Consider the following 72089-nt stretch of genomic DNA (forward strand, 5'->3'; position numbering starts at 1 on the left):
CCTTGATCGGTCATGAAGGAGTCGAACTTCCGGCTTTTCTTCAACCGGAAAACCAGGTGCTCCTTCCCTTTCTTCACAAATCCCCTCTTCGAGGTCGCCGTGGAGGAACGTCGTCTTCACGTCTAACTACTCTACCTCGAGGTCCATGCTTGCCATTATGCTTAGCACCGTCCGGATGGAAGTCATCTTTACTATCGGGGCAAATATCTCATCGAAGTCTACGCCCTTCTTCTGTTGGAACCCCTTCACCACGATCCTAGCTTTGTATCTTGGGGGGTTGCCGGCATCTCCAGGTTTCAACTTGTACACCCACTTATTCCGGAGTGCCCGCTTTCCTTTTGGCAACTCCACCAGTTCATACGTGTGGTTCTCATGCAGGGAATCCATCTCGTCCTACATGGCACTTAACCACTTGCGGCTATGGCTGTCTTCCCTCGCTTCTTTGAAGCTTTCCGGCTCCCCCTCATCAGTTAGCAACATGCGCTCTGCATCCGGAAATCTCTGGGGGGGCCTTCTCTCTCTGAGAGGATATCTACGTCTTTGGTTTACGGCAACCGGCTCCTCTGTTTGTTCTTCATCCGAATCCGATTTGGGATCTTGGCCAGTTCCTGCTTCCTCTTCTTCTTTTGTTTCCTCTCTGTAACCAGTCGGTTCTTCGAGTGTCAACCGGCTCTTAGCCGGGTAGGTCCGTATCTCACCGAACCGATCCTTACCGGTCGACTCGGAGTTCATTATCTTCTTCTCCGACTCCCGGTCGGCAAGGGTCTTGTCCTCCATGAAGATAATATCTCGACTCCGGAAAACCTTCCTGTCAACCGGATCCCAACATTCGGTAGCCGAACTCATCATCGCCGTATCCGAGGAATATGCAAGGCCAGGACTTTGGATCCAACTTTGCTCTCCGGTCCTTTACAACATGCACGTAAGCGAGACACCCGAAAACCTTTAGATGCCGGTAAGACACTTCCTTACCGGTCCACACTCTCTGCGGCGTGTCTCCATCCAAGGGCACTAAGGGTGATCTGTTTATCACGTACATCGTTGTCACCAGTGCCTCAGCCCAAAACGTCTTGGGTAACTTTGCATGTGCCAGCATACTCCGGACCCTCTCCATTATGGTCTGGTTCATCCTCTCGGCCAGCCCGTTTAGTTCCGACATCTTCAACACAGTAAATTCGAGCCGGATTCCCTTCGAGCGGCAATACTCCTCAAATTGCCCCCGGTATCCTCCACCGTTATCTGCTCAAACTGCCTTCAGCTTCCGGCCGGTTTCTCTTTCCAGTCTCACGTGGAGCTCCTTGAAGAAGGATAACACCTGGTCCTTCGTCTTCAACGGTGAGACCCACAGCTTCTAGTTGTGGTCGTCTATGAACGTAACGAAGTACTGCGATCCGGCATGTGAATTCGTGTCCACTTGAAACACATCGGTATGCACCAGCTCCAGTGGTGCATTACGTCTCATCGGTGGCCTTCAGCGGAAGGAGGTTCGGTTTTACTTACCGGCCAAGTAGTCGGTGCACTTCTCAAGATGCACGTCCTTCACCGGAATAAGGTTGTCATCGGCAAGCCTCTTCATCCCCTTCTCGCTCATGTGACACTGTCTCTTGTGCCACAGCTCACCGACAGTGTCAGAAGCAACGTTCACTTCTTCCGAGCATAACCGGGCATTCATCAGGTACAATGTGTTGACTTTCCGGGCCCGAACCACTATTAGGCTCCCTTTGCTGAACTTCATAACATCGTTCCGGATGCTACACGTGTAGCCTTCATCATCTAGCCGACTGGCTGATATCAGGTTCAGTTGAACCTCCGGAATGTGTCGGACATCCTTCATCGGCAACTTGCATCCGGTTGGTGTTGTCAGCAACACGTCTCCTATGCCAACAATTCGGCATATGCCTTCATTCCCCATCCGGGCACAACCGTGATCACTGGCTGTGTAGGATGAGAAGCATTTCCGGTCCGGGGTCAGGTGGAACGACGCTCCAAAATCGACAACCCATGTTGTCTCGTCACCGGCAAGGGTCAACTCACTCTCCTCAGTGATGAGCATCAACTCTTCTTCACTTGCCGCGATTGCCGTCGTTCCCTTCCGGTCCGGTCATCTCCGGTCTTTGCCATTCCTGTCCGGTGACCGCTTCGAATCGGTACTGTCAGTTTCCTTGTCTTTCCGGAAATGCCGACAGTTCTTCTGGAAGTGCCCCGGCTTCCCACAATAGAAGCAAGTGGGCCTTCCCCTTGACTTTGACCGTGTCCCCGACTTTTCCCGGTTCTGGGGACTCCGGTTCCTTTGTCTTCCGCGTTTCGATTCGGTAAGGAGCGCTTTGGAGTCGGAGATCATATCCTTGTCTTTCCGACACGCCTCCTCATCTAGCAAGCTTGACTTGACTCTTGCTAGGGATAATTGTTTTCCTTCCAGCCCAGCGTTGCCCAAAGTGACAACCAACGTCTCCCAACTATCCGGGAGGGAACCAAGCAGGAGCAGTGCTAGTACCTCATCGGCGAGAGGTACTTCCAACGATGTTGCTTGGTAAATCAGCCCCTGGAAGGCATTCATGTGCTCTGCCATATTGGAGCCATCTTGGTACCAGAGTCTTACTAGCTTCCGGAATACCAAAATCCGATTAACAACAATTTTATTCTGAAACATAATGCCGATCTTCTCCTAGAGCTCATGAGCCTTGCTCTCCTCATTAAAGTTGTTGTACAAGTTCATGTTGATGAAACATCGGATGTATGCCATTGTCTTCATGTGCATTACCTCCCACACCGTGGCGTCGATCTTATCAGGTCTCTTGTCCCCAAACTGAACCGGCAACCAAAGATCTTTAACCACGAGCATGTCCCTCATCTTTGACTTCCACACTGAGTAGATGGAGCCGGTGAGCTTGAACATGCCTCCCAACGAATCTTCCATTTTCTGTGTCATTTTGCTCTGATACCAAATTGTGGAGAATATGCGGAATAATCTTCAGCCACAACCGAGACTTAGATCACTTAATGATAATCAAACACACACAAAAGGAAAATGGACATAAGTACACAAACAGAAGAAAATGCACAGGATGTTAACGTGGAAAACCCTAAATGGGAAAAACCACGGGATTCCACAAACTCCAACTATCACTATGTCGAGAAGAATACAACAGGTGAACACAGTGGCAACTACCTCTTGCTCACACACTTCGCCTAGCGGCGGTTACAACAGAGACTTACTATGTTTCCCTCTCTCTCTCTATTACACTCTGTACAACAGTTACATTCAATAACTCTAATGATACACAAGGAATGACCAACACCCATAAGTGTTTGCCCTAGTTCATATATATACTAATATGACATTAGGACTATTTATAGATATAGCCACAATGGGTCCTCAAAAACATATTTACCTATATGTCCCTTCATCCGGTGAGAGGTTCTCATTGGTCCTGCATCATCCGGTTCTCACCGAGTCTTCCTTGTCGGGTACCCATATCCCATCCGAAGGGACCAAAATCATAACAACTCATTCCTTCTCTCGAGAGTTCTATACCTCCCTTAGTACTAATCCTCATCTTTTAGTACTAATTCCTTCTTTGTCTTAGTACTGTTCCTGACAGAACTTCTTTGTCTTAGCACTATTCCTGACAGTTTGAATCGATTTGTTCTCCTTCCTTCTCTTCCTTTATCTTCTTACTTCTCCCTCCCTTTGCACTAATCTCTTATTCCTCTTTTCTCTCATACTATGGCCACTGTTAGCGCTTAAGAATATCAATCTGTTTTTTCGGAGTTGCAATGCTTGAAAGAGAAGGTTCTCGCATTGGAACAAGAAAATCAACGACAGTTGGGGGAGCTTTAGCAAATCTCCTTAGAGAAGTAGCAGACGCAACAACAACATGGGGAACTAGCGTTATGCGTGCAACAACTCGAAGCAACCATAGTCGCGATGCAACAACAAGGACCCAGTACGCAAGGGGTTCATAAAGAACCCAAGATTGGCCTTCCCATGAAATTTGATGGAACGCGATCGCAGTTTAGAGGATTCTTTAATCATGTACGATTAGTCATTCAAATGCATCCTTCCCGATATCCCACCGATGCATCACGAGTGGGTTTAGTAGGCACGTTGTTAAGTGGCTCAGCTTTGGCATGGTTTCGCTCTGTTGTTAGAAAAGGAATCTCCTTTACTAAACAATTTTGAAGAGTTGTTAAGTGAGTTTAAAGCCTATTTTGGAGATATTGACAACATAAGGACAACAATCAACAAAATCCGACGATTACGTCAAGGTGATCATCCAGCCTCCGCATACGCTGCAGATTTCCACCTACTCACCTCCGATACCCCTTGGGATGACCAAGCACTTATGGAGCAATTTCGTTATGGTCTACATAACCATGTCAAGGATTTACTCTTGACCTTCCCCAAAGAACCAAAGCCATTGACAGAAGCAATTAGTCGTGCGGTGAGATGCATCAACCGTCTTTTCGAATGATGTTTGGAACATTAGTTCCAGATGCCAAGGGCAAGATCAGAGCCCACCTACGCCTCAATGGTAGCAAAACCTTTTCCAAGGGAGTCATATAATGCGTCTCCAGTGAATACTCCAACTCCGATGGAATTTGACACTACACGTCATCGCGGTCCATTATCAGAAGAAGAAAAGCAATGACGCTGAGCAAATAGACTATGTCTTTATTGCGGCAGACCTGGGCATATTGCAGTGAACTGTCTGTTGGGGACAAGGCTGTCAATGCAGAAGTGCAAGCAACATTCGTGATGAAGAAGAACCTGTGTATGCATGAGCAAGATAGACACAGAGGGGGAGAGAGAGAGAGAGAGAGAGAGAGAGAGAGAGGCACAAAGGAAACGTTATATTCCAATAGCAATAGTTACAAATTACGACCAACCTTCACTAAAGGTTACAAAGTCACTTTATATAGTGACTATCCTAGGGCAACTACCCTTTATGCTATTTACAGAAATAGCCCGAACTTGGGTTGTCCAAAGGGACAGTGTGAATACGGTCATTATACACTCGTATTCGACATTGTCCTCATAGGCCAAGAAGACAGGTGAACCAAATAGTTGCTAGTTCTAATTGTACTAAACCTGAGTCTATTTCAGTAGGAATATCTGATAGTCCTAATAGTACTAATAGCCCAAATCTATCGAACAAATTTGATGTCCTTAGTCAGTTAGAAGAAGAGTTAAATGACTAAGTCCAGCCAAAATAGGAGTCGTTTGGTTGGACATCCCTAGATCTGTGCAACCCATTAGTGGTTTGATTCCCTCTAAGCAAGTTAGCAATGTGTTCTTAGTCCAAGTAATAGTTAGTACTAAAAGTACCTCTCAAGTACATGTCTCAGCACTCCTAGATTCCGGAGCTAATTCTTGCTTCATGGATAGGAATTTTGCCCAAGCTCATCAGATATCCCTAAGAAAACTCCCGTGTTCGGCCTCTGTAGTAGTCATTGATGGTCATCCCATTGCTTCCGAAAATATCATAGAAGAGTCAGAGCCCGTTAATATTGCCCTAGATAATTTAGCGTGTGTAGTATCCTTTAATATAATTAGTATCCCAGAACATCCCATTGTTTTGGGATTACCATGGTTCGAATTACATAACCCAGATATAGATTGGAGAACAAGGGAAATCCGGCATCCACAAACCCGAGGATCTACTCATAAGATTGCAACTATTTCGCTACATCAGTTGCGTGAGGAAGGATGTAAGGAAGAAATGTTTTTCTTCGCAGTATTAGTAAAACCCTCCAACACCACTAAAGAGGAGTCCACTATTCAACTTCTAGAGAAGTATCGTCATTATGCCGATGTGTTCGATAAAGTACAAGCCAATACGCTTCCTCACCATCGACCGTATGATTGACCCATCGATTTACAACCAGGAAAAGAGCCACTATGGGGACCGATCTACAATTTGTCACCAACTGAGCTAGAAGTCCTTCGAGCCTATATAGAGGAGAATTTGGCAAATGGTTTCATTTGACATTTGAAATCTCTAGTCGGCGCACCCATTTTCTTCGTCAAGAAAAAGGATGGATCACTTCGTCTCGTCGTAGATTACCGTGGCTTGAATAAGGTCACCATCACGAATAGGTAGGCACTTCCCCTTATCTCAAGTCTTTTAGAACGGATCAATGGTGCAAGGTTCTTCACAAAGATCGACTTACGAGGAGCATATAACCTCGTACGGATCCGACTAGGAGATGAATGGAAGACCGCGTTTCGCACCAGATATGGGCACTTCGAGTATACGGTCATGCCGTTTGGCCTCACTAATTTTGAGACCTTTGGCATACATGGCTGATTCCACCTCATTGGAATCGAGGATGAACATTCGATCGTCTTTCCGTCCTTTAGCTATGAGTCAGCCATCTTTCTCAATGAAGCATCCTTCATTGGTGAACCGAACTTGCATGCCTTGCTCCATGATTTGGCCAACTGACACCAAATTCTTCGTTATTGTGGGTACGTGCAAGAAATTCTTGATGCAATTGTTTTGGCCGTCGCTTCCGAATGGAACGTTGCCGATGTGCTGAATGGGATGTGTGGTGTCATCTCCCGTCTCTATGAAGCCTGGTCGATCTAGCGTTCTTAAGACATGAAACCACTCTTGGTGTGACGTCATATGATGTGAGGCACGGGATGTTGATCATTGGTCGGACTAGCCACAACACAAGGTGTCCTCTCCCGGAACACTTCTCCAAAGGGGTGGTAGGGTTCCCTGCATCGGTCGTTGCGATCGCACTCATAGTCATCGTGTCTTCTGTCATTGTACCGATCCCCACGTTTTGGTCGGTAACGGTCCTCCCTCTGGAACCGTTTGTCATCCGGTTCGTGACTGCTACGTGGTTCAATGTTCCGCATCGGTGCCGCTTGTCGGTTGAGCAAGTTATACTCACATCGGTCCATTGTATGTGCCCGTGAGTGGCATATCATACACTACGTCCTCATTGTGCAGTCTACCGTAGAATGGCCCGAGTTCAGACACGTTGTGCATTGCAACGCCTGGCAAAACCTAAGATCCTCCTTATTTGGAAGGGCCCTATGAAGGGCTCCCATCGTCATTAGGGAGCTATGTTTATCCACTTCCAAGACCCAATCAATGACTTGATCCATCTTGTTGGCCTGGAAATCCAGTACCGTGCACATCGTTCGGAGGGGTTCCCGTAGAGCGGCCAGAAACATTGCTTTCGCCTCATCCTCCAGAGGTGCCCTTGTGAATTAGTTGTGTAGTGTTTGAAATCGGATGATAAATTGGGGCACTGTCTCCTGCTTCTCTTGGTGGTTTATGTAAAACTGACCGACTAGTTCACGTTGTTCCACTTGCCTATGGAATAGTCAGAGGAATTTTGTTTTCAAGGCCTCGAATGTGGCAAAGCTTCCGGGTAGATGCTTTGTGTGCCAGTGGGCCGCCGGTCCCTCTAATGTCATGCCAAATTCTGCAATTTTTGACCGTTCGGCTTCCGGTTCTGTCATCCTTTGGGAGACATGATTTGCTTCCCATGTTTGTAGGAACGCATAGACGTACGCCTCCGCGTTAGGGTCATCACAGTACTTCGGATACAGGTACGGCATGGTGCAGTCTTCGAAAGGTTGTACCGAAGGTGTGTGGTCTTGTTCTTGCTCTGCGGGTGGTGTTGGTGTGCGTTCTCTTACTTTCTCCGCAGTTGGTGTTGGTGTGCATTTGGTCTTGTTTGGATATTGCCACTCTCCTGGTACCAAGGGTAATTCCTCCATTGGTTCTGGTGTCAATGAGTCGTCTGATTCATCGTCCTCCGAATCGTCTGGAGTATTGTGGCTGCTTTTGTAATTTGATTGAACGCTCTGTTCACTATCTGATTCCGACTCCAAGGCCAAGAATGCCTCCGAGTCTCTGTCGCCTTCGGCAAGTGTCCGCAGTATCGATTCTGCCTCTTGCAGACTCGTCAGGCTATTGCCCTCGTCGGAAAATTATTGTTCTTGGAACCGAAGTGCTTCTTCCGCGGCCCTCCGAAGCACTCTGGGAAAAGACTGATCTTGTCTTTCGGCTAGTCTTCTTCCTCGTTCGGTGACTTGGTCGTTAGTCGATCTAGACATTCATCCCCCAGTGTTCTCTGCTCACTGCAGGAATCGTGGTCGCCAAATTAGTGTTGATCCTTGGCCGGACTAGCCACAACACAAGGTGTCCTCTCTCGGAACACTTCTCCAAAGGGGTGGTAGGGTTAGGATGCTTCCGTAATTAACACGCGTAAGATCTTAATATTAACCACAGACGGAAAGTATACAAGACGCAAGCATCAATTACTCGATATATATAATCTTCTATTACTTCCGTAAACACTACATCGGGTCGGATCCTTTTATAGGAATCCGGTGTCATTACAAAGCGGTGCCCTATCGGCAACCGGCTACGAATCGGTTCGGATCCGGATCGATACAACTATACCGGATCCATCCCTAAGAATAATAATTCTATTTAATTCTAAATATATATATTTCTCCGACTCGCCCTTTTCCTACTTATCATTTGGCCCTTAACCGGCCAACACCGAAGTCGACGAACCACACGTCTTCCGACTTGGAGGTGCTCGTGGAGTCGGAGGCCGTCATAGAGTTCGCTCTATGTCTCATTACAAATAGTCCACCGTAGTCTTCGTATTCAGAATTGGTGGCGTAGTTTGTGAGTTGTCGGCTTGTAGAAGCCGACTCACTTTTCTTTTTCCAACACTCCTCTTCGAAGTGGCCGATTTTGCCGCAAGAGTTGCAAGCAATGGGTCACATTTGCCGACCTTGTTCAGCATGGAAGCTCCCCCTTCTTCCAAAGGTTCCTCGATGGCTTCCGTTTTGTTGTCGAAGGTTTGAGTTCCCTTCGTGAGATGGGTCAAATCGACCTCTTCTACCACCTCGACCTCGTCCTCGGCCACCATCCGAATTCAAGAAGAACATTTGTCCTTCCGACGTCTTAGTCTTGGTTCGAACGTGGTTCTCTTCGACCAATAGCATTGATAGAAGGTCAAAGAACGAAGGAGGGTTTTCTCATTCTAGGATAACCGTCCTTAATGAATTGAATCGTTGTGCAAGGCCGCCCAAGCATACTTGAACCATCTCGTCTTCGTTGACGATTATGTTGATGGAGCCAAGCGAGTCACAAATGCTCTTGATCTTGGCGATGTAGTCCGACACAAATATGTCTTTTTGCCTAATGTTGTTCAACTCTTGTCAGAGTTGAAGATTGCGAGCAGTCGTGTTGGCGGCAAACATCTTCTTCAAGTTCTCCCATGCCTCTTTAGGCATCTTGGCATCTCGAATGTGGCTAAGCATATGGTTGTGGACACATGTTGCCAAGCAATACATTACCTGAAGCGCTCCTTGCTCCCACGTTGGGTACTTGGTGTTTGTGATGTCGGGTTTGTTTCAAGTGCGCCGTTGATGTAGCTCCAATACCCTTGGCCGACAAGGTATTGGTTCATCTTGTACTCCCAAGATGACTAATTGCTCCAGTCTAGCTTTTTACTAGGGAGAGAGCTACCCATTTGTGTGTTCATTTTGATGTGGTGTCTTCCTTCTCAGCTTTTCTTCCTTTGGTCACGTACGCGTGCTACGTAGCGGCACTACGATAGCCGATAGCCGGATTTGTCGTCAGCGTCTCGAACACACAATCACGAAGAGTCGTGTGGGCTTAGTGGATGTGCTAAACCACACGCTATAATACCATGTTAAGAATTAGGTAATTAATTACGGGTTAATTAGTACCTAATTATGTGATTAAGTTAAATGAAAGATTAAATGATATGTGTGTGTATGTGTGTGAGAGAAAGAGAGAGAGGAAGTTAACACTTATGATCAACGAGACAAGATGGGGGATGATTAACTATATTAAAAAGAATCATCAAATACAAAAATACCCACAATGAGGTATATATAGATCTCATGTGCAAGGGTGCACATGTGTGAGAAGAATATAGGTACAAAGGTGTAAGTCCTATATTAAATGTACTTAGGAATGGAGGATCTAGAATATCCCACTTAAGTACAAGATCCTATTTAAGGATTTATAGTCAACACTTCTAACTAGATTCTATCTAGGTAACTAAGAAGTTACATGGTTGACTAAATAACTAAATGTAGTTGAGCTTGATATCTCAACAAAGGGATAAGATAGGAATCGCATGGGTTATGTGGAACCATCCAAAAAACCCTAAGCGCTTATAAAACATGGGAGGACAACATTTAAGCATCGTGGTGGCAATTATTGAAGAAAGTATTCCACTTAAAACTCTCGTTCTTCATGTATTCAAACTTGGTTGTGTAATGGTATCAAGCATTATTGTGATATGGCAAACTTAGGAAATGAAGTAGGTGTAAGTTATATGAAAGATTGAAGGGTCTAGGACAAATATGAGGACACGAAATAGTTGACATGACGTCAAAAAGAATAAAAAGACATTATTAGCACCATTGGCAAGAGCTTAAGCTAGGATTAGAAGGTGAGGGGTTCAAGTTCTCTCGGAACAACATGAGATCAAGCGAACGTCAATTGACACTATGCCCACACAAGGTGTTTGAGGAAGATAAGTGAACGTGTATCCTACCTGAAAGGATGTACTATACTATTTTTATTTTATTGAGGAGCCATAGATGCCTATAAAAGGGAGAGCTCATTGTGAGGAACCTAATTTTATACAAGACGAAAGCGCTATCAATGGGGATTCAAGATTAAGCATCAAGAGGGTGTTCAAGTGCACCAACGACAAAGGGTGACGAAGCCGTTTTGGTGGAACGTTGAATCGGAAGTTGAGGATCGTCGCAATCTATTTGCCAACAAGCTACTCCATGTAACGAAGTCGAGTTAACCTCTTTTGTCACTAAATTGATCATATAAACCTTTGATATATTATGTATTTTTAAGATTAATATCAAATTAATTCTAGTAAATCTATTACCTAGTATTATTTGTAATCGAACAAGGATCATGACTGAATTTATAACTCAAAAATCCAAACTCAAGCACCCGACAAGGAGGTCAAAAACATAATCCTTCACAATTTCCCTCTGAAATGAGGGAGGCCAATTACAATTTGCCTAAACCCTAAGCCTTTACCTCATTGTTGTCGGTCATCACCAGCTTCCCACAATCTATTGTCGTCTCATTGCCACCTCTTGTCACCATCGTCTTTGTTATCGTCAACGTCACATCATTTGTTGTTGCCACACTAATTGTTTCTCTCTACTATTTTTTGTCGTTGCTTCGTCTTTGCTCATTGTCATCAACTATCACTTCCGTCACCTCTTGACCTACAAGTGACGTCAGTAGACATCACTTGGCCTCGACCCCACCATGTCACAATATACTTTCCACATCACCCATTTATACTTTCCCTTTGAACCCCCTTCACATAACTTTACCTAAACAAACAAACAAAAACATAAAGAAACCTACCCACACCAATGACCCCCCTCACCATGCTTCACATCTAACACCTTACTCGTTCCTCACCCACACTAGCGTACTTACCCGCTCGGGCAGTAATCACTCCCTAAAGCACCTCATACTCCACCACCACTAACAACAACAACAACAACCTATCTAAACACATCTCCTCTGGCCACTAACTATTTCCAAGAGGTTCAACACCATAGGTTTTAATGTAGACCTGGGTGACCAATTTCAGCCCTCCCATGAACTACGACGACAACTAGAACAACTTGAGCAAGGAGTGGGCAAACAGCTTGGAGGATTAATCCACAGCTTCTATCCCTTGGCAATTTGATTTTTGCGAACTCCCACTCCTCCACACTAGGTTGTACTCATATTATCCAAAAGTTGTAGTTGAACACTAAGTTGGCCTCCAACCCCCACAAATCTATCACAATAAGATGATGGTGTGGTCAACTACCATGCACATTGGCGCTAGAGGATGGCCCTATGAGGTCGTTGACCCCTTCACTGACTCGCCTAGTTCCCAACCACCATGGCACCTCCCATTTTTTGAAGACCAACAATTTCAGCAATGGTTTGAAATATACACACTCTCACATCTGGATTGACACTGCCTTTTTCCTTTCAACATTACATTGGCCATGGGCAAAATACTTAGCCGTCCGGCAAAGGTGCTTCACACTCTTGTTTCAATTGGCCATTATTCCTTTCCTCTCACAAACACAATACCTCAAAATCATGAATGCTCCATGACACATGTGATGACAAAATTAATTGATAAATATCTTGATATCCCTAATTCTCACATCCAAGCAATCATTCATATTTTGTAGCTTCTCTATATTCTCCTAGAGGCCACCACATTTGATGCCTACCAATTCTATTATCCACCCCTAAGGAATAAAAACATGAAATTGTAATGATTCAACAAGATATTAGGAAGGCTTATAGTCATGTAAATTGGTCATTTTTTCCCCAACTTATGTCTCTTATGGGTCTCGGTGCAAGGATATCCTCCCTTGCTTTTGCATTGGGGGTAGGTGATGTGTCACCGGCTACATTGAATGGTGAACCATATAATATCCCGTGATAAGATTGTACCGTAATATTCTATACACATGGATAAAGTGTGAGAGCTAATCGAGAGTGTAAAGAAGGGAGGATTACTTTTAATCCTAGGGATTGAGACAACCCATTAAGGCCAAGTGTGAACTTGCCTGGGGGCCTTAGGTCTGGCTATAAATATGAGGCCTAGCTACCGTCATTTGATACATTATCGACTACAACGAGACTCTAATCTTGTGGTGATCAACTCTTGTAGCGAGCGCCAGCACCAAGTACAACTCAATGCCACGGTGGTGGTATGGGCCGTCGATCGAGGCTCAAGTCCGTCTCGGTCCCTTCGCTCGGTGGTGATTAGGTGGATCAACACCTTTCTTTCTCTCTCCTCTCTTATTTATCTATCTATTATTTCTTTATCATATGCTTACATTAGGATTAAGCTCAGATAACACTTTATCCACATGTATTGAATACTACGGGACAATCTTACCACGAGATATTATATGGTCATGCCCGTAACAATGTAGTAACGAGAGTGATGACTTTGACACGATCTATGTACAAGAGGGATACCATTGAGCCCATTATTGTTTGTCGTTACTACTCACCCAATTCTTTTTATGATGCATAACTTGGCAAATGTTTTTTATTTTGGTTCCCTAAAGATCTACCTAATAGTATAGCTAAAGTTATGGAAATGTGGATTGTGCTTGCATTGGCATCGTGGTTAGATATTAATTTGCATAAGTTTGTCCTAATTATGTGATGCACTAAGACTATTTTGTTTTATCTTGGATAACATGGGGAAATATTCGACCAATGTGAGGTTTGTCACCATTTAGGTTGTCCTGTTTGTGTTAATATCTCACCGTCTTGAAGTTTGACATGCATATCCTATCGAGTATAATTTTAGATAAGTTTGTATAATAGAAGTCCCAAGTTGGCCATCTGCTACCCGACTAAAGTGGTGCAAGAAATAATAATTTCAATGATCTTTCATTTTTTTGCCATTGCTACCATGGAAAAAGAAATCACTTGATCGTTTCGCGCGTTCACTAAAATATACATTATGGAAGGAGTCAAGAATCAATGTGAGTGGCGTTTATGGGACGATATCTATATTCTGAAGACCTTATGGGGAGGATTTAGCGAAATTAGTCACTAAATTCAAAGGATCATATGGTTGCTCAAAGATATAGCTCTTACAAGGTATGTGTAGAGGAACTCGACCCTGGACAAAAGTAACTCATTATTTTTTGGAGATTCTTATACACCATGGGAATACAGGAATGGTAGCTTCATGATAGCATGTGGTAGGTATCGATCGATCATTTAAATGCTCAAAATCTATTGTGACTTAACAATCGATGCACTCCTAGGCTAATAGAGTTTAGAATTGGTGAAGTGGCAACGACCCAAATGTAGACAAGGATACATACTAACTCTCTACCAACGGAGGTGTCTACTTGCATCCTCATGGGTAAATTACATTGGGATGGAAAGGAAAATCTCAATGCGGAGTTCAAATGTACGACAAGACTTGGCTTGGTAGCTGGGCAAAATGATGTATGTTATAGAGTGAGTACGAGCGGATCATGGCTTTGTGGACAGTGTCCACCACTAAGCTTCATATACATACATACATACCTCATGGCTAGATATGATATAACTATGTTTGGCGATTAGGTAATACATTCTCGTGACCCTACTACTTTGGAAGAAAACGGTGCCCATAGATTGATCATTGACATGTTCGCATTCGTGAGGCGTCCGCCACGAATACGAATGCATTTTAAAAAAAAACGTATTCGTAAAAAGAAAGAGGAAATGATTGGGAATTTAGGGCACAATTCCGTGAAATTCTCAAAAATGTAAAAACCCAATAATTAGAAATCTTCTTTTTTGATTTTTGTTTTTCCTTTCGAAGATATTTTTCGAGAGCAGCAGAGCAGTGGACAGAGGCTACTCTGCTCTGCTTCGCTCGGATAAGCCTACCATGGCTTCCACGACCATTGCTCCTCCTCCTTCCTCTTCTGCTGCCGCAGACGCAGGAAGAAGAGACATTCTTTCTTTCTCCCAGAGTTGTGGAATCTTCAACCCTGGTTTCATTATGCCATCTTCTCTGCAGTCACGAAGAAATCTGGTTTCCAATGCATCGATTTCGTCGGTAAGAATAGTGGCCGTGGCTAATTCCACGCCTTCTAGTTCAAGAGCCAAACGTGAACCAGAATCTTCTTCTTCTGTGTATCGCAAGCGTTTAGGCTCTGACCCAAATGCCAACGGTACCCCATGGAGGAAGGAAAGAGACATGGCAAAGCCTAAAGAAACCTCTTTTGTGAAGAAAGAAAATGTTAACAGATATAGACGTTCGGATCAAACGTTGATGAAAGATAATAATGTGGGGAAGAAAGATATTTATTCTACATCCAAGTTTCCTAATTCTCCACGGATTTCAAATCAATTTAGAGATGCTGAAACTATTGGCTTCAACAAATTCTCCCTTCTTGAAGAGGAAGAGGAAGATTTTATGGTTAAACCAAGGATAAACGTAGAACTTTATGGTAATTCAAGAAGAGATAGGACTATATCTGGTGCTGATTCGATAGGAAGTAATTTCCATTCAGGCGAGCACTTATTTGATGAGAATGGTGATGCTGCGTTCTCAAAAGAGACAAATGTTGAAGATGTCACTGGTTCTCTTCCTTCTCATATTACACAGACAAGGTATACTATTGTTGTCTTCGTTTTAAAGTATGATCTCCCTTGGACAGATTGGTCATTATTATGCAGAGGAAGAAGAAGAGGAACATACACAATGATTAATATACAAGTAGCAATTACCATGGACCTGAACACACATTATAATGATTAATTTCAAGAATGATAGTCAATATGTTGGATAACACACCAGGCTCTAAACTTGATAAATATCACTGGAGAACAAACCAGCAACTTGAATTATGTAATACCATGAACTTGAGTATACATTATAATAACAATATACAATATGTTGGAAACATTGCATAATTGGGTACCAAGTCAAAAACTTGAACTTGATATGACATGTAGCTGTTTAGATTCTTTGCTCAAATTATCAACATGACTCCTATTGTTTGTTTTGACATATCTCATTATTCCACAGATTTGATTCATTTGATATTTCACCACTATCAATCAAAGCCTTACATTCCATCCTGAAGTATGAAAGAATGACCGAAGTCCAGGAGGCAGCCTTTCCAGCAATTCTGCAAGGTATTTAAGTACATATAAGTACTACATCCACATGTATCTTCCAGGCTCCTCTATTCCTCTGCAAATGATTAAATGCACAAAAATTATATATCTATATATATATTCTCTGAAGTCTGCATAGACAACCATATTTACTTATCCAAGGTCTAATCCCAAATATAAAAGAAAAAACACTTCTGCTTTAAAAGAGAAGATATTGGACTATTATGTTTCAGGAAAATATTTTTAAAACGATTTTGATTATAGGTAAGGATGTTTTAGCCAAAGCTAGAACTGGCACTGGAAAGACGATTGCCTTCTTGGTAAGAATTTATCATATTCAAGGCCTGAGTTGTCTTAGATTCTTCAAAAGTATTCATGAACAGCACCTTATTGCTCACCCCCCAAATTCTACCAAAAATGTTTGATCAGCTTCCAGCAATTGAAGCAATACTAAAAGCACCGGCTGCAAAACCTGGGAATCCAATTTCTATTCTTGTTGTGTGTCCTACTCGGGAATTAGCACAACAAGCTGCTACAGAAGCTCAAGTCTTGTTGACATTCCATAAGACATTTGGAGCACAAGTTGTGTATGGTGGAACCTCAATGCCGAAGGAACAACTGAATCTCCGGAAAAATCCTTGCCAGGTTAGTGAAAAACCTCGTGTACTTTATCAAATATGTCACAGTGAAGCAAAGAGTGCTGTATTTTGAATATGTCAGTGTATTTTCTAGGTTTGTTTAAGTCATTAGATTTCAAATTTCAGATAGAAGTTTGGCTACGTACTCTTCCTTCTTATTTATCTTGAGAACAAGGAGTCAAGTCAAGCAGTCGATGCTTCAACATTCCGTGTTTGAGAGTTTACTGTTTAGGGTTTTGAGTTTTGAGTTTTTGGTTCCAATAGAATGAATGAATGCTCTGTGTCGTAATATTTAACGAGAACTAAATGAGTGAATATTGACTGAGTGTGATCCATCAGTTAACAAATGAATGGGATTGAATGGCTCAGGAATTACACCACTTGAGTGAGTGGAATCCCTTTTCCAGGGTTTTGAATTGCATTCCCTTAGTGCCTGAAAACTATTGCCAAATTGTCGTTTTGTATTTGGGAACTCTGTAAATGCAGATGAAACATTTTCTTCCATCAGGTATTTCACCGTATTACTCAAATGATTGATGTTTCTTCTTGTAGATTCTTGTTGGTACTCCTGGAAGGCTAGTTGATCACATTCAAAATACTTCTGGCCTTGCAAATCAGTTGAAATCTGTGAAGCTATTCATATTAGATGAGGCAGATCACATGCTTGACATGGGTTTTCGACAGAGTTTGGAGAAAATAATGCAAGTACTCCCTTCACACAGACAGTCACTCCTATTCTCTGCCACCATACCAAAAGAGGTTAATTGAAATTGCCTCACTTGTTGCATGTGCTTAACAATGTGCAGAAGATGTTTGCTTAACATGTAAGTTGAATTACAGGTTCATAATATTGCAAAAATTGCGTTAAGAGATGACTACTTATTTATTGATGCTGTTGGCAAGGACAATGAGGATACTCATTCCAAGGTAAATACCTGATCTTAAATACACTGTAAGTCTTTTGACTGATGATATATTATTTATTACATGCTATCTGGATGGAAAAATTCCCTTTCAGAAAGGGTTTTGGAACTTCAAAATCATAGAATTATTGACTGTGTACTCAGGTTAAGCAGCAGTTCATGATAGTTCCTCTTGAAAAGCAGCTCAGTGTTATCTATACAACCTTGAAGAACCACATGAGATCAGATCCACAATACAAGGTTTATAACTGTTAAGTGTTGCCTGCTTCTCATTTATAATAGACATATTGCTAGTTTTTAAACTTCGTTGTTATACATAGGAAACATGATGCCTTGTTGAACCAAATGGTATATAATATCGTGTTTTACATAAACGTTGATGTCATTCACTACACACTAAACGCAACACCTTGGTGAATGCATTTGTTAGGTCCTCGTGTTTTGCACAACAGCTAGAGTGACAGCCTTTATGTGCAGTCTTTTCACGAACCTCGGTTTCAATTCAAGGGAAATACATTCCAGAAAGCAACAGAACTATCGAACTCGGGTTTCAGATGAGTTTCGGCATTCACAAGGTGGCTTAATTTTATTCACCTCCGATGTGTCTGCCAGGGGCGTTGACTATCCAAATGTGACTCTTGTTGTCCAGGTTATGAATTCAGTACATACTCTTATCTTTCAGCTAAGACAAACGTGGAATCCATGAAACTAGAATCAGGAAATGGTGAGCAGAAGTGTCAGTTAGTAACTAGACGAATATATATTGTCCTAAAATCCATTTGTCTCCTCAGGTAGGAGCTCCTTCTGATCTCCAACAATACATTCATAGGCTTGGAAGAACAGGAAGAGCTGGCAAAGATGGTGAAGGTTTGCTAATACTAGCTCCTTGGGAAAATTACTTCCTGAAAAATTTCCAGAAATTACCAGTGACAGAACTATTGCTACCAAAGCTCGAGCCACAAACTACTGATAAGGTAGTTATATAGCAAGATCCCTTAATTACCGTTTTGTTTTTAAGTACAAAAATATCCCAAATGTTTTTGAAATTTAGGGTAAGTTTTCAAATGTTATCAAACTATTCCTATGTAGTTAACACATATTAGTACTACATATAGGGGTATTCTGGTGATTCTCAAAAAAAATTGGGTAATGGTTTTCTTTTTGTGCTACTAATAAGGTTGTGTTCAATCATCTATGTCTTACATTGATTCTTCTTTACAGATTCTTCGAACTGCTGCTCAGATGGATTTGAAGAGTAGAGAAACGGCCTATCAGGCATGGCTCGGCTATTACAAGTCTTTAAAGGGCATAACACTAGAAAAAGTAGAGCTAGTAAGATATGCAAATCAATTTAGTGCATCAATGGGTTTTAAGGAGCCTCCAGCATTATCAAAAATGCTTATTAGTAAGATGAGTCTTAAAGGTGTTCCAGGTATAAGATGTGCCTGATCTCTCACGCTAGTAATGTGATAGAAGTTTGGAGCAGATCAAGGATCCACCACCCAAACACATGACTATAGTGTGATACCAAAATTTGATGTATTTTTGTTCTATCATGGAAACTATCATACATGTGTTGTCATTACAATGATTTAGAAAGCCGAAGAGTGATACCGTGAAGCTTCATCGACCATTTTTGGATGTAATATTCTTACTTAAAAATCTGATGGTATCAATGTTCTTGTATTGTCAATGAAATCCTTTTGTAGAGGCCCATTCATCCAATTTTTATAGTGAATGATCACTATTATCAGTGTATTCTTCTTGGCTTATAACACACATGAGAGCATTGTTTTATCAAGTTTATTGTGATAATCTGTTCTTGTAATTTGGTGAAGAACCAGAGCATTCTCTTTCCTATTTATTTGTGGAACTATCTTGCTTAGTAGAATTGTGGTGCGATGAAAATTCTCCAGAACCCATTAAGACTACTGTCTACTTGATTCTGTAAGTTTGCAATGGACATGTGATGTCATTTTTGGGTGTGTGCTTACATGCTTCGTTATTTGTGTCTGCACACTTTTGTAGTTTTCACTTGCATTCTAAGATGACATTAGTGGCAATATAACTTTGGAGAACATGTATTTTTGCCTTCGAAAGTTTAAACCAAGAAATATATCAGAATTTCCCATCCTTGCATCCGCAACTGTAAGAATGAAGAACATAACATTTTATTGCCATAGATATGTATACATTGGATTCAACATACATACATGCATACACACAGAACATGTACACTCAGATATTTATGTTTTTAAGTCTATATTCTAAGACCTTAAGGGTAGAAATATTAGAGACACTTCATACTATAAAATCTGGTACCGAGACAACATCATTAACCCAATTTCCAAACAAGGTGAACAAAACATTTTCAAACCGCATATTTTGAACTCTTTGTTTGGGAAGTGAAAAAGAGAGATGTCATGCATTAAGAAGATGATTACATACACTTGCACTACATCCTAATCATTTTTTGCTCTCTAATTCCCATGAAACCAATTCATAACTTTCTTCATTGCAATGTTGGTAACAAAACTCTGTAAAATCAGCATTGATCTTGCAAAAATAAGTCTTATAAATGACAAACAAGTATGTTAAGACATTATGTATATTTATTAATGCTTACATCTTTCATCTTTAACTGACTACAATGATGTAGAAAACTACAAGTCCCATTTTGGGAGTGTCAATAGAAGTTTGAATTTGCACATGTGGAGTCTATATTGGAACCATTATGTTATTATTCACAAAGTAACTGAGATTAGGCTCAAGTTCAGGAAATCGTGTAGTGCAATCGACAAAAAAAAATGCCGAGGTGGTGTAGGACATAATGGCATTGGTGACAATGGTTAATCAAGATAATTCTGATGATGAATATGGATTTCACAATGACGATTTGACATAATGTTTGAGATAAAGATGTTAATCAACCTGGATTGTAGTGGTTGTTAATGAAGATGTGTGATAGATAATAATTATGGTATCATAATGATGAGGTGACGGTGATCAATGGGTGCATGGATGTATATATGGAGACCAATGTGTGGGTGGGGGTAATAGATGGCGATGATGAATCGATGAATAATGGCAAGAGCGATGGATGTGTAAGGATGAATTTAAATACCTCATTTTAAGGAAGATGGATAGTGTAATGATGAGACAAGGGTTTGACTAGGGTGAAAAGGATGGATGATAGATCATGATGATGATGATGCACTTGTGCAAGTCCAATGTGTGTGTATGTGCGTGTGGTATTGAAGATGTCACTTTAGCCAAGATGCCATGGTGGTCAGGATGGGATACACAAGCATGGAGTACAATGATGTACATACATATTATTTATTAGTGATGAGAGGTTTAATGTTAGAAAAACTAGTGAGCATGATGTGAGGGAGGACCCATGAAAGAGATTCTCATCTAAGTGATGGCTTGATGGATTGTGGTTGGTGGTTGGTGGTTGGTGGATGAAATGCAAGAGCAAAATAAGGTATGACTTAGGGGTATATGGAAGATGCAATGTATTTAGATGGATTGGAGAACAACATATCTAAAGATAGATGTTAAATGGAAGGACCTAAAAAACCTAGTCAATTAAACCAAGAGCCTATATAAAGGAAATTAAAAAGGACCCTAAAAAATGTATATATATATGTATATGCCCAAGATGAGGTTTTACATGTTAAGGCATAAGGGGATCATGGGATGAGGTAAGGTGTTCGAGGGCGGCTTCAGCAATGGCCCCGCGTGCGCCCTGCGGGAAGAACGCACCGGGTGTCGACTCGGACCCGGTACCATAAAGAATGCGTAAGATTTGGAGGGTTGTCCGGGAATAAGTGAGGGAGAAGGTATCGGCGGACAATAGGTTTTGTGTCAAGCGGCCCTCAGCCCCCAAACACGATGTGGCTGCCACTTGTAGGCCCTCGTCCACCACGCCCGACGTGGAGCCTAGCCGGTTCCTCAATTGTGATATGCGGGTCGTGAACTCCGCAACCGTGAAACCGTACCCTTGCACATGCACGTCCTTCATCCTGTAAAGGTACGTGCGCACCAGCCCATCTTGGCCCGCTTCCACACCTAGAATAGCCCCGACAAGCTGCATTCCCACCAAAACAAGCCACACAACACTCTCTCTGGCCCTCGGATCAAATTAAGCAAACATATGATCGTCGTTTCGATCATTGCCATTGGTATGTATATACATATATATATTTATTACATGCTAAAGCACAATGTGAAAGCATTGCCTGTATTATTATACACAATGTGAAGGCATTGCATATATTATTATAGTACGCTTTAAAGAGTGTTTATTCACAAATCATTGTCCCTATCCCTTCGGGATATTATTATTTGTTGGCTCATTTGAATGTGATATTGGTGGAGTAACACATCAGTTTGGCTTGCTACCTTTATTTTGTGGGTTCAAGTTTTTTCCTACAATTTTGCTTTGATGGTGCACATCCATGAAAATTGATGGCATTTTTCTAAAAGATTGCTCCGAAAAATCGAGTCTTCACAAAATCACCAAGCCTAACTCGTGTTGGTCCATTTGAATACGAACTTTGCATATAAATTTACATGGCCTTATAAGGTTTCCTTTCAAGCATGAGTGAAGATTAAAAGATATTTGGAAGGTCAATTTTCCATGTTTTAGGCATGTAAATTATAGTTTTAATTATTTGTGCATGGTCACAACTATATCGAGATCCATGAAAGTAAGCTCGTGTTAGTGATATTATCAATGGCCCACATTGAGCATAATGGCCTTACATTTCTTTCTTCCTAGCATTTTTAACATAATAATAATATTTTATTTGTTGTCATTCAACAAACATATTTTACTCATTTATTACACCTACCCTCTTTGCCGTGTAACTCTCGAGTAATGGATTTGCACCCACCAAACCTGTCATCCCCACGTATGGTAATGCATAACTCGCGATCATAAAACTCAAGCTATCTTGGTATGGGTTAAACGGAGGCTCTAATTGTCTTCCAAACGCGCGATTCATTAATTGCTCAAATACTCCTCTGCTTAGGTTTAACAATGGTCGTGGAAAGCCTTCTATTGTTGCTAGAATTGCTCTATTACAAAGCATACAAGAAGAGGTTAGTACATATGTGTGGATTCACAAATCAAATATAAGCATATTATGGCAATATGTATTTCCATGGTTTCGATTCTAGGACTTCGTGTTTTTTTTGCTTCCACCTCACTATAATAATAATACATTTTTGGTTATATTCTTCTTGTTTCCAAACCAACCTTAGATGCCCTACTTCTTGTAAAGCTAATTGGAGGGTAATATTGCGTGTAAACTCGTCTAATGTTGCAAGTTCACCACCCACTGGGCTTGGCCCACCCATTACAAGTTGCGGAGCAACTTGATCTAGCCCAAATCCTAATCCACTCCACAAAAAGAACTCTGCCTCAAGAAATTCTAAATTAAGAGCAAACTCTAAGACATTTCGATCTATATCGCTTACGTTATGACTCGGTATATATGTGCCTGAGGATGGATAGTATGGGCATTGGGCAAGGATAGAAGTTCTTTGAGAATGTATCATGAACACTACAAAGAAGAAGATTATTGTATAATAGACACATGTCATGCTATGATGATACATGCTAATTTGTGCTCTACTATCTCTTGTGCACTTAGAGACACTTTCCTAGAATAATCACATCTATAGACACTTATTTGTGTTCTCACCCTAGATGAGCACATTTATAGGTACTTTCCTAGGAGTAAATAGTATATAGGTTACAGTGTTGCAATAACCCACCCACACTTTCCATCTCGCTTGTTCATACTCATTGTGTGTCAATTAGTTTCCTTATATTTGACCCACCTAAATGGTAAACTTCAATTTATTGGATTCTAATCAAAATTGGAATGCCGACATCAAACACTTCACCCCCCCTCTTTTAACTTGCATCATTATGTTGCCCTTATTTCCTGACCTTTAATCGTATATCATCTAGAATTGTAGAAACTCAATCTCGGTTTTCAAGATTAATTACCACATTGACTTGAGTTAAACAGTTCTTTGGTACCGAACACTGATTTGTGACTTCATGCATTGCATTCAAACTTGCATACATCTTGAAAATTTGTTTGATAGTATTATTAGCGCTACCTTAAGAAATGGTTTCACCTGAGACTATGATGTGATGCATTTTTCTCATTTATTTCCAAAATTGATGGAAATATTGTAAGTAGTGTGGGATGCCCAAAATTGGTCATGAACTATATGTCACTCATTATTTATCAGGGTCAAAAGAATTGAAGCTATTGGCAATTTATGGCAAATGTATTGTAATTATTATGGGGTGTTCTACTAAAAAATAGACACAATAATGAGATTCTACAAGAATCAATAATATGCTCTTTGCGAGATGCAATTCGATATAAATGTATAGGAGTTACAATTTGAAACAAATGAGGTGAGAAATCCTTACTTAAAGACAGAATCATCAAGAAAATTTTATGCCACTACAAATTTTATGCCTTTGTAAGGGCGATAAGAACTTTATGACTTATATAAAGACAATGATCAATCTAACAACCAATTATAATATATAGGACATGTTAAGTAAGCCCAAGGTCAACAATAAACATAGATGATATGAAGTACATTGGAAAAATCATTGCATATAATATAAATGCATTTTGAAAATTAGACCTTCACAAGATTTCTTGATTGGTTTCTCATCCACAACTCGAGTAAGTGGCTATTGTTGAGAAATATTTCTAGCTCTTTCATATATTTGCATTTTTTGACTAATTTGATAATTATATTATTTCAAGGAACAAGTTCAATATAACATGCAAATTCAAGGTCCTATACAAAATCTCAAGTCTATTGTTTATGATCTACATGATTACCAATTATATTGCTTTTAAGGAGAGAAATACCACATGAAGTTACTTACTCATTTTCGTGACTCCCTTCAAATGTGCACCAATCTTATGTTATCGATGATAGAATACTCGTCATGTTAGATATACACTTATAGCCACATTGAGAGTAAAGTCTTGCAATTGATTTGGTATAGTAAATAATTGCTCCAAAAAGGCCTAACCACGCATAATTATAACCACATTCAAGGTGAGTTGGTACTATTGGAGCATAACATTCAAGATTGATTGCTACCATAATAAACCTAAACCATGAAAGGTGCATTGAATACATCACGGACACAACACCTTAACGCACCAATAAACATAATTCCTTAAGCAAAATAATGTAATTTTTGACAAAACATTTTGTGCTTCCTTATAGTTTGCTAGTGTCGACATAAACACGTTATTGTAATCAAAATTGTTCGTTAATGACTCTAACGTAATCACACAAATTGAGTGTACTAACAAATGCATAAATATTGCAATTGAACATAGGATCATTCTATTATCCACGAAAAGCTATATGCGTTGATTACCCGGGCGATGCGGAAAATTATACCTATTGAGATATAATAGAGTTCATTGCCTCTAACCTCACATGATGAGGAGGAGGTAAAAGATTCTCATAAAAATTGGGAGAAATCCCATCATTTATTGGGATATTCATTCTATTTTTTTAAGTTATCATTCTTAAGTATTTATACTTCTGAATAATTTATTGCAATCAATATGAAATTGTTGACTGACCTTCATTATTTTCCTCTCCTCTGTGAGTACTAACTAGTAAAGTGGAACTTGGAACTTGGAACTATATTTACTTCGTTCAACATTTGTTGCCATAGAAAACAACTAAAGTCCCTTAGAAGATCCTAGTCAAAAATATTTATAGCATTCAATAGCATTAATAAAATTGAATATATGACTTAGGAATGGTCCACTTTGGGATTGAAGGCCAAGTAGGTGAAAATGAGACGATTGTGTACATTTGGTGTTAATGGCATGGACATGAGTTTGCATCATAAGTTTGGAAAACATGCTTTATTAGTTCTCCAACTTATCGTTGATTATAGGCACCATTGATTATAGGTTTGTTGGATGAATCCTTGTGGTCCGTGGGCAAGTCCCTATGTTACAAATTACATAAGGAAATGTTCCCAAAAAATTGTTCACACACACACACCTATTGATATTAATGTACAAAATGCAATGTACACATAATGATATAGCATGCTTTGTATTGTGACTTCTTGTGTTCTAGGATTTAATAACATATTATCATCAACATCAATACCAAACATGACATTACATGCTCAAACACAATGTGGCGGGCATTTCATTTGCATATTACATAAGGAAAGATTTATGCAAGGATCAACTATGATCCCGCATTTGTCTCTTGGAACAAAACACATAAAATTTTGCCAAAATTAAGAGAACTAGGTTGAAACATAAGAAATAGTTTTTATGTCACGACGAGAGAACACACACAAAAGTGAAAATGGTATAGCAATTTCTAACATATTTGTAGGTAACCATCCAATATTCAACGAAATTATCAATTGTTGAGCCTTTTTAAATCTGAATGAACAAACATAATGAGTGATATTGTAACCTATGGTTATGGTTTGGAATCTCAATAAATGGATCTAGTGTTGCATTCATTATTTAAAAACTTGTTATTTTTAGTTTAAGATCATTTCATTAGCACAAGCAGTATTCTTAAAACATGGCCACTAATCACAACAATACTTCTTCTTTTTTCTTGTCATGATGACCTAGATTAGATTCATCGTTTGTTATGTAGTTCTAAGGCATAAATGTTCCCTATATTTCTAAAATTTAGGTGGGCATGTTCTTGATTTGGATTTGGGATGGAGTAGTGATGATTTTAGATCTTCTACAATAATATGTAGTGAAAGGTAAATAGTTCCATTGTATTTTAATGTGCAATCAATTTCCTAGAGTATATACAGACTATTAGAGTGTGTTGAATAAACATTGACAAGTAACAATTGTGTCAATATATGTAATAAAAAAACAAACCCTACCAACAATTCAACTTTACATATTATATTCAGATGCATTATGGTCATTCAAGATCCATCCCACCCCACAAGAAAGCTAGTGTTCATTAATATTTGAAAGTCATCAAGATTGCAACATCTTTAGTTGGGCTTACTTATCTTTATCATATTAAGAAAGGGGAGAGAAAGTGTGTGACCGTAGCCTTACAATTTAAATAGTACAACAATTAAATCATGTGTCCCAAAATGTGTTTTTATGTTGTTAATTAGGATCAAAGTGCATCTCGACATTTTGTAACAGGAAAGGATATGAAAAGATCCAATCTCATAAACTGACAACATCTCTCCATTATGAATTGGCTTGATGTATAATGACATTTATGTGTGAGAATATCACACATACATAGACATATAATGTTTGATCATAAATCTATATGCATGAACACATAGATATGACTACATAAGCAACACATTGCCACAAGGACAAGGACGTCAACAAAAGTGAACTGACATAAATTTAAGGCAATAAGGTCAAGATTTATTGCGGTTGGATAAATGTCACTCACTATTAGTTCCAACACATCTCATGAAACCCGTTAATAAACACTACCAAGAACATTCTTGAGATGTGCCAATTTTCATGCCATTGCGACCGAATGGTTATATACTAGTATTATGAACTCTTTTTCATAACATTGATGTGTATAGAAATAGACATAATGCCAATAATAACAATAGAAGATCAAACAATATAGAGCAAGAAAAATGCATGTAAGTAGAGAGCAAAGGTTGCAAGGCAATGGGCACCACGGATTCATAAACATTCTCCAAATTAGAAGCCACATATGTGAGCAATAAATTAAAACAATCCATTGGTCCCTTTACATTCTCAAATATATCATGATGCTTAGAAGAATATCTAGGTTCAATTAATTACATTTTAGACAAGCATTCGGAGTTTTTATCCTTATAACTACATACTCCCATGTACAACAAGGTTGTGTCCATCTTGGCATGCTCTATTACTTTCTCTTATAAAAGAACCCAATATATGTATTATGTTGTATGAATAATGTCGCATCAATCGTTCTTGCAAATGCACTCATAGTACACAGGATTGATGGGCACGATAGAATCCCTTCAAATTTCTTTTTTGCTATCATTGGTATTAGTCACACGCATTATTGACCTTGCATCATATTGTCTTTCTTCCTCTCATTGAGTCTAATTCTCTTGTGATTGCAACCATGCTTAGTTTCTTTTGTTTGTGCATTCCTTAGATTATCACTAGAAAATAAGATAACTCGCCCAAAATATTTGTCACTATCTCAATTTTACACACTCATGCCTCTTTAGAAACTCATCAAATCTCATCTTTTAGCAATGGCCAACATGCTTAACATGTCTATTGTCCAATGTTCATACACAATATCCATGTGTTATATTTGATGGCTTGATGCAATCTCACGTCTTGTGTTTAATTTATTTTTTTATGACCTCCCTTGCAACAATAACTTGATCCTATTCAAAAGGTGGGATCATCGTAAACTTCAAGTCAATCTTCGTTAGTATTGAGTGAGACGACACCTTGATACATTGGGATGTGTTTCAACTTTTCACTCACCATATATGAGATGTTATTAAGGAATAGCATGTGGAGAATCTCCTCATTTTAACAAAATTGTAACTTGATTGATAGACCGATTGTGATCTACAGTATGGGGCCAAGCCCATGACAATGATTGAACTTGAGAAGTGGGGAGAGATGATATATTATCATCCTCTAGAGGCCTTTAACATGATGCATGGCAACTAACATAAAGAAGTTTATACATGATATAGTTATCCTTTGGTACATCACACAAATAGAGAGCCTTTGACTTTCATGTGATGTTAGTGAAGGATAGCCTTTGTTGGAAAAGGGAGCACATGCAACCTCTTACAAGATGAGTTTCCTTCTTGATGACAATTAGTACTCGACATATGTCAATGGTAATTGAGACTTGAGAAATATTCACCATCCTCGATGTTTTGAGTTTGACATGTTGTGCAAGTACAATCCTCCTTGGGTAGGCATTGCCATGTTCCATTGTCGATGACTGAATTGTGTTTGTGTGGTCTAAGGAGCATAATTCTCAATGCATTTATTGCGTTAACATTTTATGCACATATGATCCTTTTTTGTTAACCTTTTGTCATGTTCGACACCACTTGATGGCTAGACTGTGGTTGTGTGTTCAAAGGAGGATAATGTTTTCTCAAAGCTTGGAGGGTGAGGGAATGAATATTCAGAGGTCAGTTAACATTCGAATGCCACGCATTACTAAATTCCCCAACATGTAAGTAAGGCTAGCAATGAAAGAAAGAAGGTTATGCATTCCAACCCCTTCATTCCTAGTAAACGGTGGTTGACCATATATTGACAGAATATGAGGGGCACGATATCAACAAGAATGGGATCAACACAAATCCATTCAATGAATTGATCATATAATTACACAAACTTCAAGAACTTGGAGTAATATGATAGATACCTGGTATACCCAACAAGCTCTCCCACGTGACGAGTGGCAAAGGGGCTTTCTGGCAAAAGCATTAAGGGCATGGGACTTCCAAGGAAAAACAAGGGCTAACAAGAGAAGGGTAAAAGAAACCCTAGTACTAGAAAACAGGAGGGAATTGTGAGGAGAAATTCCAAGGGTTAAAAAAGAAAAGAAAAGGGTAAATAGTTTCGCAAGGTACTTCCCATACATACACATATACGACGTGCATACATGCATATACATACATGATTACATCCATATGTAGATGCATACACACACAAACATACATACATACATACGTACATACACACATACATACATACAGACAGGCAGACATACATACATACATTCACACACACACACACACACACACACACACACACACACACACATACATACATACACATACATATAGACATACCGGCATGCATACATACATATCCTTTACGCTCTCTGTATGTATATAATGTTTCTTTTTTTTTGTTTTTCCTCTTTCTTCTTAGTTGGATCTGCACTGTCTCTTTCTCTACCTCTCTCGGCCTCCAAGACTTACATACATATCCATCGTCTCCGCCTTCTGTCTTTGGTACCCTGTTTGTTTTGAGATTTCTGTCCCTGCTCGGTTTCCAAAGCCTTACCTTGCCATTCTTCTGTCGCCTTTTTTTTCAGCTGTCGTTTGGTTCTCTCTCCTTCCTTTTTTTCCCTCCACCCCCACCCCCCATCGGATCCAGATCTCTTGTCGCCATGACTATCGAGAAGGAGCGAGAAGCGCATGTCTACATGGCCAAGCTCGCTGAGCAAGCAGAGCGTTATGACGGTACGTCCTCCCCATCAGATCTGATGTCTACGTTGTTATTGCTACATTTTTGCGCGTAAGCTCTCGTTTACTCTCTTTATTTACTTTCTGGTTTATTTCTGTTCATGATATACTTTATTTGTTGATATTATCTCTATCTGTAAGACAATAAAACGATAAGAACTTGACTGCTGCAAATAAGAATGGAATGACTTGCCTTGACGATGTGAATGAGAAATTTCTTTCGATTTCGTTGGATCATGAGGACTTCTTTGTGTTTTTTTTTTGTTGATATGTAAGAGATGTGTCACGAGAAGAATGAAAGGGATTGTCTTGTCTTTTGAGAAGTTTCTTTGCTTCGTTGAGAACGTCCTTCGTAATATTCTTGTTGACATGTGAGATTTCATAAGAGAACGTGTCAAAGCTACTCGACTCAATGCAAATACGTAGGGAAGTGTTTCAACTGAGAACTTCATTCGATTTGGTTTGGTTCATGAGGTCTTTCTCATGGATTCTTGTTAATTTGTAAGGTGTCACAATAAAATTAAACATTTTACTTGACTGATGCAAATGTGCACCAAACGGTTTCTGATTAGACTTTGAAATAGTTGATGTTATTATATTTGGTATGCTTTACAAAGCATCAGAAAGTTGGAGCTTCGGTATGGTTTACTGTTGCTTCAAATTTATAGTCCAACAATTTTACTAAACTTAATGTTATGTCCGTACCAATCGTATGCATTTGATGTAAAAGAATTTGCTTCAATGGCTTTTATTTTCTTGAACGATGTATGACAGAAAATTGATTCACGTTATTGAAACTTGTATAGCTTTTATTTGGCTGACGTTAAAGTTTTTGCTTCATTTACAATGCGATTCATTTCAGCAAGCCAATCTTTTACATGCTTGTCGATGTTATGAGGACTTGAGCTGACTTCATTTGTTTTTAATCTAATCTTTTATAGACCAGTCCAATTACATTCATTCATTTATCTAATCTAATTTTGTTTGGTTTGTTTTTACTTCCAGTTTTTATCGGTTTGTGCGTGAAGCTTTATTTCTGTATGGTTTTAACTGTTTTCTCTCTATTTATGGCTTATTTCTATTCTTTTCTTTGTAGAAATGGTCGAATCAATGAAGAAAGTTGCAAAACTGGATTTGGAGCTTACTGTTGAAGAGAGAAACCTTCTCTCTGTTGGATATAAAAATGTGATTGGTGCACGCCGTGCATCATGGCGGATTATGTCTTCAATTGAACAAAAGGAAGAAGCCAAGCTCAATGAACAAAATGTAAAACGAATTAAAGAGTATCGGAACAAAGTGGAGGAAGAGCTAACAAAAATTTGCCATGACATCTTAACAATTATTGATGAGCATTTGATACCATCGTCTGGATCGGGAGAATCCACTGTTTTCTATTACAAGATGTATGTTTACAAAGCAACATCACACTGTAACTTATCTGAGTAGCAGATATGGCTTATAAGCTGTATCATTGTAGTGATAAATGAAGCATGAGAAAACTGTGTTAAGGTAATGTTCTTGTTCATATTTCTTTGCAGGAAAGGTGATTACTACCGATACCTCGCAGAGTTTAAAGTTGGTGTTGAGAGGAAGGAGGCAGCTGATGAATCTCTCAAAGCGTATGAGGTACATCCTTTTATCGAATAAAAGTTGGTATAATTTGCTTTGGCACAGGTTTCACAGGTTATGGTTTTAACACTTCATGTCTTACTAGGCTGCAATCAACACGGCTTCAACTGACTTGGCCCCAACGCATCCTATTCGACTTGGGCTAGCATTAAACTTTTCTGTTTTCTATTATGAGATTGTGAACTCTCCCGAAAAGTAATAATATTTTATATGTAAGAATTTTAAAAAGTTAATGCTGGTGTCAAAATTTGTGTCTAATCCTGAAGGCTTTAATACAGAGCATGCCAGCTAGCAAAACAAGCCTTTGATGATGCTATTGCCGAATTAGATACCTTGAGTGAAGACTCATACAAGGACAGCACTCTGATAATGCAGCTTTTGAGAGACAATTTGACACTATGGACTTCTGACTTGCAGGAAGATGGAGGTATGTTTGCACTATTTTTAACTTTCTATTTTATAGGTACTCATCGGTAATGAATTGTGTTTTGATCTCTGATATAGATGACCAGCTGAAAGTTGAAGCTTCTGAGAAGATTGATTCAGAGGAAATACACTGAGTATTAGTTTTCTCATTGATGTACAAGAGATTACTCAGACATGATATTTGGCATTGCAGTGATTCGAAGTTGATGCACTTTCTTCCGTAAAAACAAGCCTTTTAAAAACGCTTAAAGAATTTTAATGTCAATGTCCTAAAAAAATTTGCTGATTATTTCAATTACCAGCATCCCATTTCCTATTTTTATCTGGGGATCGATATCTTTTGTGTAATTTTTGGTTTAACTTATTTCTACGTCGCATTTGAATGTTTAATGGAGATAATTATTGGAATGCAGCCTTCCCTAATTTACCAACCAGTGGTGCTGATACTCATAAGAATTTCAATAATTTATGTATGATTATGGTTGTCTGTCTATGTGCAGGTTCTTGAACAATAAGTTAGAAGGCATGTGAAGAAATATGTGTCTTCAAGCCCTAAAGCTTCCACTTTTGAAGTAAGACTTCACAAGGAATTTGAGTTGTTGAATATCTGAAGGGCCATTATGGATCAGACTAGATCTGCCTAGTCCCTTTTTATTTCTTCAAACCCTAAAGCTTCAGTTTTGAAGTGAGGCTCGAAACAAAATTGAGCTGTTAAATATCAAAGTACCAATATGGGTCAGAGTTGATCTGCCTAGCCCTTTCTTTCTTTTATCTGCTTAGGCGTTTCTTATTTCCTCAAACCATAAAGCTTCCAGTTTTGAAATGAGGTTTCACAACGAATTTGAGTCATTGAATATCAGAAGTACTATAACAAATTAGACTTGATCTCTCTAGCCATTTCTTTCTTTACAGGAGGTATATTTGATTAGACCTTATGCACATGCTTCGGTTGTTTTTTAAGAGATTTTAACTTCCTCACTTACCCTGCAATACAGCCAACTTGTGTCCCTAACCATTGTGATTCATAGTAGTTTAGAACATGTAGATGTCTTTGTAAAGCTGTTAGAGAACGCAAGATGATTGCAACATCTGAATATGTCAAGGGAAATCTTGTTTTGCAGAATCCATGATTTATTTACATAGTGTAAGAACGTCATCAATTGAAAATCCAAGAGGCCTCCCAAAAGGAAACCCCTCTTGTAGCTAGAATTGAGCTTTGAAAGTATTTTGAAGTCAAGGTAATCTATGCTAGTGGCGACACAATGTAATCTCTTCTATACATGATCACAGATGTAATCTCTTCTATACATATCACAGCAAGTATATGATCTCATATGAGGATGTTTGTAAAATAAGAAGTATATGTGTAGCACATGGTGGCCATCTAATTGGCCCCAGCTCAAGTGACAAGTATATTGCCTCTTAGCTTTTAGTAATCAATGGGGCATATAATGCATTAGCATCACATAATAAACAATAAGTTGTGGATGAGTATACTGTGATACTGCATCCTTTGGTGATGATGAAAAGTAAGAGCTACCATGCAACCACGGTATCTATGCCAATGTTGAAACACTTGCATGCACGAGGTATTTTGAGAAAAAAAAAACAGAAGTTTGTGGAATCTACATTGCTTACCCCATCACACCCAACATTGTGAGATTAATTGGAAGATATTAAGGATGAGAATAGAATGGGGGAAAGAAGCTTGATCTACACTTAACGTGCCTTGCTGGATTCAGAGTGCAACATCATCAACAATATAATTGCATAAACTGTGGATAGTGTAGATTTATTAATACAAAAGATTCAAAATCTTTGGGTGTACTCATTGCATGTGATCGTATCATAGAAGTACAAGATGTTTTAGTTATAAAATTAAATAAAGTTTAAAAAATTAGAATTTGCTCATAATATTTTTTTCGCATGCCTGAACAAGCTCATCAGTTCACTTTAGCTTTCTCTGGTGCACCTTGCACAATTGAGAGTACAATATCATCACCATATTGAATGGTGAACAAAGACTAGTGTAATAAACCCATAAAAGGATTCAGAATGTTGTGAGTCTAGCCCACTGCATAATGTTGTTGCAGAAACTGGAGAACCTGCCAGTTACGCATGTGCATGATGGTGTCATAGAATCCAGAAATAGTTGTCTACCCATTTCGTATAAGGGAGTGTCATAGAATCTTCAGATTATTAAGTCTACCTTTTGCATACAGTGGTTTTGTAGAAACTCAAGATGTCGACCCATTGGTAATGGCATCATTGGAAATGAAGATGTTCGATTCCACTCGCTACATCTTGAGGCATAGCATGATCAGAGCTCAAGCTTCACCCCTATACTGACGAGGTAATTGTTGACACGTGTATGTTCTCCAAGGATAGTTGGATTGAACCAACTTGGAGCTTTGCTTATGAAATGTTTTTAGCCTGGCTCTTTCTGTGTGGTTTAATAGATGTGATGTCACTTCATCTGACATATGTAATGCATCCTCACAATATCATTTTGGACACGTCCTCTTCTATTACATGGTTTGTAATCCTTGCACCTTGGTCATGTAAGATGCAAAGCTTGACCTATTTCTTGACATGTCTTCAGATTCTTTGCAACAACCATGAAAAGACATCATCCTTGTTTTCTGAACTCATACATCATTAACTTGGCATTCTCTCATGTTCCAATGCAGTTTGGGAGTTGATTTGAACAATGTGTTCAAAATGCTGCCTTGCCAAGTTGACATTATTGTGAACTACACAATTCGTAAGCATAGATGTCAGCATTACCACATTAGGAGGCATAGGCATTCCCTGGATAAATCCTGAAGCCTCCTTTAAGTATCCTGATCGACTTAAGAGGTCTAGCATGGAGGCATAATGATCAATGCAAGGTGCAACATCATGATGTTCTGCCATTATTCTGAAGAATAGATGGCCCTCTTTCAAAAGACCACTATGACAGCATGCAACAAGAATGCTTGAAAATATTACATGATTAGGCCTCAAACCCTGGTTTATCATGATATTTATACATTCAGCAGTTTGATGTAGGCTACCATGTTGAGCATATCCTGCAATAAGAGCACCCCAAGCCATTACATTTCTATTGTGTAATCTATCAATCACACACCGAGCTTCTTCTAGATGTCCATTCTTTGCATACATATCAATGATTGCTGAACCAACTGCAACATCAGAATCTATGTTGGTTATAACTACCTGATCATGCATCCACCTTCCTTCACAAATAGCACCTGTATCCCCACATGCTTTTAACATGCATAAACAAACAACTTTATCTGGAAATACCCCCGACATTATCATTTGTTGAAAAAGATCAAGAGCATGAACACTGTTACCATGTTCAACATGTCCCCAAATCATCGAAGACCAAGATACAATGTTTCTCCTTGGAAAATCCTGAAAAAGCTTTTTGGCATCCTCTAAGCTCCCAAATTTTGCATACATATCGATCATTGCACTTGTTATTACAACATCGAGTAGAACACCATTTTCAATTACTCTGTGGTGTTCAAATCTTCCTAATCGTTTTTCTCCTGCGCAAGCACATGCTTTCATTATATGTACAGAAGTTATTATACTTGGTGCAATACCCTCGTTCTGCATTTTACTGACTAATTTCAACGCCAAAACATATTTCCCATTCTGAACATGTCCTGAGATCAATGCTCCCCATGTCATGGCATTACAACTCTTTAGTTTTCTAAATATTTCGTATCCTTCGTCAAGGCTGCCACATTTTCCATACATATCAATCAGGCTACTTGCTATAGCAAAATCAGACTCTAGAGCATATGTCATGATATGATTATGAACTAATCTTCCTTCAATGACCCTATTCAGACTACTACATGCCTTCAAAATGCATAGGAATATGACTTTGCTAGGTTCAATTCTGTTCGCCAACATCTTTCCATATAACTGCAAAGCATGGAGACCACCATGTTCATAGTCAACATAGCCTGATATCAAAGCGCCCCATGAAATAACATCTTGATTAACTGAAAGCAAAAAGATCCTATGTGCGTCTACCAAGAAACCATGTTTACCATACAAATGAATGATGGAATTGCTGATTTCTAAATCTGTATCAAAACCACATTGTACAGTGAGGTTATGAAGAATACGCCAGCCGTTTTTCCATATGGTATCAAGTGAACATGCTTTTAATACTCCTAAAATTATAGCTTTTCCCAAGTTCAACCCACATTTCTGAAACTCAAAAAATAGTTCAATGGCTAGAAGGTCATGTCCATTGTCAGCATATGCTGAGATTATCGTGCCACATGCCACATCATCTTTATGCAATAGTTGATCGAACACTTTCCTTGATTCAATTAAACTTCCATTACTTGCATATGCATGAACAAGAGTGTTTCCAATCCTCTTGTCAGATGCTAATTCATTCCTAATCACATAATCATGCACACTCAAGCAACTCAAACGACAAACACAACATTGCAACAACGAAAGCACCGTACACCTATCAGGTTTTATGAAATCCATGTCCATTTTGTACAAGGAATTAAATACGACTTCTTGATCCACACCAATGTATGCAGAAATGACTGCATTCCAAGTATATACAGTTGGTTTTTCAACTTTACAGAAGGTCAGAGCGACTTCGAACAAACTTCCATTGATGGAGAAGAAACGAATGAAGTGATCTGAAAGAACGGAGATTATGTCAAGTCCACTACAAACCATGATGATGTGTAATTTCCTACTGGATTTTAAGTCTTGGAGATGGATGCATTTCTGCAGGAGATTGTATAATCTGTCTCTTGACAGAAGATATCCACTTTGGAAGAGACGATCTACAGCCTCGATTTCTTGGTGTAATAGGTTTCTGTTCATGGTTCGATGGAGGGAGATTATGTGGAGTTTCAACGAGATGATGATGATTTATTATCATTCCCAGGGACCCAATAACGTGACCATCAAGACCTAAGGAAATCGTTACAAGAGACTCTAGTAGTAAGCGCTTAGCCTATAGGGGTGCTTGTAATGCAAAAAGTAATACATGTATATCACATAAAGTCAAGAATATGCATGATCATATATATTTGAGACATTATTGAAATGTATTATGCAAGGTACAAATGTCTAATAAGAGCAAAAGTTTCTCATATAGTTGGGTGCTTGTCATGATGAAATAGATGAAAAGATGGGAAGTAGATGATTTATTGGAGTACTCATGTGATATTATGAGGTATGTGATCATCCACAAGGATAGATTATTGAAGTACTAGTGATAAAGTATCAAGATTGGAATATTTCATTGCAAATGTGACGCCTCAATATTGACTCCAATGCAAGGCAAGAGTGTCATAATGTACATCTTATTACCCCCATCAATCTTGGCTCTCAGAGAACCTTTATACTTCTTCAAACTCGCTCACACAATATGTGTTGAGGAAACATCAATAATTCATCACCCAAGTATGAAGATATGCAATGAAAACCTAGTGAAAGATGAATATCACTTATTGCTCACATGCTCAAGATACAATTAAAATTGTCAAGAATATGATGACTTATTAGATGATCATGATAATTTAAGTATCATACTCAAATATCCACCAAGAAGTGTGAGAATAAATGTGCATCCACCATTGTCACATAGAGAGTTTTAACTTTGGATTAATTGAAACCCACTTTATCAAGGAAGGAGACACATACAATATGGGATGTTTATTCGGTCTCATTGGTCAAATTTGGCCTGCTCGTGGAAGACACCAAATCTAATCTAATCTAATGGCGAGGGCACCTTCGACCCCACACGAGTTTGTGTGCCCTTATTTAACGCCATGCCATTTAATTACTTGCATGTATATGATCCTTGCTTCACTTTGTGAGTGCATGTAGTGATTTTAGTGCCATTCAAACCTTCTTCCATTGTCTCGTCAATTACTAGAACACTTGCTTATACAAAATGGTTGGACACATGTATGCTTGCCGCCTTGGCATTTATGCAAACATATCATTTGGCAATCATATTAACTAATAGGAATAATAAAGTTTAAATTATCTCTAAAAATGGCACCCCATTGGTTAAAGCTTGGATGTATGTATGCAATAAAGATCATGGATTCAAGTCTCCTTGTGCCCTTAATGATATTTTATATAGAGATGCTCATGAACACTTGTTCCTTGGTACCAAATATTCCTACACACAATAATATGACATCATAACATGGTCCATTGCTCCTATTTCCTAATCAACCTTTATGTTGATACGTGCAATGTTTTAATCCTAATTTTTTGTCGATATGGTACAATTGAAGCTAATGATATTTATTCGAAACTCGTGAGACTTGAAAATTGTCATATTTTGATACAACAAATGAAGAGCATCATAATCTCAATATGGGCATGCTTACAAAAGCTTTGATAAAAATGGTCATCGAAACCCCAAATGATCATATAACACAATCATATGGTATATGTTCATGTAGTTGAATCAAAAGATGATATGAGTCTCACTTGAAATTATTGTATTACTATTTAGGAAATCGCCTTTGTACCATGAGTATTAAAGGTACATATAATAACCTTTATACACGCAAAATTTAGAGCTCAAAATGACGACTTCCTCCATAGAGACTAAGTGACCACTAATGAAGAATACCTTTTGTTATGTAGCGATCACTCCTTGACACAACACATTGTTACACTTGGCAATACATTGATAACTCCATTGATTGAATTTAGGGCAACTTAGAGGTGCGGTGTCAACCTATGTCACTATTACCTACTTGAATTCGTAATGTCATAGAGTCGAGCGAAGTGATTGTTTGACCATGAAGATGTCGTAGATGCGTTATACACGCAAAGGCATGGAACTTCTCTTGAATTCACGTAGAAATCTCGACATGTTCCCCATAGAGTCCATTTCATGCATGTGAAGGGAAAACACTATCGATGAACGAGAGATGTTAGTAACCGAAAGATTTGTAGGGAGCCAAGAGTAGTGTGGTGTGTCGCGGGTTAAAAAACAAAGCCCATTTCAACAACAATAATAGTAACGATTGAAAGGGGGGGACCAAAAACACTCGTTTATGTACATACATATTGCGGTGTGCATGTGTTCACACACAATACATACATATATATAACAAACGTTGTGAGGGCCCAGGGGGAAGCCATTATTGGCCATCCGGCCGTCAAGACTGACGGCAAGGTTAACGGCCGGTTGACCCAAGAAACCCTAAAATCGGGGTGGGGAGATCGTGGCCGTGGAAGGGTGTAGGGAATCGACGGCGCACATCTGTCGTCAGGCGCTTCCTCTTCTCCCCGCCCGCCTTCGCTGGGTTTGTTTTTCTGCGTGTTTTTTTTTGTTGTTTTTGTTTTGTTTTGTTTTGTTTTGTTTGTCTCGTCGCCCCATCGCCATCGCCATTCTCTCGAATTCTCTCTTTCTCTTCCTCAATTCGCCATTTCCTGTGTCCCCTCTCAAAAGTAAAGAAACACTGAAAACAGAATCTCGCTTTCGAACCACGTTTCCCCAGCTCTCCATCGGACCCTAACATTGTGCAGGTATTCTACATTTTCTTCTTCGTTTTTCTTTTCTTTTCCTTGTTTTGTATACGCATTCCGGCCACCCTGGAAGCTCATAATGATCTTTAAGCTCTTATATCCATATCTTTGCTCGTAATCGACAGTTTGGGATACAGAGCTTGTTCAAGGTCTGCTGACAATGATGCCTTTGTGCGAGCTCTGATCTACATAAGTGCAGGATTTACTAGCAATTAGGACCTCTTTTTGTTGTTCAATGCCTTCACAATTCTTCTTTTCTATGCAGTGTCGTTAATACTCGAATAAGCATGAACATCTTGTTTTGATTTCCTAATCATAGCATTAATCTTTTGGTTTGGTTCCGGATAAATTGAGTATTTCATCGTTTCACAAAAAATGACAATATGTTTTTTTTTTTTGCTTTTGGTCACCTGAGGTCCAACCTACCTCTTGGTTTGGTCTAGGATGACATTGTGTTTTTTGGATTCCTTCACATAAGAATGACTATAAGCTTTTCGGTTTTCTGTGTACAAGGTCAATATTATCTCAATTGTGTTTTCATTTATTTCACATAAGGATTGCATTTAGTATTTGGCCTGCTTCAAATTAGAAGGACATTTTTTTGGTTTGCTTCAAGAAAGGACGGAATTGTATTTTGGATTCCATTGTGCACGACATGATGTTACTATGTTGTCTTCTGGTTTTCTTCATAAAACGATGACATTGTGTTTTTCGGTTTTCTTCACGTAAAGATGATGCTATGATTTCTGCTTTTCTCAACATAAGAATGGAATTATGGTTGATCTGCCTCACATGATGATAGAATTATGACATGGTATGCATCACATAAGTACAACATTATGTTCTGGTTTGCCCCATATACACATGGCATTGTGTGCTGCATTGCGTCACATAAGGATTGCATTGTGTGCTAGTTTGCTGCACATAAGGATGGATGCATCTTGGAGTTGTTTGAAGTTAATGTTTTTAGGGACAACTTTTGCCTTGCAGATGGGCCTTTAATGTTGTTGTACATGAATTATGTCAACATTATTGTGCACGAGTCATGTCTGCAAACAAGCGATAGTAGTGCACGTTGATGGTAGCAGCAGATGTAAATCTGATGTTGGTCAATGATATGATTTAGAAAGAGACAGTGTAAGAGGCACACATATTTTTCTTGTTCTAATGGCAACTGAAAGCCCAATACATATCATAGCGACCAATAGTGGGATGAAGGGAGGGGTCACCACAATGACTGAAAATATGAGATCTTCAGCCTCAGCTGTGATTAACGGCACGTCTGGTCAAGATAGCGTTACTCAGGAACTTGGCATTCTATTAAGAAATCATTCTCGGCTTGATGCCATGGTCAAGTGGAAAGACTCTGTTCCGAATAGAAGTGGCAGTGCCCCACCAACTGTTGATGGATCTCTTGCTGCAATGGGAAACCTTTTTTCTTTGAGTATAGACGCTGGAAATAATGTTGCTAGCTCTGGATATGATGTTATTGATCCAGAGCAAGAGCTTCGCTCTGACCCTGCATATCTGGCCTACTATTACTCTCACATCAACATGAATCCTCGACTCCCGCCCCCTATCGTTTCACAGAAGAATTATTTCCTTGCACACCAACTTGCTAATGGTGCATTGATGGATGGGAAAAAGCTTGACAACGACGAAAATAGATCTTTGTTTTCAGCTCCACCAATTCTTCCAACTCATAAAGAAGATATGGAGTCATTTGAGGATGAGAAGCTTCCGAGCAACCTGTCAAGACATGCATCTGATAATTGGATGGAGAGGGAATCTGATGGCTCTTCAGGGTTATTGCATGGTTTGAGGCCAAAAAGCTTGGTGGACCTCATTCAGGTAAATTGTTTTAATTCATTGTTTCACTATGTCGTACTCCGGTTTTGGTTCTGTAAAAGTGTTCACCCATTTTCATTGCAGCAAGACTTTCCAAGAACACCATCACCTGTCTATACTCAAATACGGTCTTCAAGCCGACTTGCAAACGAGGAAGGCATAGATGGTGCTTCTGGAGGAGATCCTGTAATGCCAACTGCAACAGTCTCAGAGTTTAATACTGCACTATCACGTGCCTCAACTACATTAAACTCTCACATTCCGACACATAACCCATCTGGAGGCCATGCTATTGGGAAATTTTCCTCTGGATCATTGCCTAAGTTACCGGAACTCATAGCAAGTATTTCTTCACCCCAACCTTTAAGCATGGGTGATGGTATTATGGATGATTTCCCAGGTTTGAAAGGCCCATCAAATTCAGGAATATCACATAGGCGTGGTTCATCTTTAGTTGATGATATAAATGCAGCTGGAGCTTCCAAGTTAGCAGCCACTTTGCAAGGGCTTAACTTTTCTTCCACTGATTCTCAAGAGTCATTAGGCCTTTCCTTGGATTCACAACATCTTCAGAATGTAACACATCAAGAACCTCATGCCAAGAAGTCGCAATACACTCATCAGCATAGCCAACATCCACGACCTTCACAAGGTCAGTCTCCAAGTGCTCATTATGAGGCATTTTCCCACACCCATCAGTGTGAGCAGCAGTTTTCTGGCTTAGAACAAAGCTCAATGACGCAAGGTAAACAGCATAGTTTTCTATCTCAGTCACAGAGTAATGGTGGCGCTTCAAATAATTTATATGCAGCTGCAGCTATGTCCCGTATGTCTGGGAACCCATATTACCCCAATCTACAAGCACCAAACATGTATGGATCACAGTATGGCATGGCAGGTTATCTGATGACTTCCACTGATAACTCTGCAAAATTCACATCTCCAGCAGCCTATGAAAATACTGCTTCAGGGATTGCTGGCCGGTCCCTTGCATCTGGACTTGACACGCATCAATTGTATAAAAACATTAACCAGGGTGGTACCTTATCACAGTCTCGACTATCTGATCCTGTTTATCTGCATTATTTGCAGCAACAACAAGCTATTGACGATGGGCATAGTTCTCTGAGCACTTTACCACACTCTCGGTTATCTGATCCTGTTTATCTGCATTATATGCAGCAACAACATGTTGTTGATGATGTGCATGGTTCTATTAGTACGACTGATCCTACATTACTTCGAGAGTATTTGGCAGCGACACACATTGATAGACTTGAATCACAGAAAAGCAAGCAAAGCCCTTTTTTCAGTTATCCTTCGGAATATAAATCTCATCTTACTAGAGGTGGTTCACATGGTATGCAGATAGTAAACAAGATTGGTTCAGTCAATCCTAAATATTATGATGGTTCACCTCTTTTTGCAAATTCTGCGATCTCAACTCCTGATTCTCTAAGGCTTTCCAGTAGAGGGGGTGTTGCTGGGGTATATGTTGGCTGGCAAGGTCAGAGGGTTGGTGATATCCCTGGGGAGTTGAAATGTTCGTCTCTGTTGGAAGAGTTGAAAAACAGTAAGACACGAAGGTTTGAACTGGGGGATATTGCAGGTCATGTGGTGGAGTTCAGGTGAATAAATTTCAGTGAGATTTTTTGGTTTGCTTAGTAATCTGTTTCAAGATGGATGTAGAAACTGACCGTTTTACCTGCTGTTATGGTTTTCTAGTGTGGATCAACATGGAAGCCGATTTATTCAGCAAAAGCTCGAAGTCTCATCCGCAGAGGGGAAAAACCTGGTATTTGAGGAAGTCTTACCACGAGCACTTACACTAATGACAGATGTGTTTGGAAACTATGTCATCCAAAAGGTGATCAAATATGTTGCTAATGTAAAGATGGAGGAATGATGTTCATGTTGTGATTAGTTTCAAATCTATACAGCTGAATTGCTATTTGGAGCAATAGCTCTAAGAAGGCAAGGATAAATTAGTGTGACCAGATTATAGCAAAAATTAAAATTAGAGGTGAATGCTCATTAAGATGAATTCAAATAACTTTATTTGCAGTTCTTTGAGCATGGCAGCCCTGAACAAAGGTCTGAACTTGCAAACCAACTGATGGGACATGTGTTGGAGTTGAGTCTTCAAATGTATGGATGTCGTGTAATACAGAAGGTACTGACATGGAGTTGTTTTTGTATCGCCAAATAGATCTGTTAGTCTGTCTTTACTAGATTTCATTGTTTTTGCAGGCACTAGAAGTTGTTGGTGTTGATCAGCAAGTTTGTATAGTGTCAGAACTCAATGGTCATGTCATGCGCTGTGTGCGTGATCAGAATGGAAATCATGTGATCCAAAAATGTATAGAGTGTGTTCCTACTGAACATATACAGTTTATAATTTCAGCATGTTATGGACAGGTTGTGATGCTTTCAACACATCCTTATGGCTGTAGAGTTGTCCAGGTTGACAATGTGGTTAGATGACTTTTATCTGTTTAAAACATCAATTCACTTTTTCACAAATTTCTTGGGTATTTTTAGCGTGTTCTTGAACACTGTACTGACGAGGAAAAACAGAACAGTATTGTGGAAGACATTCTACGTTCAACTTGTGATTTAGCACAGGATCAATATGGGAATTACGTTGTACAGGTCTCAATTGCACAGCAAAAACTATCATGAATTTGCAGAACAGAACTATATGTAGCTTCAGTTACTGATGTTTTTTTTTTTTACCTCTCAAATGGCAGCATGTCCTTGAACATGGAAAACCGTATGAGAAAGCTGAAATAATGAAGAAATTAGCTGGCCAAATTGTACAAATGAGTCAACACAAATTTGCTTCCAATGTAGTTGAGAAGTGCCTAGAGTTTGGCGGTCCGAATGAACGCCAGATTTTGATTAGTGAGATGCTTGGCCATACTGACGAAAATGAGCCATTACAGGTAGTGTCTCTTAAAAGCTATTTTCCTCTTATGATGGGCAGTCATGGGCTGATGCTCGCACTTTTTCGGAAAATTTTCTTCATTAACATGAATTTTATGAATTTTGTAGGCAATGATGAAAGATCAATATGCAAACTATGTAGTTCAGAAAGTTCTTGAAACGTGTGATGACCAACAGCGTGAGCTTCTGCTCTCTCGCATCAAAGTCCATCTTCATGCTTTGAAAAAATATACATACGGAAAGCATATTGTTGCACGAGTAGAAAAGCTTGTAGCTGCCGGAGGTAAATGTATTTTTCAGCTATATTTTAAGCTATGTAAATTCACTCGAACACTTTTCTCATTGTAGTTCTTATTGGCAGAGCGCCGGAGTGCTCAAGTATCGATATAGTGTCAATTCTTGAACACACAAAAGCAGACACACTAGACAAGTCCAAGTTCATACAATTTAGTGCCTCCAATCCCACCAATTTGTGCATAGTACATGTTGCAATATTCCATTTATAGTCTGCTCAATTTTCGAGGATGAGAACGAAGAACTAACACCACTAAAGGTAGAATAAAGAGTTAGTGTAGAGTATCAATGCAGGTTGTGTGAACTTATTTTAGTTCACAAAGCAACTTCAGTATACAGATGTGGACAATAGGAGGTTAATCAAATGTATGGTTCCGGTCTATATTGGGAACGCCACCTCTTCCTCTTGTGCACGTTTTTTACCCAATTTGTGGGTACTGTTAACAACGATGAATTGTGTATGTCAGTTTGTACAAATAACAGTTATCAGTCATCAACTGTATATGAAAACATTTTGCAAGTTAGCTGGAAGTGGCAGCATGGACCTTGAATTGGAGTACATTTATGCTAATCATGGAATTGTATGGACTTTTAATGCATGGAGAAAAATGATAAACTGATTAGTACCATAGCTGGTACAGTATTTCTCAAAAGTAAAATTGTAAATGTGATCCAGGCTAACCTCGGCAATGAGCAACAAACACCATACCATGCCATGGCTACTGGATGTAAAAAGGAATGGCGTTAAACCTATTTAATTTCTTGCTTTCAGAGGGCATTTTGCTTTATTGTCAAAGGTGATGTTCAACTATATTGTAGAGGATACGCCATCATGGAAACCATTGGTCTGATTCATCAAATTTCCTCTGTTAAATTAGTACTGACATGTAACTAACTACTGTGTATATACCTAAACTATTCATGGCCATTGAGCAACAAAACACTTAATCCATTGTGCATTTGATTTAATCTATTTGCCAGCTCAATTCATTTAAAAAAGAATTAGTCTACTGGGGAGTGCTCGATGAAGGTTTTTATATCTGATTGGTAATTATTGCTTGAGGAAGAAGTCTATTTCATGCGTATACTGTTCAAATAGTGAGGTCAATGGAAGATGCATAAAGTTTGTCTTGCATGACTCATTTTCTAACATATGTGCATGCATGTGCTTAGTGCCACACTTCATAATCAATATTTTTCTAATGGGCTTACTATTTGACTTGGGTGGAGTCTGAATTATGTGGGGTACCATCCATCTGCAACAAGCCTACCTATATTATGGGCACTAGTAGCTACAATGACAAATCTTTGCAACCTTTGGGAGGTATGGTGACTAATGTTGTTTTGAGTCTTCTCATAGAGTGTAAGTGTGGTTGAGCATTACATAAACTCAAGTTAATATCATATTATTATGTTGAAAATTTAAAGAGTAAAAAGAGAAAAACTTGAGGAGCCAAAATATTCTAGAGACATCCCAACCAATCATTTTTCTATTTGTTTTTCATTAGGAATTACCTATATTACTAGTGGGAAACCTAAACGTGAGACAAAAACCCATAAAATTTTACTGTATATGGATTTCAACAAATTAAAAACAATCATGAAGAGATGTTCTTAGACAGAACGAGAAGAAACATAAGTCAGGAATAGTCAGGAAGAAACACTGTTCTGGTCTACCCAAACGGTCCATAGTGCCATAAATCTGAGCCAATGGAAAAACTTGAGATCCTCCTTTAGCAAATGAGGAAGGAGACCAAAAAACAAATTTCCAAACTGTGTTGGGAAGACCCCCAAACCTATTAGAACGACAACTCTGAAATTTCCTTTTGTTTCCCGAATGCTCCTAAGTTTTTGTTATGTTTGCGGATGACTCCTATTGGTTTCAGGGGCTACTTATGGTTAAGACGGTTGAAAGGGCATTTTGAGCAAATATAAAAAAACCCAGGGGTATTCGACGAAATACGTACATGTGTTGAGAGAAGAGCAGTAGCCATGGTGACAGTCTACAGAAGGCAGAGAGCTAGACATTGAACATAGCTTGGATGTATACATTATGCATACATGTCTTCTTCCCTGACAGCAGAGCTTCCATAGAAGGCCGTAATGGCAGGAGCAAGGAGCAGAAACTGGGAGGTTCTTAGCATGTCCGAAATCCTTGTTTGCTTGGAGAAAGAGGTGCACTTCTCTTCCCTTCCTGTTGAAGAGATTGCTTGCATCATATGTAAATGTAGAAAGGAAAGAAACAGATCACATGCCATTAAGTTGCATACCTACATTTGTGAAGGAAACAGACTAGAAAGCCTTATGGCCCATGGGAATCTTGTGGTCTTAATGCTCGTGGATGTAGGTAATATGCGAGAAGCCCACGAAATCTTTAAAAGACTACTTTTCCCTGATGTTTTGTCTTTGAATTCTCTTATCATTGGTTATGTTGTCCATGGAGAGCCACATCAAGCCCTTGAAATGTATCAGAACATGCATGAAGCTTTGCATCTTACTGGACATGCATATGTTGCCCTGTTGCAAGCTTGCACAAAAATGAAAAATTCTACTCGAGGCATCGAAATCCACTTAGATACATCAAAAAAAGGGATTCTTGAAAGAAACATCTTCATTGGAAACAGTTTGGTTGATATGTATGCTAAGTGTGGTTTCCTCAGAGAAGCACAGAAGGTTTTTGACCATATCTCAGTACGAGATGTTGTCCTCTGGACTGCACTTATTTCAGGATATGCGGAGCATGGTTATGGTCAGGAGGCGCTTAATTACTTTCAAAAGATGCAAGAAGAAGGGATTATTGCAGATGTTGTTACATACATTTGTAGCTTGAAAGCTTGTGGCAGCATAAAATCTACTACAAAAGGTCAAGAAATGCATGGTGAGATTGCTAAAAAAGGCTTTGATGGAGAGCTTCTTGTTGGAAACACCTTGGTTGATATGTATGCCAAATGTGGATACATAAATGAGGCGCAAGAAGTATTTGACAAGAATCCTTTTCGAAGTGTAGTATCTTGGAATGCTTTGATTGCAGCATATAGCGAACATCAGTGTGGCGCAAAAGCTCTTCAATGTTTTGAACAAATGCAATATGAGGGCATCGTTCCAGACATTGTCACTTTTGTGTCTGCATTAAGAGCCTGCGGAAGCATCGGAGCAACAAATAAAGGACAATGGATACATGCCGTGGTAACCAGGAAAGGGATAGAGAGAGATCTGGTTGTTGGAAGCACTTTGGTCTATATGTATGCTAAGTGTGGTTTACTAGTAAAATCACAAGAAGTGTTTGACAATCTTCCAGATCAGGATGTGATTTCATGGACTGCACTTATTGCAGGATATGCACAACGTGGTGAAAGTAAGAAAGTTTTCAACATGTTTGAAAAAATGATGTATGATGGTGTAAGACCTAATGAAGTGACGTTTGTTAGTGTGCTTAATGCTTGCAATCATGCTGGCTTAGTGGATAAGGGGAGGAAATACTTCGAAACCATGTGCAGAGACTATGGAATCATGCCAAACCATAAGCATTATACATGCTTAATAGATCTACTTGGTCGTGCAGGTCATCTCTATGAAGCTATGGCAACTATTAAGAAAATGCCATTTCATCCTGGAATTATTGTGTGGCATACTGTCCTAGCAGCTTGTCATAAATGGGGCAATATGGAGATTGGAAGACAGGCCTTCAGTCATACTATACGGCTTGATGACAAAGATGCCTCTGCATATATATGTATGTCCAACATCTATGCAAATGCTGGAATGCAGGAGGCTGCAAATAAGATTGAGGCTATGAGAGTGGAAAATGGGGCATGGAATAAAGCAGTGTATGATGATAGGCCAGCAGCAGTCCTTTCAGATTGGGATGTATTTGTTCAATATAGTACATAAAACTGGTGTGCAGTGCAGAAGCTGTTATATTTTGGCCATCCTTCCATATTCCAAACAAAGAAAAAAAAGAAAGAAAATGATTTTCATTGTAGATCAAGGCAAAGAAATAGTACAATATGTAATATTTTCATGGAAGAAAGAAAAAACAAGGATGCCTCAATAAAGGTCTATATTTATAAACCCTTTGTGCTATATCATGCATGCAAATTGCAATAGACATTTTTACTGTTTACTCTTAGTATGCTTGCTTAAAGAATAAGTGTTTGATACCCATGCTTACCCATGCTTTTTACATTGTATGGTAAGGCCAATTCATTCATGTGACAGAAATGCATATTGGAACATCTTTTCTAATCACCACTATTGGAGTGTTTTGAAAGATGTTGCAATATCCATTACATATCCAGCGTTTGGATTGAATTTTTTGATATTTGTAACTTTCTATATATTAAGGTGTGTTGGGGCAGCATATATTATTGATGTATACCTAAATAATTCAGATATGAGCATATAGCCTGAAAGTTTTTGGTAATATGTTTCACAGGGTTTTGGTATTGCAATCAGTGCAATTTGGAGGGAGCAAATTATAAGAGCTCTTTCCATCTGTTTATGCAGACAAATGCTAAGGACAACATAACCTCGAACCACCGTCTCTACTTGAAAGCAAACATTTTAGCTCATTTCTTCCCAATGTCCTATGGACATCTGCATTAGGCTTGCTGAGATGCAATTGGGTAAAAACCCTGTAGCATTACCAACCATGTATTATAGTAACTGTAAAATCATGTGCATTAATCTCAACAAGAAAATGGCTCTCAATTGGGTAAAAACCCTGTAGCATTACCAACCATGTATTATAGTAACTGTATAATCATGTGCATTAATCTCAACAAGAAAATGGCTCTCAGATAAATTATCTTAAGAGTGGGGAGGCATTCCAAGCAATCTATTTCTTTTTCATAAACCAAACTGTTGGCGATGTTAAGAAAATAATGTGCTGTAGATCAGATCCATATACGAGATGAACCAACAGTTATCTGTAATATATTATTTGTCATGTTTCCTAACCAAATATAGTCAGGCTATATGTCTCTCTTAACAATTTTCACCTGAGGGGGGTGAGCTCTAGATTTCATGCAAGAGCTCTCTCTGAACAATAATTGGGAATACCTACTGGAAGTTGAGATGGGAACAAAGATTGTAGTTGAGCTCCTTGATAATTTGTCTTCTTGCATTCACCCACGTTCTAGCATAATTTATACGTGTCTCAAAACTTTAAATTTGCTTTTCCATTTGAATCAGTAGTTGCATATATATTTCCCATACAGATATATGGTGCAGCACAGTTCTCATCGAGTTGTATTGCTTGTTCAAATGCCCATCTAGCTACCTCCACATTTACCCATTTGTAACAAGCACCCAAAAGAGCTAACCATAATGGAAACCGATCAGAAGAAGACACATTTTCAATTAAATATATGGCTTTCTCAAAGTGTCTTGCGCGACCAAAAATATCAACCATGCAAGCAATGTGTTCTACTGTTGGGGGAAGGAAATAAACAGTGTCCATAACATTGAGAACCATTTGCCCTTCCTTCACGAGACCAGCATAACTACATGCAGTTAACAAAACAAGGAAAGTCACCACATTTGGCAAAACACCTTCAGAGGACATTTTGCTTAGTAAGTTCAAAACCTTTTTTGCTTCACCCAGCTGAGCATACCCAGTAATTAGAACATTCCAGGATACAACATCCCTTACTGGAAGCTCGTCAAATACTTCTTGTGCTTTTTTCAGTACACAACACTTGGCATACATGTCAACCAATGTGTTGCCGAGGGCAATGCTCTTACACAATAAACCTTGTTTAATGATCAACGCATGTATATCTTCCCCTATATCAAGAGATCCTATGCTGCTGCATGCTTTCAAAACACATACAAATGTGACCAGATCAGGAGTGATGCCCTCATTTTGCATCTGATTGAAGCTTGTTAGAGCTTCATCAATGAATCCATGTTGTGTATAGCCTGAGATCAGTGTATTCCAACATACAACATCTCTTAAAGGAAGCTCATCAAATACCTCTCGTGCTTTCACTAATGCACCACATTTGGCATACATGTCGATCAGTGTACTGCCAAGGATGATATTTTTCTCCAATAATCTGTACTTCTTGATGTCTGCCCGCATTTTGTCAACCTTTCCTGCATCGGTACAAGCTTTCAAAATGCAAATAAAAGAGGCTAAATCTGGTAAGATGCCTTTGTCTTGCATCTTCCTAAACTTTTCCAATGCTTCATCATGGAATCCATGTTGGGTATATCCAGTGAGAAGTGTGTTCCATGATACAACATCTTGTACCGGAAGTTGTTCAAACACTTCACATGCTTTTGACAGCATGCCACACTTAGCATACATGTCCACCAATGTTGTGCCAAGGACAACGTCCTTTCCCAATAAATGTTGATTACTAATTTTATGATGTATCTCTTCTCCCATCTCCAGGGAACCTATAGTGCCACAAGCTTTTAAAATTGATATAAAAGTAACAGAATTTGGGGAGATGCCCTCATCTTGCATCTGTTTGAAACATGCCAAAGCTTCATCACTGAATCCATGTTGGGTGTACCCAGCGATTAGGGCATTCCATGATACCACATTCTGTATCGGAAACTCATTGAACACTTCTTGTGCTTCATGAAGCTTCCCACATTTTGCATACATGTCCACCAAGGTGGTGCCAAGTAAAATGTCTTTTTCTAGTAACCCTTGACTGTTAGCCTTGGCATGTATCTCTTTTCCCATCTCAAGATCACCTGTTCTACTACAAGCTTTTAGAATGCAGATAAAGGTAACTGTATCTGGAAAAATTCCCTCTTCTCCCATCTGCCTGAAGCATTTGTAAGCTTGAACCACATGTTCATGCTCAACATAACCAGAGATCAATGAATTCCAACATATTACATTCCGTACTCGAAGTTTATCAAATATTTGTTGTGATTTTCTCAACACGCCACACTTGGCGTACATGTCGATCAATGCTGTGGCAAGCACAACATCCTTTCCAAGTAACCCTTGCTTCTTGACCTCTGCATGAATCTCTTCTCCAATATGGACAGTACCTGTGCTGCCACAAGCTTTCAGAATGCAAATAAAAGTAACAGCATTGGGAGAAATCCCCTCATCTTGCATCCGCCTAAAACATTTTAGTGCGTCATCACCGAGATTATGTCTGGTGTATCCAGCAATCAATGCACTCCATGTTACAACATTTCGGTTAGGAAGATCTTCAAACACTTGTTGGGCTTTCTCAAGCATCCCACACTTGGCATACATATCCACCACTGCAGTGCCAAGCACGACATCTCTTTGCAATAATCCTCGCCTGTTGACCTCTTCATGTATTTCTTCCCCCATCTTGAGAGACCCTATACTACCACAAGCTTTCAACATGCATACATAGGTTATTGCATTTGGGTTGATTGCTTTATTGTCTTGCATCTTCTTGAAGTAGCTGAGAGCTTCATGGTTTAGCCCATTTTGGACGTAACCAGAAATTAAGGAATTCCAAGATACGACATTTCGCTCCGGAAGCTCATCAAAAACTTGTTTTGCCTTTGTTAACAAAGAAAACTTAGCATACATGTCGACCAATGTATTACTAAGCAGAATATCTTTTCCGAATAAACCTCTTTTACAAACCTCCATATGCACATCTTCGCCAGTCTTGGTCAAGCCTCTGTGACTACAACCTTTCAAAATGCTGGTATATGTCCGTACATTTGGCGCAACACCCTGTTCTAGCATAAGCTTGATGCAGCATCTAGCTTCATCACCTAACCCATTTTGGGCATATCCAAAAATCAAAGAATTCCAGCATACAACTTCGCGAAATGGAAGGCTTTCAAATACCTCTTCTGCCTTATCAAGAACACCACATTTGGCATACATATCCAGCAGAGTGCTTCCAAGCACAATGTCTTTTCTTAATAAGCCATTCTTGTTGATCTCAGCATGTATCTCCTCTCCCATCTCGAGTGATGATTTGTCGCCACAAACTTTCAAAATGCAAGTAAAGGTGACTTCATTTGGTGAGAAACCTTGGTCTTTCATCTTCTTGAAGCATATTATCGCTTCATCACCATGGCCGTGGTGGATATATGCAGAAATCAGTGCATTCCAGGATACAACATTTCGACATGGAAGCTTATCAAACACATGTTGTGCGGCGGAGAGGGCACCACATTTTGAGTACAAGCTAAGCAAAGCATTATTGACATAGATATCATGAACAAAAAGCTTCCTGTGGAGGAGTTCACCATGGATCCTCCTGGCTGAAACCAGATCCTTCTCTTTACCACATCTCTTTATCAAGTCAAGGAGAGCATTACGATCTTGCTGCTGGAGAAGTCTAGGCAGCTCATCAACTGTGCAAATTGCCTCCATCAAGCTTGGTAAAGATAGTTATTTTACATGGCTATGCCATCAACACGTACCGATATTATCTACATGTATGATGTGCGCACCAACACCATTTTGCGTCCCTCGACTGTTCTGGAGCGTATAGATAAGTAGGGAGAGGGCTTAAGGCCTCAATGCATCAAACTGCAATTAACAGCCCTTATCCATGCCACCCACCATTCCCATTGGACAGATGGCTTCCTTCAGATTGTTTCGGAAGGTCGGGAAACTTATAAAAGGCCTCGGTGTTATCGACTTCCATATCCTTATTTATGCCATTCCACATCTCGAGAGATGGCTTACATTGTCCCGTCGTACCGATTTTGATACTCTTATTCAGGTCGTCCACACTAGAGAGATGGTATTCTTACTAGATTTTTAGTTTATAACCTAGCCGTAGACATTCAAGTGCTTGACTTGTCTATGACCATTCGTGAGATTGCTTCCTTGTCACAATACACTTATGTTCATATCTTTATTTATGTCATTAACCATCACGAGCGTGAATACTTATATGGCCAATATCTTGTTTCAAGAGCAATTAGCTACTACTCGCAATTACTGTTACCTCTATAGTTGCCTACCATTACAATTGGTGAGGCTAATATTTGCTAATGTGGTGAGAAGTCATGAGAGTTTGATGTAGTTGTGCATTTATTAGGTTACTAAGCTCATCCATGACCATGGTCACATAACCTAAACCTAACACGATCCATCCATGACTTAAACCTTGTTTCGTTCCCGTACATAACTAGATTGCCCAAAGTTCCATATCCTTTTCTATAACTTTAAGCTCTAGTAAGAATTCTGATTGTTCATATTGTAGTATGATAGCATCTATTCTCCTGCGACAATGCATGTGTGAGATAACTAGCTAGAGTGGTGGCCTTCATTTAGGTCTAAATTGTGTCTATGGCCCTAGGGTCAACCAACCTCTGCAAATGCTCTCGAAGGCACTCTCCTCTCCCTTTCAACATTTTGTTTGTTCAATACATTCTCAATTCTTATTTGAAAACTTTGTTCTCATCCAAACATTTCTTATCATGAGTGGGAAATGACTTCTCATCTGGGCACTTGAATCAAAAGTAGGCGAGGAAATAAAAAAGTTAATAAGTCTAATTTTATTACTTTGATGACTTTAAAGAATTAGGCTATTTAAGTACGTCTTGTTCTTGATTGGTGGGGGAGAAAAGCACTAACCTAGATGAGGCACAAACTAATTATAAGCAAAGAGATAAGTGAACTCATTAGGATAATTGCCACAATCATGACCATAATTTATCCCATGGTAAGTTTGTAAAGATGAATATGCAGAAGCTAAATATATCACAACCGGATAGCAACAGAAACCACAGAGAATGGAATGCAGAGAGTAGGTGAGAGAGAGACAGAGAGAGAGCAAGACAATACACCTCTATTTCAAAAGGCTTTGTAAAAACTCTGTACATACAAATATGCTTTAGAGCTCTTTTTATACAAGTCCTTAAAAGGACTGTCAGAAGTACTGACAAGTACTTCAATGCTCGTATTGAGCTATGACACTAACTCCTAGAACCATAACTACATAGTAGAGTAGGAGCGTAGGCCTCCAACGACCTGTTGAATATTGGTCTATAATGGCTGCATTCACATTATCTCTTGGACAAACTAGATTTAGGAAAATTCTGTAAATAGGTCAAAGGGAAATCGCCCTAGCCCAATTAGTATATAAGGGGCTTTGTAACCTAGTTCTTTGTGTCGTTTTTCATCTTGGTTAATGCCGTCATTCATTTGTAACTTTGCGCTTGAATAATACCATTACACCTTGTGTGCCTCTTTGTCTCTCTCTCTCTCTCTCTCTCTCTCTCTCCATCTCATTTTTTGTTCTTTGATATTGTCTTCACTTGTACACTCAATGATCTTCATGTCAAGATGCTGTTGATGTTCCACACTGACGGCCTTAGTTCCCAACATATGGTATCAGAGCAGAGGTTCTTCAACTCGCTGCCAGCCATCATCAACCTTTGACAACATGCTTGCTTCGTCTCCCTTGAAGAACCCGAGTTCAAGATCTCATCTTGAGAAGAGAAAGAAAACAAAAGATTTGCACTCCACTATTCTAAATCACTCTTGAAGTAAGTCAATCGGCTGTACTTTACTCCAGTGATTGTAGCCGCTCGAAGTGAGTCTTCGTTCTGCAAGCTCTGCCTCCATCGTGCTTTACCAAGTTAGACACTATCTACTCATTTGTTGTAACCTCTCAAAGCAGATCCGACTCTAGGGAACCACCCTAATCCATGCTTCATTCGGTTGAATGACATTCGAGAGGAACAATCATCTCTGTCCCTCTCATTGTTGCAGTCACCCGAAGCAGGATCGACTTGGATAATCGACACAAAATCTGTGATCGACATCTCGAAATTGACATCGGAATCAAATTGACAGATTTGTATCCAACTCGGCTAAGTTGACTAACTGTAGTCACTCTGCATAGAATCAACCAATAGTCGAAGCCGATTCGACTTGTGTTTGAATCCAACTAGAACAATATTGGGTGAGCCAATCGACTGCATCCCATCACTGTTTGTATTCAACATTCAGATGCACTTGTTGGAGTTAGTGTACTTCACAGTGGAATCATGTTTGATAGACTCTCAATTATGGAAGACATTGTCAGACACTTATGAGAAGAAGGTCGCCGCCACGAAGATATATCTGATTCGGTCGGTGTCTTTACAACCTTTGGATGAAAGAATGCGACTCGATCCAAGCACACCTGAATGAGTACAAAAGCTTAAGCTCTTAGATTTCGGCTCAGGGGACAACAATTGAGGATGAACTAAGAGCAATGTTGCTCATGAGTAGTCTCCCCCTTTCGTGGGAAACTTTCGTCACAACCGTGTGCAATGCTTCAGCTGCCGATGTGAAGTACTCCAAAGTTACAAGCGCAATATTGACTGAAGCAGCTCGAAGGAAATCATTTGCAAAATATTCAAAAGATGAAGCCTATGTAGTACAAGGTTTGGCCGACCGACCGAATAGTCGAGGAAGAAGTTCTTCCTAACAGCCGAACAATCAACGAAATCAGAGCAAGTCTTGGGACAATTGAATCTGCAACTATTGCAAGAAACTCGGCACATCAAAGCTGATTGATGTGCACTCAAAGCTAAGAACGATAAAGCTTAGCGAGCTGATCAGAAGAGTGGCCGGCATGAGGAGGTCAATTACATCAGCTCTTTAGCCAAAGTATGTTACTGTACGAGATGTACGTGTGATTGATAAGTGTGATAAGTGAGGGTAAAAGATGTAATGTGTATGTGTGATTTTATACGATTATGAGTGTGAATGTAAGTGTGAGTGTGGTAGATACAAAGAGGTGTGAGTGAGTGACTAGGTGTGAATGCCAAGGGGGCTTGCACCCTTGTGGATCTACCCCTTTATACCTATTTAACCCCTTATGGGGAATGAATGAAGAAAATAACCATTTCTCTCTCAATCTCTCTCTTGTCATCTCTCTCCCCCTCTCTCTCTTCCCTCCCCTTAACGTTGAACCCCCTTGGGAGGGGGGTGGAGCCATTCTAGGCACCACCCCCAACCCCACAATGCTTCTCAATGCTTGTCGTCTCTCTCACCATCAATCCCATAACGCTCATCATCCTCATCAAACACACCATCTCCATCACCAATCATCATTACCATTAACCCTAACCCTAAAACCTATAACACCTTTTGGCGACCACTATGGTGACCCCCCCTTTGGAGATGGAGTCGATGAATGATCCGTGACAGTATGATGTGCAAGAGGAACTCATGGAATGATATGCGGTAGAAGTATGTGCGAGAAAGCAAGAAATCAAATCGACAATGTACAAGAAATGTGCAAGAAATGATGAAAATGAAGGAGACAGGAGAACACCAAAGAAGAACAAGGAGGACCGGACAACAAGACGGAAAAAACGAAGGGTCCGCCAGAGATGATGGTGACAAAGAGAAAGGGCGGTGGAAAGAATGACCAATGGCCAGAAAAACGAACCAACAGTCGGAGTAGCTGGAGTGCGGTCGGAATGGCCAGATAACGGCTGAAGAGCGGCCAGAATGGTCGGGCAACAGCTGAAGAGCAACCGGACAACAGTCGGAGCAGTTGGAGTGGCCGGACAATAGACGAAGTAGTAGGAGTGATCGACAATGGCCGAAAAGCAACCAAACCGGCCGGAATAGCTGGACAAAGGCTAGAGCAGCCGAGCCACCGAGGGCTAGACAGACTACTAGGACGATGGATTGAATACACAGTCGGAAGATGACAACGATGACCAGACACCGACAGAGATGGAGGAGAGGCCGGAGAGCTACCTAAGAGTGGTCATAGTGGCCGAACGGAGGCGGCCGGACAAGGACAACAACAACGGTCAGAAATGGCCACGACGTGAGATGGAGACGGACGAGCGGCCGAAATAGCTGAACAGTGGCCGTAGTGGCTAGATGGGTTGGACAGATGACCAACCATGACAACCAAAACAAAGACAATGTAGAGAAGAAAGATCCAGACATGCAGAAAATAAGAAGATGAGAGAAGAGAAATGCATAGAAGAAGAAGACGAAGACGAAGACGAAGAAGAAGAAGATTCGAAGAAGAAGAAGAAGAAGAAGAAGCGGAAGGAGATGTAGCCGTTGATGAACAGAGAAGGAAGAGAAAGAAGAATTCATGGAAGAAGAGAAAGGCATGGACAGACAGACACGAGCGGGAGAGACAGAAGCAAACAGAAAAAAGAGAGAGGGAAAAAAGGAGATGAGGGCATCCATGAAATTTTAAAACATTTAAGGGGTATTAAGCATAACTTTAAAAACATAAGGGTACATGATAGAATTTTAAAAATCAAAGGGCACCTATAGAATTTCAAAAACTTATTAACCTAAAAGAAATGAACGCGATCCACACACAACTCACAAGATACAAAGAAGAACACACATACATACAACGTTTTCTTTGACGACCCGTATGATGTCACCGAAGTTCGTGAACTGACAGAACGAGAATGTTCGTGTTGATGAAGATTCGCTGACCGACATAGATGTTCGAGTCAAATGCTCCGATCGAGGGAGTCAATCATTGAGAGGATTGATGGAAGTTCCGTTCGAAGAAAGATTATGATCAAAGCATGTGGGATCGACGTGCAAGGCACTCTCCCACGGGCGTGCCATATTGTGTTACCGTACGAGACGTACGTGTGATTGATAAGTGTGATAAGTGAGGGTGAAAGATGTAATGTGTATGTGTGATTTTATACGATTATGAGTGTGAATGTAAGTGTGAGTGTGGTAGATACAAAGAGGTGTGAGTGAGTGACTAGGTGTGAATGCCAAGGGGGCTTGCACCCTTGTGGATCTACCCCTTTATACCTATTTAACCCCTTATGGGGAATGAATGAAGAAAATAACCATTTCTCTCTCAATCTCTCTCTTGTCATCTCTCTCCCCCTCTCTCTCTTCCCTCCCCTTAACGTTGAACCCCCTTGGGAGGGGGGTGGAGCCATTCTAGGCACCACCCCCAACCCCACAATGCTTCTCAATGCTTGTCGTCTCTCTCACCATCAATCCCATAACGCTCATCATCCTCATCAAACACACCATCTCCATCACCAATCATCATTACCATTAACCCTAACCCTAAAACCTATAACAAAGTACTGTCGAATGACTTGAACATACTATCCATTGAAAACCCAGTCGAAGTTCGGACGTAATGTTGAACAAGTCGGCTATGCATAAGATGGCCGAAAGGCCTATTGAAGTCCGAAGGGTAAATTTCTCTGATGTGCCAGCTCTTCATGATGGCCTAACCCAAAACATGAGGTTGGCTTTACGGGCAGTCGACACCTCTAGCACCAATTCGGCATAGCTGAACGATTTGGCTTTGGACCATCCAACTTCGACACCCGACGTGACTAGTCCATTCATCCCTCGAAGATTCGAGAGACTGTTGCTACCGCGTGGCCCGCGGAGGGACTCTCATGGAATGTTCTTTACAGATGTAGATGAACCGACGCCATACGAAGAAGCATCGACATCAACCAATTCAGCCACATGGAATCTAGCGATGGAGTCAGAAAATGAACTCCATTCGGAAAAACAAGACTTGGGACTTGGTCGAACTACTGAAAAATTGACGTGCTCTTCTGTGAAAGTGGGTCTACAGATTAAAAGAGATGTCCGATTCAACCACCCCAAAATTCAAGGCCAGACTAGTAGTTGATAGGGTTTCATACAAAGGGTAATCTTACACTATATGAGGGCTTGACCAAACCGGTTAGATAGAGTTGTGACTCATAATATATTATATAGATCAAGAGAGACTCAAGAAATTAAGAAAAAAAGATAGAGAAGATGAGAAAGAGATAAGATTGTTATGATATTCCAACATCAAGACAATACAAAGGAGATAAACTCCACATTCAACTAAGAAACCAAAAACCTTCTTACTACCAATCACTCAAAAACCACAATTAAGACCCTTCCTCTTTCACTAAGATATGTCTTCCTAAGACTCCCTCTCCTCTATTAGGATCCTCTCCCTATTAGTCTCCCGTCTATGACTATCACTTCCTCTTTTATAATTTTCTTCTTCTTCCTCGTTCACGCTATTTTTAGAAGCTTTTTATCTCCTATTTTTAGCTAAGACCTAATGACCTTCTAATCATCATATCTCCCTCCTCAGAGTCCGAATTTAGTGATTTAAAACGCTATAGATGGCTCTCTTTACAAGCTTTCTAACCCATATTTAAACCTAATATTTGGGTGAAAAACGAAGGAGTTATGACCATTCCTTTTTTTTACTGTTTTTTATGGTCCACTTTTTCTCTTTTTACTTTTCTCTTGGTCTCTTACTTTTACTTTTGACTTCTTCCTAAGGTCTTGGTTCGTGTTCTTAGCCTCCAAATGTGAATTATCCATACTTTATATTCTTCTAATGTTCAATGGCTTAGCTTCTAAAAACACTTTCACAGTAGCAAAGAGTTTTCGACAAGAATATGGCATCAACTTCGACATATCGAGCACGGTCTGGTCTAGCGTCGAGAGTCACGCGATCCGCTTTTCAAACTCCTGAAGCAAGGCCAACGTATTCCATCCCTTATTGGGGCTCTCGACCCAATCCATAAATTCCTTCTTCGACAGCCAGAGCGAGTCGTCGAAATCGTACCTTCCGAGGAGCCGCCCCTCGAATTCTGCCTAGTTATGATAGTCTGCTCGCACCTTGAGCACCTCGGCGTGTATGCTCGGCATAACGACTCGAGGGAATCTCGCCAGCCGTCTGTCCTCCGGTATGTCCCTCATCATCATCTCGGCCTGGTAGGCCTCCAGATAGCTAGTCACATCTTTGCCATTGAAATGGCCTATCGTGCCGACTATAAATTCAATGGCTTTGTCAAGGGCGCTCGTGCCCTCTTGAGCGTTCACCAGGCGGTTAACAACCGCTGCCATGGCGTCCGCGAGTTCACTTCCTCTCATCTTCGGACTCCTTTGCCACCCTTTTCACGTCGGTTCACCAAAGATGTCACGAATTTTTGCATCTCGGACCAAGGAGTCGGAATAGGGGGGGAAGGGAGGAACGTGTCACTGTCCGGATAGCTACAACGGTTCGGTCCCTGGTTGCATATAAGATATGGAACGGTACCCAGATCAGAACAGAGTAGCTCACCAGCCTGAGGGAGTGTATCTCTCCCCGGTCAGGATGCCGGGGAGCAACAGTAGGTGCATAGGCTCACAGACTCATACGTGCACTCAACAGATTCATGACGGGAATAAGACATGAGCTCAGAGCACGACCAACACACGGCAAGTAGGAGCCACACAGAAACCCCAACAAAGGGTACTTAACAAACTAATGATTAACAAAGAATCCAAAGAGTACAATCGGGCGCAATCGGCAACATCGCTTAGCGCTCTCAAGAGAGAGAGAGAGAGAGAGAGAGAGAGAGAGAGAGAGACACACACACACACACACACACACACACACACACACACACACAGGGAGATAGGACAAAGAATCTCTGGTTGGGAGCACACGGGCTGCCAACGTGAGTAGAGACTTCCCCTCCTTCTTCGAAACGGTGCAGAGCACAAGACCGGAAGAGATAGATAGATAGATAGATAGATTATATTATCGTCTTTGGAGGTCAAATATGACCTATGAGACCAAAAATATTACATTTCACGTGATACGTGTGAAAGTGAGTAGTGACTCTTGATGTTCAAGAACTTTACCAATGAATGTTGTAATTGAGAGTGCACATTCTGGTTGTGAGAGGAATTCATGCAAAGATTGGGCTCGGTCGAAGAGATGTGGAAAGCATGGTCGAATATGATCAAAGGCAGAGCATTGTATCAAAGTGTGATACTCAGACTCGCGAACATGTTTAGTGCAAAGTGTGCATAGCCGACCACTCTCATCACTTGTGCCCCATCGCCCTGTTTCACATCGCAATGCATGTGAGCTAAGTTGCATGGAAGAAATGGTTCGAATGGCAGATAACGGTATGGGCTCTAACATGTATCGATGTGTACGATTTCCCCGTTCCGCAAAGAATATAGTTTTGTAGTTAGGTGCAACATGTGTAGTATAATGTGTGAAGTGCGAGCCTCCACATTTGTCCGATGTCATGATACATTGGCGTTGCAAAAAGGCCTCATTTACAGAGGAATCTAATGATGCATCATGAAGCAAGTGTCTCACATCCCATCTACCAAACCATTTTTCTATATCTTACATCCAACTGGAACACAAAATTTTTCTTTTATGCGTCTTTTGGATCTTTTTGCTTGCTTCCCATGCAATTCTAGGAAGTCGATGTGAGGGACTTTTTTGAACCTTAAGCATGTATTCAACAACCCTTTCCATGGCCATGATCTCAATGGGAAGCGATCCCGTCTCAAGGAGGAGGGTGTAGGGCGTTTGTTTCTTAACTTGTAGAAACTTTGTAAGAAAATGTTTTTGGACATTTTCAAACTCTTTCCACATAGATTTAGGGATGCTACCATCCCATACTTCCACCCCATAGAGAAGAACCGGTGTCACCAAAGTGTCGAAAAGATATTTCTTGAGGACCCAACATTTAATATCTCCAAGATTGCATGTGTTCTCAAATGCATAGTATGCTCGTTTACCCACCTCTAAGCGGTGTGTAGCACATTCATTCCATCTATGATTTGAAGGAATTTCAAGGCCAAGATATTTGAAGCTTTCCACACATTCAAGTGGCTCGTTGTTGTACATAATGCATGGTTTATCTCTTTTTTGGCTCTTCACAAGCATAATCTTTGTTTTAGAGCTATTGACACTTAATTTAGTATGCATGCAAATTTTTTCCAATGCCTTCATAAGCTTTTGTGCATCTCCTAAAGTATTTGCAAAAAGCACTACATCATCTGCATATAGCAAAAGCATAATCACAACAATCCCAATGGCAACTTCTTCAACACATTCTTCCTTTGCAAACTTGGTAACCGTTTCTTCAAATTCATCAATGCATAGACCAAATAGTGTTGGTGAGAGTGGGCATCCTTGCTTAACATCAATAGTGCTTTTGAAAAAATCTGAAAGTTTATCTCTCATGCGCACACAACATATAACCTTCTCATAAATTCGGGAAATTGCAAGCATATATTCACTTGGCACCTCAAGTTCTTCCATTTGCCTCCAAAGATGGTCACGAGAGAGGTAGAGAACTCAGCACTCAATCCGACAAAACTTCCTCCTCCTAATTCCTGCCCCCTTTCTCGGTCTTCCCTCCCTCCTTTTATAGCTCAAGGAGAGAGAGAGCTATTACATCAGGTAGTTAAGTCAACCGCTTTCGACAGAGATTTTTGTCGATTCCCTCACGTCAAACTCCCCCCCATTCCTCTCTATCCGTGTGGGCCTTTAAAGTGCCCATTAAACCCTACTACCTAGTAATTACTAGTCCTATGTTATTACATGTTTCACACATAAAGGCTAAACTCTGTATGACACCCATTCCCGCGCGTCTCGCTCTATTTCCCTCTGTGGCCTGAATCCTTCAAGACACCGGAGTGTCTAACTACATGACGAGCCACGAAGAGTGATTCTCGTTTCTGGAAAAGCTGGAGCAACCAGGAGTTGTTGAAACCAGAGACAACACTCCTCACCTGATCGTGCATGTCGGAGAAGTTCCCTTGAGTCATGTTAGACAAAAAGAGAAGCTTATGAACGTGCTTCACGTCTCAACGATCACAAAGAACCTGGTGTCGGTCGAACAGATCGTCAACCGGGGGATGCAAGTGCGGTTCACACACCTCGGGTGCTTCATCAAGGAAGAAGCCCAAATCATCGCGCCAGGGCACCAGGACGGGAGGATGTTCATCCTCAACATCGACGACGTTGGCACCATTTTATTTGCAAAGGGTCAAAAGGTCGAGTCGGATATCGACTTATGGCACAAGCGGATCAACCATGTCAACTATTAGAGCCTTCAAGACCTGCAATCGAAATAGGTTGTTTTCGGATTGCCAAAATTCAGTGACCAGAAGGCCTAAATTTGTGAAGCCTGCCAACTTGGGAAGCAACACCGGCTTATGTTCCCCACCGAAAGAAATCGGAGCTATAACAAGCTCGATCTAATACATTTGGATGTATGGGAACCGACACAAAATGTTAGTCTTGGCGGGAGCTGATATTTTGTCCCCTTCATCGACGACTACAGCCGACACACATGCATCTATCTAATTGAAAGGAAAAGCAAAGTTTTCAATTGTTTTCGGAACTTGCAAAGTCTTGTGGAATGGGAAACGGAGAGGAAGATTAAATGCCTGCGGTTGCATGGCGAAAAAGAATATTTTTCCAGCCAATTCAATAGGTATCTGGAGCAGTAAGGAATTTGAAGGGAATTCCGTTGTACATACACACCGGAACAAAATGGTATGGACAAAAGGAAGAACTAGTCTATTGTGGAAGCGACACAGGCAATGCTAGAAGAGAAGAGCATGCCCAAGTTCTACTGGGTCGAAGCAGTCCGGATGACCGTTTACATCCAAAACCAAATCGTGGATAAGGTGTGAGCACATGAGCTATATTTCGGGCGCAAGTCGAATTTAAGGCACCTTAGGATATTCAGTAGCAGTGCCTATGTGCATGTACCAGATGAGAAGCAGAGGAAGCTGGACCCAAAGTCGAAGAAGTGCATACTAGACGGCTACTCACATGAGCAGAAGAGGTATAAGTGCGACAACCCCCGGACAAAGACGGTCCGAGTAAGCCGAGATGTCGAATTTGACGAATCAACATCCTGGTACTCTCTACCGACTCTGACCTTCGGCTCCGACCCAATTCTAGAGGATGAGGCCAGTGAGCCTGAAATGATCTGGGTTGAAGATGAGGAAGGATTCGACACTCTGGATGAGAGTTCGATCTCATTCCGGCTAAGTGGGCCGAATGAATGACTGAGTCGGAATGACTAGTCAGATGAAGAGCTAGTGAGTAGTGGAGACTCGGCCGTGCTTCCCCCGCGTAAGGAACCAAGGAGACGGTTCACATGCAAGGAGAAAGGAAAGAAGAAGATGCTGGAGTATGACACCGACAGAGAAGAGTTGGATCGGAGCGAGACCGAGTCCGGAAAGAACGAAGACAGACCTTCGAGAATGAAGTCCGAGCCGGCCAAGAGGGCCCTGAAATGAGGAAACGAAAAGTTGCGCTGATCCTCTCACCAGAAGAACCCCGTAAAAAGGTATGGATACAATGAGTACATGGTGCATCACTATGCATACATGAAGAAAGTGGTGGAAGTGCATGAGCCGGAGACTTACGCAAAAGTGGCAAAAGCTACACAATGGTGTGCCGCTATGGAGGAAGAGATGTGGGCACTCGATGCCAACGACACATGGGACTTGATTGACCCTCCCCGACATTACAATATGATCGCTTGCAAGTGTGTGTACAAGGTGAAGTATAATGCTAATGGTTCGGTCAACCAGTACAAGGCGCGGTTAGTAGCCAAAGGGTATGCGCAGATCCACGAAATCGACTACGATGAGACCTTCGCTCCGGTAGCGAAGATGACAACAGTCTGTGTGGTGCTAGTGGTTGCCGCGGCAAGGGGGTGGCATCTTCACCAAATGGAGGTGATGAATGTGTTTCTTCAAGCGATCTTGAGGAATAGGTCTAGATGATCCAACCCCTCAAGTTTTAGTCGGAGATGAACAAGTCGGCAATGTGCCAAGTCAAGAAGTCGCTTTACGGCCTGAAGCAAGCTCCCTGTTCTAGGAATTTGAAGATCACGCACCGGTTGCGTAGGATGGGGTTTGCGGCCTCAAAGTCGGACTCTTCACTATTCATCCGGAAGGTCTGAAAGGTTTGGTATGTATCTTGTTATACGTGGACGATCTGGTCATCACCGGACCCAGACTCGTTGAAATCGGCCGAGCGAAGTCCCAGTTGTCGGACACATTCGAAATGAAGGACTTGGGGGATCTTCATTACTTCCTCGGGATCGAAGTGATCGAAATCCCCGATGACATATTGCTCTTCCAAAGACACTATGTGTTGAATATGTTGTACAAGTTCAACATGATAGATTATTGACCAGTCTCGACACCCCTTGACCTGAACCTCAAGCTATGTCCTGACTCTGGACCGGCTTGCAATGAGAAACGGTTCCGACAGATTGTTGGAAGCCTCATCTATCTCACTATCACCCGACCTGACATTAGCTATCCGGTCAGGATGATAAGTCAATTCATGCAGAAGCCAACCGTGGAGCAGCTTCAGTGCGCGCACCGAATACTCAAGTATGTTAGCGGCACTATGGACCGGGGACTATTATACCGACACGGTATAACCGAAAAGCTAGTCGGATATACGAATGCCGACTGGGCCGATGATGTGTCGGATTGTCAGTCCACTTCCAATTACATGTTCTCTCTAGGTAGCGCGGTTGTTGCGTGGAGCAACAAAAAGCAACCTACAGTGGCTCTTTCGAGCATTGAGGCTGAGTATCGGGGCACTACCATTGCCACCTATGAAGCCATATGGCTTACACGACTGCTGCAATACCTCCAGATCGAAGTACCGACTCCGATCTCGATCTATTGCGACAACATGAGCAGCATGCAGCTAGCCAAGAACCCTGTGTTCCATGCTCGGACGAAGCACATAGAAGTGCATTATCACTTTGTGTGCGATTGAGTCCTCAACGGTGAAGTAGAACTTTGGTATGTCCGAACAAATTGGTGGGTTGCCGACATCTTCACGAAGGCCCTCAGAACGGACAAGTTGCAACATTTTTCGGAGGTGCTTGGTATTCGGCATCTCGACATGCCAATTCGAATTTCGGATGTGGTTTGATGTTGTGAAGGGCTTGAAGGTTGAAGACGAATTGGAGATAACTAATTCGGACAAGAGCCGACCAGAAGAAGAAGGCCAAGACCCAGACATGGTCTGATGTTGTGAAGGGCTCGAAGGTTGAAGACGAATTGGAGATAACCAATTGGGACAAGAGCTGGAACGAATCAGAGGCATTTGGTTCAGAAGAGGTGTTTCATTTGGAGGAACAGGATCAACTGAAGGCCAAACGGATGAGGGGGCAACGAAAGTCAACACCGACACGGAGCAACTGATGGGTCAAGAAGACAAGACAAGACGATTGAGAAGGTTGAGAGGTGAGGAACCAGATTGGTCGTGGGAAGCAAAACTGGACAGGTTTAGGAGTGAGAGCAAGGCAGGAAGACGCCAGGAGGAGCGGAGGAAAGGACCGGCAGACACACAACGATCCAACCTCAAGTTGAGCTTCAGGGGGAGTGTTGAGCGGGCAAGCTTAACCGGATCCGGATAAGCTAAATAAGCTAGAGCCGGATATACTAGTATCCGGAACCTAGATCTGGACCAGAGAACTAGATCATACTCCGGAATAGTGAGAACCGGTACGCCGTTGGAGCCTACGGTCTGAGCCTAGTACGTAGGCATATTCCTTTGATTTAGTGTCAGTCTCGTGTATGAGCATTGAAGTACTTGTCAGTATTTCTGTCAGTCCTTTTAAGGACTTGTATAAAAAGTGTTATGTAGGACATTTGTAGGAACATAGTGTTATTATTTTGAATTGATTTTACTGTTCTGCTCTCTCTCTCTCTCACACACACACACACGCTCTCTCTCTCTCTCTCTCTCTCTCTCTCTCTCTCTCTCTCTCTCTCTCTCTCTCTCTCTGTGTAACGGCTCTCTCTGCCGTTGCTGTCGTTGTCGTCATCGTCGCCGTCGCCGTCGTCTGCAGCCGCTGCAGCCGTCGCCGTCTGCTCTCTCTCTCTCTCTCTCTCGCTTCCTCGTCTTTGTGTAATGGCTCTCTCTACCGTTGCTGTCGCCGTTTAGTGTCGTCGCCGTCGCCGTCGCCTGTTGCTGTCGTCTTCTGACGACTACCGCTGTCTGCGGCCGTCGCTGTCTGCTACCGTCTGCAGTCGTCTTTTGCCGTCTGCTGCCGTCTTCTGCCGTCGTTTGACGACTACCGCCGTCACCATCGCCGTCGTGGGGTGTTTCTTCTCCGTTTTCTCTTGACGTTGTGAAGTGCCATTTTCTTGACGAGTTCGTGGGTGGGTTCTTTTGGTGTGCTCGTCGCGTGCTACAAAATGCCGATGTGATTGCGACATACACACAAAATCGGCTAAGTCTCGAACCCATTTATTTTACCTTTTTTTCTTATTGACACCACAATGTCGTCTAAACGAACTAAGGAACATAAGGATATACAAGACGAGGCTATAAGTAAGGAGGACTTTTTAGATATGTTTAATCGTTTAACAAAAATAGAGATGGATATGAATAAATGGGTGAAAGACACCGAAACCCACAAGAAAAAAGATAGAGAGGAAAAAGACGCCCTCAAAGCCGAAATAGAACAACTTAAAGTGGAAAACACCGACCTTAAAAAACAACTTAAGGACATCGAGGTATCTCGAGAAGACGGTGAAATATCCTCTATAGAGGATATAAAGGATGAAATTAAAAAAGTTAAAGAGGAAGTTAATAATAACATAGAGTTAGCTAAAACGGGTTGGGTAGGTGTGGTTAAAAGAAACATTAAAAAAGAAATAAAAGATGAAAATATTGTTAATACCACCCTTGAAGAAGAGAAAATGCGTCAGGCTCGACGCTTAAATGTACGTGTCACTGGGCTCAAGGAAGGTGCATCCCCAAATGAGGACGCACAAACACTTGGGAAAATGTTAGGGTACACAGAGGCCCTACCTATCACCAAAGCATGGAGGGCCTGGCGTGACACAGCTAGGAAGAGAGCCTTAGTCCTTCAATTTAAAGACTTAGACTCTAGAATCACTTTCTTTAAGAAGAGACCAATCCTTCGAGGAATGGGTGGGGACCCCATCTATCTCGATGAAGACCTCACTAAGATGCAAATTGAGCATCGCAAGTGTCAGGAACAATACTAAGACAGAGAAGGAATTAGTACTAAAAGAAGTATTAGTACTAAGAGAGGTGAAGAACTCTCGAGAGAAGGAAAGAGTGAGTGAGAGGGAGAGAGAGATAGATAGATAGAGAGAGAGAGATGATAAGAAAAGATATATTATGTGAAGAGAATGTACAATAGTAGCTAGGAGGCTTAAGACTAGCGTTGAACCGATTTGGTTCGAAATAATGCCTCGTGCCTCCTTTTATAGTGTTCTAAGGAATACTCCTGAAGTTTCTAGAATGTTCCAGAGAAATCTGGAATATACATCAATTTTCTATAATAAAACATAAATGAAAACAATATTCTACGTATTACAATGTATGGTCTAATGGTCAAGAGCTCGACCCATATAACATAAGGTCATGGGTTCGAGTCTTGCCATATCAGGACACTATCCCCCCTTTAAAACGACGAGTGTAACGAGTCGTTTTGGATTGAGGACCTGGTTTGTCTGGATATTGATGATGGAAGTCTTCAAGAAGAGCATGAGCATTGGTGACATTCTTTATCGGTTCCCAAGTACGCTCACTGGGACTATATCCTAGCCAATCGACTAGATAGTAGAGCTTGTTGCGAACAATCTTGGAATCAAGGATGGCGGCAACCTCGTACTCAGGTCCATCTTCAAGCTCGATCGGGGGTGGAGGCTATGTAATACGTCCTGGGATGGTGCTCTCTTGATAGGGTTCAAGGAGAGAACTATGAAACACCGGATGTATCCGATGTTGTGGAGGTAGATCGAGACGAAAAGCAACATCATTAATCTTTCCTATGATACGGAAAGGACCTAATCGCCGATAATCCAACTTCTCGCATGGGCGAGTAGTCTTGATGTGTCGTCGGAGTAGCCATACTCGATCTCCAATGTTAAAACTGGATGGGAGTCGATGACGATCCGCATAAACCTTGTGTGTTTGCTGAGCTTGTTGGAGATTAGTAGATAAATCCGCTTGTATCTTGCGTAACCGCTCCAAACGATCCTCCACGCAAGGATTTGTGGACACCTCTGGGGTTTCAAGTACACACCACCGGGGGTGACATCCCGTATAAACATAAAATGGCGTAACTTTAGTCGATGCGTGGATAGAGTTATTATAGGCAAATTCGGCGAAGTGGAGAATATCTGCCCAATCATCCTGATGATAGCTGAGAAAGCACCGCAAGTATATTGCTCTAGCGTTTGATTTGTTCGTTCGGCTTGGTCGTCGGTTTGTGGGTGGTAGCTGGAGGAGAGGTTACAAGTGACCTTGAGCATTTTAAAAAGGTGCTTCCAGAATTTTGACACGAACTGGGGTCCACGGTCGCTGACGATACTATCAGGAAGTCCATGATGCCGACATACTTCACGCATGACAATTTCGGCGGTGTCTTCACTGGATATTTCCTTAGTACATGGCAAAAAATGAGCCATCTTCGTATATTGATCTACCACTGTTAGAATCGCATTGAACCCTTTAGAGACTGGAAGATCTGTGATGAAGTCTAGAGCAATGGATGGCCACGGCTTGCTTGGTATTGGTAATGGTTATAATAAACCATACGGATGATGCCTTGGCATTTTTGCTCTGCAGCATGTGTCACAAGTCCGAACAAAATCTTCGACAAATTATTGCATACGGGGCCACCAGAATGATCGTTGTACTAAATCTAATGTTTTAGTACTACCAAAATGCCCAGCTGTATATGTGTCATGACAGTTTTGTACTACTTGAAGGCGGGAAGAACCATTAGGAACATACAAAAGTTCTTTAAAGAAGAGTAATCCATCATGGTATTTGAATTGCCGATAGTCCGTACCTGGTGGTTGCGACTGTGAACACGACACTCGAGATGGATCAATTTGTGCTAGTATAGCTTGGGCGAAAGCATCTGTCTTCAGGTCCGCACGTATGATATCGATAACGTGGGAATCCATGGGCATGCCAAAGACCTGTGTTGCTTGCAGTCGTGCTGGTCCCAAGATTACTTGCTTTTGGTTATCGAAAGCTGGCTCGCCGGGACGCAGTGCTAGGTACGAACGCTGTGATAATGCATCTGCTTTCCCTTGATGTTTCCCAGGTCGATATGTAATCTTGAAGTCGAAACGCGTGAGAAAATGGGTCCACCGAGCTTGACGTCGATTTAACACACAAGCGTCTTGAAAATAGGCGAGGTTTTTGTGGTCACTGAATACAATGACTTGATGAGAAGATCCCTCTAGAAAATGCCTCCATTGCATAAAAGAGTCCACTATAGCCAATAGCTCTTTATCATGAATTTCGTAGTTGATTTCGGCGGCGTCAAACTTGTGTGAGTGAAAAGCCACAGGATGTAGCTTTTCATCATTACCTCGTTGTGATAGAATGCTTCCCAATGCAAAATCCGATGCGTCCGCTTCGATGATGAATGGTTTTTCTGGATCAACGTGAGCTAGAATCGGAGCCGATGTAAATGCCTGTTTAAGATTCTCAAAAACCGTGTCTGCTTCTTCAGACCAAACGAATGATTGTCCCTTCCTAGTAAGTTGTGTAAGAGGCAAAACGAGCTTTGAGTAATCCTTTATAAACTTCCGGTAAAAATTGGCAAAGCCTAGAAAGCATTGCACATCCTGCACCGAACGCGGAGTCTGCCATTCTACCACCGTTTTGACCTTAGCTGGGTCCATGGAGATGCCTTCTGAGGAAATGACATAGCCAAGAAATTCCACCTGGTTGCACCCGAAACTACATTTTTCTAGCTTTGCATAGAGACCATGTTCTCGAAGTCGTTTTAGTACTAACAGTACATGAGAATCATGCTCTTCTTGGGTCTTCGAGTAAACTAGTAGATCATCCAAATAGATGATTAGACACACATCCAAGAGATCTCGGAAAATATCATTTGCCATGTGCTGGAAGACTGCTGGCGCATTAGTGAGGCCGAACGGCATGACCGTATACTCGAAGTGCCCATATCTGGTGCGGAACGCGGTCTTCCATTCATCTCCTGGTCGGATCCGTACGAGGTTATAGGCTCCGTAAGTCGATCTTCGTGAAGAACCTGGCACCATTGATCCGTTCTAAAAGACTTGAGATAAGGGGGAGTGCATACCTATTTCGGATTGTAACCTTATTCAAGCCACGGTAATCTACAACGAGCCGAAATGAGTCATCCTTTTTCTTGACGAAGAAAATGGGTGCGCTGGCTGGAGATTTCAAATGTCGTATGAAACCATTCTCCAAATTCTCCTCTATATAGGCTTGAAGGACTTCCAGTTCAGTTGGTGACAAATTGTAGATCGGTCCCCAAGGTGGCTCTTTCCCCGGTTGTAAATCGATGGGGCAATCATATGGTCGATGGTGAGGAAGCGTACTGGCTTGTACTTTATCAAACACATCGGCATACTGATGATACTTCTCTGGAAGTTGAACGGTGGAATCCTCTTTAGTGGTGCTGGAGGGGTTTACTGATATTGCGAAGAGGAACATTTCTTCCTTGCATCCTTCCTCACGCAACTGATGTAGTGAAATCGTTGCAATCTCATGAGTAGACCCTCGGGCTTTTCGATGCCGGATTTCTCTTGTCCGCCAATCTATGTCTGGGTTATGTAATTCGAACCATGGTAATCCTAAGACAATGGGGTGTCTTGGGATGCTAATTATATTAAATGATATGACACATGCTAGATTATCTAGGACAACATTAACGGGCTCTGACTCTTCTATGATATTTCTTGAGGCAATGGGACGACCATCAACGACTACTACAAGGGCAGGACACGAGAGTTTTCTGAGAGATATCTGATGAGCTTGGGCAAATTTCCTATCCATGAAACAAGAATTAGCTCCGGAATCTAGAAGTGCTAAGACATGTACTGGAGGAGTACTTTTAGTACTAACTGTTACTTAAGCTACGAACACATTGCTAACTTGCTTAGAGGGAATGGAACCACTAATGGGCTGCACAGATCTAGGGCTGTCCAACCAAACGGCTCCTATTTTGGCTGGACTTAGTCGTTTAACTCTTCTTCTAACTGACTAAGGACATCAAATTTGTTCGC

General features: G+C 40.7%; 6 protein-coding genes and 1 long non-coding RNA gene across 7 annotated transcripts; 4 read left to right on the forward strand and 3 right to left on the reverse strand.

The window, feature by feature from the left end:
- Positions 1-14424: 14424 nt before the first annotated feature.
- LOC147864059 (DEAD-box ATP-dependent RNA helicase 26-like) lies at positions 14425-19084 on the forward strand. Its single transcript, XM_087319694.1, has 10 exons — positions 14425-15212; positions 15631-15740; positions 15987-16042; positions 16152-16367; positions 16913-17119; positions 17201-17287; positions 17428-17523; positions 17714-17932; positions 18075-18257; positions 18505-19084. Exons 1-10 carry the CDS (start codon positions 14485-14487, stop codon positions 18730-18732), a joined length of 2130 nt encoding a protein of 709 aa, XP_087175820.1. The 5' UTR covers positions 14425-14484; the 3' UTR covers positions 18733-19084.
- Positions 19085-20962: 1878 nt separating this feature from the next.
- Positions 20963-22851, reverse strand: LOC147864060 (ferritin-like catalase Nec2). The gene is made up of 3 exons (XM_087319267.1): positions 22550-22851; positions 22143-22368; positions 20963-21376 (listed from the first exon to the last, which is right to left on the reverse strand). The coding sequence occupies exons 1-3, from the start codon at positions 22849-22851 to the stop codon at positions 20963-20965; spliced, it is 942 nt and encodes a 313-aa protein (XP_087175393.1).
- A 6440-nt stretch (positions 22852-29291) lies between these two features.
- LOC147864061 (uncharacterized) lies at positions 29292-29586 on the reverse strand. The gene is made up of 2 exons (XR_015529806.1): positions 29474-29586; positions 29292-29440 (listed from the first exon to the last, which is right to left on the reverse strand). It is a non-coding gene; the product is annotated as an uncharacterized LOC147864061 (long non-coding RNA).
- On the forward strand, positions 29407-32041 carry LOC147864062 (14-3-3 protein 7-like). Its single transcript, XM_087319695.1, has 6 exons — positions 29407-29575; positions 30675-30981; positions 31117-31204; positions 31293-31402; positions 31486-31634; positions 31712-32041. Exons 1-6 carry the CDS (start codon positions 29503-29505, stop codon positions 31765-31767), a joined length of 783 nt encoding a protein of 260 aa, XP_087175821.1. The 5' UTR covers positions 29407-29502; the 3' UTR covers positions 31768-32041.
- Positions 32042-39037: 6996 nt separating this feature from the next.
- LOC147864063 (pumilio homolog 2-like) lies at positions 39038-45288 on the forward strand. The gene is made up of 10 exons (XM_087319696.1): positions 39038-39190; positions 40181-41041; positions 41123-42666; positions 42764-42905; positions 43104-43211; positions 43289-43501; positions 43580-43690; positions 43789-43983; positions 44093-44267; positions 44346-45288. The coding sequence occupies exons 2-10, from the start codon at positions 40358-40360 to the stop codon at positions 44372-44374; spliced, it is 3201 nt and encodes a 1066-aa protein (XP_087175822.1). The 5' UTR covers positions 39038-39190; positions 40181-40357; the 3' UTR covers positions 44375-45288.
- Positions 45289-46257: 969 nt separating this feature from the next.
- LOC147864064 (pentatricopeptide repeat-containing protein At1g06140, mitochondrial-like) lies at positions 46258-48297 on the forward strand. Its single transcript, XM_087319152.1, has one exon. It carries the CDS (start codon positions 46382-46384, stop codon positions 48167-48169), a length of 1788 nt encoding a protein of 595 aa, XP_087175278.1. The 5' UTR covers positions 46258-46381; the 3' UTR covers positions 48170-48297.
- A 760-nt stretch (positions 48298-49057) lies between these two features.
- On the reverse strand, positions 49058-52725 carry LOC147864065 (pentatricopeptide repeat-containing protein At2g39620-like). The gene has a single exon (XM_087319698.1). It carries the CDS (start codon positions 52617-52619, stop codon positions 49437-49439), a length of 3183 nt encoding a protein of 1060 aa, XP_087175824.1. The 5' UTR covers positions 52620-52725; the 3' UTR covers positions 49058-49436.
- Positions 52726-72089: the final 19364 nt, after the last annotated feature.

The sequence above is a fragment of the Azolla caroliniana genome, unplaced genomic scaffold (genome assembly GCF_043228905.1).
Source record: "Azolla caroliniana isolate FFs.n. ecotype wild unplaced genomic scaffold, voAzoCaro1.0.p SCAF_5, whole genome shotgun sequence".
NCBI classification, from domain to species: Eukaryota; Viridiplantae; Streptophyta; class Polypodiopsida; order Salviniales; family Salviniaceae; genus Azolla; species Azolla caroliniana.

Excerpts from the sequence above, each read along its gene's own strand:
- LOC147864060 (XM_087319267.1), bottom strand. The coding sequence starts at position 22,851 with ATGATACATTCTCAAAGAACTTCTATCCTTGCCCAATGCCCATACTAT. Across the intron at positions 22,369-22,549 it reads CAAGAAGTAGGGCATCTAAG|AGCAATTCTAGCAACAATAG; the intron begins GTTGGTTTGGAA and ends GCTTTGTAATAG. Across the intron at positions 21,377-22,142 it reads AGAGTTACACGGCAAAGAGG|CTTGTCGGGGCTATTCTAGG; the intron begins GTAGGTGTAATA and ends GTGGGAATGCAG.
- LOC147864059 (XM_087319694.1), top strand. The coding sequence starts at position 14,485 with ATGGCTTCCACGACCATTGCTCCTCCTCCTTCCTCTTCTGCTGCCGCA. Across the intron at positions 15,741-15,986 it reads CTTTCCAGCAATTCTGCAAG|GTAAGGATGTTTTAGCCAAA; the intron begins GTATTTAAGTAC and ends TTTTGATTATAG. Across the intron at positions 16,043-16,151 it reads GAAAGACGATTGCCTTCTTG|CTTCCAGCAATTGAAGCAAT; the intron begins GTAAGAATTTAT and ends ATGTTTGATCAG.
- LOC147864063 (XM_087319696.1), top strand. The coding sequence starts at position 40,358 with ATGGCAACTGAAAGCCCAATACATATCATAGCGACCAATAGTGGGATG. Across the intron at positions 42,667-42,763 it reads GGTCATGTGGTGGAGTTCAG|TGTGGATCAACATGGAAGCC; the intron begins GTGAATAAATTT and ends ATGGTTTTCTAG. Across the intron at positions 43,691-43,788 it reads ATGGGAATTACGTTGTACAG|CATGTCCTTGAACATGGAAA; the intron begins GTCTCAATTGCA and ends CTCAAATGGCAG.
- LOC147864064 (XM_087319152.1), top strand. The coding sequence starts at position 46,382 with ATGGCAGGAGCAAGGAGCAGAAACTGGGAGGTTCTTAGCATGTCCGAA.
- LOC147864065 (XM_087319698.1), bottom strand. The coding sequence starts at position 52,619 with ATGGAGGCAATTTGCACAGTTGATGAGCTGCCTAGACTTCTCCAGCAG.
- LOC147864062 (XM_087319695.1), top strand. The coding sequence starts at position 29,503 with ATGACTATCGAGAAGGAGCGAGAAGCGCATGTCTACATGGCCAAGCTC. Across the intron at positions 31,403-31,485 it reads ATTGTGAACTCTCCCGAAAA|AGCATGCCAGCTAGCAAAAC; the intron begins GTAATAATATTT and ends GCTTTAATACAG. Across the intron at positions 31,635-31,711 it reads TGACTTGCAGGAAGATGGAG|ATGACCAGCTGAAAGTTGAA; the intron begins GTATGTTTGCAC and ends TCTCTGATATAG.